Source organism: Coptis chinensis, chromosome 8, assembly GCF_015680905.1.
Source record: "Coptis chinensis isolate HL-2020 chromosome 8, ASM1568090v1, whole genome shotgun sequence".
NCBI lineage: Eukaryota > Viridiplantae > Streptophyta > Magnoliopsida > Ranunculales > Ranunculaceae > Coptis > Coptis chinensis.
The window spans coordinates 11,830,292-11,902,380 of NC_141463.1; the positions used below are offsets into that span (position 1 = coordinate 11,830,292).

The window sequence follows — 72,089 nt, forward strand, 5'->3', positions numbered from 1 at the left end:
TTTATCACGAGAGTCCTAATGCCAATAGTGTACAAGACTCAACTTATTGTGGCATAAGCACGTCCTACCACGATCTAAGATAGTTCAAACATGCAATTCGAACTTTGTTAATTTAATTTCATTGCTTAGATCACATGCTTTTGTTTTGCAAGGGAGTCAAAATTACAATATGTGAACGTACAATACCTAGTGCATACCAACTTTCGTTGACCATCTCTGTACTTGGTTAATAATCTTGATTGTTATAGCTCCCCATATATGGAGAGTGAAGAGTAGTGACTAGTGAGTGTCACTGCAAATTTTTAAGAGATATATTTTCATCCCTTTGGGGTATGTGGTTCATCAGTGACGTGGTTGTTGGCATTAAGAGAAAAACAAACAGGAATCAGAATAAGAAAACTGGATCGACTTCATTTTTGTAGTGTCGGCTACTTGATTCACACGGCATTTCAATAATTATTCCACTATACATACTTTAGTGTTTGACATTCTTGTATTAATTGAGTCAATAAATAAAAAGCGATATCCACTTTTGTATCGGCATTTAATTTGTTTTCATCTATAATGTAAGACTAAAAACAGAACTTGCTAGAGTACCCTTGCTCCAACTCGAGAGTAATTTTGAGGATTGCTCCCTAGTATGGTGTTGCTAGACCTTGTAAAGGAGTGTTTTGGTTTTCCTTGAGGTTCGCGAAGAAAGAGGGAAGAGGGTTGAGATTCTCTGGAGGGACCGAGTTCGCTTGTGAGCGAGCTGCCTACGTATCCTCTTTTTGGTTTTTCTCTTTTTGGGGGAGAGAGGAATCAGGTCCGACGTAGTTCAAATAGGTGGTATTTATAGGCTTGAGGAAATGTCAATCCGGGGGACACGTGTGTCTTGTGCACACGTGTAAGGTGGAGATCGTGAATGAGTGTTGGGCTGGTTTTAGTATAAGTCATGTGCTGATTGGGAGTTGGCGCGGTCGCCCCTATTTCCCGATGGTGGGAAATACAAGTAAGATTTTGGTAATGATTACCCTTGGTGGTGATCTTATCCGAGGCGTTCTGTCTCTGGCCATACGTTCGTACCGAGACATCTTTGTTCGTATCACCTATCTAAAAGGAGCTGCTCACAGATCGGTCTTGGAGGTCGATGTCCTGAGTTCGCTTATGTTGCGCACATGTGTGTTCACAAGGGAGCTGCTCACAGGTCGGTCTTGGAGGTCAATGTCCTGAGTTCGCTTATGCTCCACGCGTGCATGATAACTTTATGAGGATATCACTCCCCTACACAACCCCCTCTCAGTAGAGTGTTTATGTCACGGGAAACGTTCTGCTGAGAGAAAAATGGAAGAACGTGTGGAACATGAGCGACCTGTGGTGGACGATCCGACGGGGATGGCGCAACTTTTGAATCATGTGGCCTGACAATTTGGCAGGAAAGGGAAGTGGTGGCATGATGTGCACGTGACAGAATCGTAGCAGTTGAGGAAGAAACGTGTCGGCGCGTTATACGGAACTGCTGAAAAGACAGTATCTTGGAACACGTGTGCGGGCTAGAGCATAGGCTGTAATCATAACTTCTTAGTAACTGAACGAGCGGTTTATACAAAATCAAATTTGGGACAATCAAAAAAGGTATTTTGTGTGTGCTTTTTCCGCAAAAACGCAAGCTAGGGTTCCTCAGGTGAGTGCTTCTGCTGCTTTATCTTTCCATTTTCACTTTGCATTCCTCTCTTTCAAGTGCGATTCGTTAAATACGTAGGTCATTGTAAGGTTGTAGGGTTTAAGCTTGAGTAATTGATAAGAAAGATTCGTTAGAATGTCTGATTCGGATGATACTCGATCAGAGGAAGTGCGGGAGATATCATTAAGTTGCGGAGAGTATGAGGACGAAGAAGCAGTAAGTGGTGGCGTTGAGGCTGAGTTGGATGAGGAAGCTAGGGTAGATGAGGGAAATACCCGATCTAGGTCAGAAGGTGGCGTGGCCAGTACGTCAGGTCGAGGGGAGATGTCGTCATCAAGTGATGTGCCCCTTAGAAGTGTAAACCGTCGTGCTGCAAACTCGTTCCCCGAACTGAGGGCAGCGTATGGGATTAATGTCCCCGACTTGGAGATATACGAACCACGGTTGAGTGAAAATGTTCGTAGTGAGGAGTACAACCCGCCGAATGGTGGAATAATAACTGCGGAGGGGCGACTAAAGAGCGATATGCAAATACCGTTCTCGAAACTGGTATGTGACTTCTTGGCCCATTGTTGGAAGTCTCCTTGTCAGTTCGTTGGTAACACCTGGCGATTGTTTAAGGTGTTTGACATGTTGAATGCGAGTAGGGAATACGACATAGGGGTAACCGACATAGTTGAGCACTATGTTGTAAGGCGATCTGGTAATTTGAACTTTAGCTTGCAAACAATGACGACGCCGCTGCATTGCGGATCGATGGTGTAAGCAACGGCCCGACAAAGAGGTCGTTCTTTGCTAGTTGGCAACTACCGCGCGAACGGGTGTAGATTGCAAACTAGGATTTGTAACATATCCGGTGGGTAGGAATATATTTCTGTTGTTACTTTATTTAACAACTGATAGTTGTTCTAACAGGCCCTTGTTTTGCTTTGGCTGCAGAGTTTTCTGTGAAGAGGCGAACTGATCGTGGGGAGATAGAGAGGTTCGCACGGCTGACTCGTGAAGAAAAACAAGCGAAGTTGACTGAAGTTGCACATTTCTCTGTGGAGAAGGGTGGGCCTGCGATCCGGGAAAAAAGGAAGGCGCAAAAAGATCGAGCTCGAGGTCAGACAAGGGAAGAGGTGATGGAGGCGCGAACGAGTGACTTGGTAACGCGAGAAGAGAGGCAATGGGCGAATGGCGGCGCGAGGCGACCTGCTAGAGGTGGTGCCTCAGGAGCTGGAGGATCGAGCTTCCGCCCTGAAGGGGGTTCGATCGATGCGCCAGTGGAGTTGGAAACGGTGGTGTTCAACCCTCGCACAAGGAGCAGGTCGGAGAAGAGGCCGTGCGATGCCTCTGAGCAAGACGCTGTCCGAGTTACGAAAGTGGCGCGGCACGGTCTTGGGGAAAGCTCCAGCGCAGGGGGAGGTGCTGATGGTGGCCCGGCTGGGGCTATGGTTTCTCGCTGGAGTGGGGCGCGACCTGAGCAGGTCATGGACTTGGCCACTTTTGGGGCGGGGGTCAAGTGCGCCTCGACGGGGCCGTGAACCCAGTCCGCTGGCGAAAACGAAAGCTCCGCGTAAAGCGAGTGGAAAGGCTGTTGTGGTTGCTGACGACCTAGAGGGACAGTTTGTGTATCTGGACGAGCATGGGGCGCAATGATCTGTGAAGCAAAGTGATTGTAGCTTCAGATCGAGTAAGATATCGGGTTGCCTGTTAGAACAGATAGCTCTGGATGGCAACCGCAAGGAACTGGATGAGAAAGGGCAGGCTGATAATCTGAGACGAATGGAAATTGCACAATGCTTGGTACGCATGTTTATCTTCGTTTGGTGTAACTGTTTACGTATACACGCTGTTAGTTTGTGGCTATTAACCATGTGTGTGTTTTTGCAGCTGGTAAGTGGGTTTCAGAAATTGAAGGAGATTGCCCAGTTCGCGGAGGCAGATAGAGAAGCGGTGGTGAAGTTGTCTGAGGAGCTGAAAAATGTCTAGGAGGTCTCGAATATGGAACGCGAGGAACTGGAAGATCTGAAGAAAGCTCATCAAAGCTACCGAAGTCCGCCAAGATGCCGAAAGACACCGGGCGTAAGAGCCGGAGACAAAACTACTGTGGAGCTGAAGAGAACGTCCTGGCAGCGACCGTGGAAATTGGTAGGCTGAACGAGTATGTCGTACACTGCAAGAAGGTTGCTCAAGACGCTACCAAAGCCTATGACGTTCTGGATGCAGACTTCGTTGAACTGGAGGCGGACTACAACGCTTTGAAGATAGATTCCGCACGCTGTATATCACACATCGGGGTAGAACAGTTGTCAGGAGGAATTAGTGGCGCCCCGCCGCCGCCGGAGGTCATGCCGAGATTGTGATTGTGATACCGCTGAACCCCGATGCCGCCGCTGATGTCTTGATGAGTTTAGACTTGGATGGAGTATCTGTTATGGTGACTGGGAGGGATGCTGAGATTGATGAATCACTCGTGCCTGGAGAATTAATTGTTGAGCCCAGAGATGGCGAGTTGTAAGTTTGTTATGTTATGCTGTCAGCTTATAAGCTGTGATACAATAGAGCTGGTTTCCTGGGGTAACACGGGCAGTTCGTCTTTTTAGTTGTATGTGCCAACACTGTGAGTGATCTGGTACCCCGTTCTGTTTTGGGGTATTCATGTGAGGATGAATATTGTTTAGTCGGGTTGGATTTCTTGAGTAGTCTCAGGAACTCGACAAACTTACTATGTTTCCAGCTTATTAGGACAGGTCGTTGTTTGTGTGTATGCCACGCTTGTTGGTTGCTCCCCTATTATGTATGAATCGCTTGCTTGACCATAGTTGCGTGTGATTATACTGCGTAGAACAAAGCATGGTGGGTGCATTGCAGTGACAACTTCCCTGCACATGATGGGGAAGCTTGCATGAGCGTCTTGTTGTTAAATTGCTTGCAGCTGTGAGGTGGTGTTCGTAACGAGGCCACCAGGTCGCTGGATTCTGGTTCGTGAAGGAGGTCGAATCGTGTTGTGTTCAGTGCCGCTAACGGCGGTGCTCCTCGCGATGCATGACGTGGAGTGGAGACGAAAGCGCTCAAGGAACATAATGATGACGGGCAGATGGCGTTTGGCGTCTCAAGGTAATTATGAGGCGCTTAGGAAAAGACGTTTCCTATTGAATAAAACTGCTCATCGAATACCAAAAAGGTATTTGCTCGTCTTCTTGCCCAGGCTTAAGTTTGTCTTCTCGCTTTGCTCTTTTGCTGTGCATCACCGTCGTTGCTGCTCGTTCAGGTACTTTCATTCTCCTCTGAGAGTGTTATTTCGCTGAGAAGAGCTTGAGAGAAAACTGTAGCTCATGTTACAGTACCTTTGGTTGCTAGGTTTTATCATGGCAAGATGTCGTCCATTTACGAGGGGAGAAGAAAGCATGAGGGAAGCATCCCCTCTAATAATGGAGAGGATGGAGTTTGAACCTCACGCGTGGTGATCGCGGTAAGAGGAAAGCTGCTGCTGTAGAGGCGAAGGGTCATAAACGACCTAGGAGGGTTGGACGTCCCGCTGGCGGCATTGTTTTTAGGTCGCCGCTTGTGGTAGGCTTAATCGATAAATCCACGCTGCATGGAGTGTAGCGACCTAAAGGCAAAAGGTCGCCGGTCATTTGGTGAGAGTTTGTCCCCGCGCTGTGGTGATGTGGGGAGCGAATTCTACTACATGGGGAAGACGGGGAAGAAGCGTATGGTGAAACGCTCAAACTGTAGCTTCCACTTGGCGCCCATAGCGACCAGCGTTCTAAAGGGGATCGTACTGGATGGTGATAAGGCAGAGGTGAAAGATGAGGACATGGAGACGTTGCTAGGGACGATGGATATGGCCGCTTGTTTGGTAAGTTCAAGACACACTAGGTTGTTATGTCGGTTACCAAGGCAAACTGATTCTTTGACTTTGTTCGTGCAGTTTCTTGCAGGATATGATAAGTTGAAAGAAGTTGTCCAAAACACCGAGACTGATGATGACCCTCACATCGAGCTAGGGTGTATGCGAGCTGCGTGGGGGGCTGACAAGAGAAAGCTGGAAGTGATGACTACCAAGTACCAGAACGTTATGGCTGAGAATGCTATGTTAGTGACTGACGTGACGGAGCTAGAAAGGGAATTAGCTGTGGTGATTGCTTATGCTAAGAAATGTCAGAAGGTGGCGCGCAAAGCCAAGAAGGCGTACACCGAAGCCTGTATCGCCTACGCTGCTCTAGACGAGAAGTATGACACCTTGAAAAAAGCTACTGTAGGCGAGGAACAAGGGCAGGGGATGCGTGTGATGTTGAGATCTGCCCGGCACACTGCTTTGACCAGCGCGGCACCAGAAGATAAGCATGTCGTCACTGAGATTTGATGATGCGATCTACTTTTGTCTCTGTCAGTCAGAAAATGTAAGTGTTGTTTACATTTTCCTATCTTATATGAGAGTTAACAATAGAGCTGTGTCTTCAGGCTTGCCTGAGCAGTTCACCTTTTCATTCAAAGAACTGGTTTCCACGAAAGTGGCAGTTCGATACTTTGTTAATTTTTGTAATGAACACCGATCTGGATTTTCTGGGTAATCCCAGCAGATCGGTGGATATAGTTGTTGTGACGAATGGTCATATAATGGTATTGGTTATGTTCCGCATGCCTGTTGCCGTGTACTTGTGTGTAACTAGCGTTCTGCTTATGATTTTAGAAATATGCATCCTGCTGTGTAGTCGACCCTAGAAATATAGGTCCTCGACGTGACAGGAATTGGAGAGGCTATGTAGCCTGTGAGCTCCAGAGAGCGTTCTCGTTTAGTCGATCCTAGAAATATAGGTCCTCGACGTGACAAGAGTTGGAGGGGCTATGTAGCCTGTGAGCTCTGGAGAGCTGTCTGCTCGCGGAAAGCGTTCTCGTGTAGTCGATCCTAGAAATATAGGGCCTCGACGTGACAAGAATTGGAGAGGCTATGTAACCTGTAAGCTCCAGAGAGCTGTCTGCTCTCGAGGAGCGTTCTCGTTTATGAGAGCGTATGGCGCGTTAAGCATGTGAGAGCGGGGAAGTAGACTGGTCGTGTGTCGGATGCGAGCTGGAGGACGTTTGGATGCCAGTAAATGGAATAGCTTATACTAGGTAACATAAAAAATTAAGCGGAAACTTATAGTGCTTAAAAAAAAAACAGAATATACAACAACAAAGGTTTTATTGATAAAATCATTTCAGCAGATAAGTATTCCACGGGTGAGGTAACAATTTCCCTTCTTGAGTTTTTATCCAGTACGCTCCGTTGCCCATAACACGTTCTACTATGTACGGACCTTCCCAATTAGGGGCTAGTTTGGAATCGTCTTGTGTCTTTTTGAGCACCAGATTGCCAGGCTGGAATGATCGAGGATGCACTCGTTTATTGTAGGAGTTCTTCAGGGTTTGTTGATAAGATGCGACTCTGATGGTGGCTAAGTCACACCGTTCTTCGAGCAAATCGACCTCTCGTGCTAAGACAGAATCATTGTGTCCGGTTTCAACGAGCTCGGACCGAGTCGTAGTGACTGTCAGCTCGGTGGGAATGACAGCTTCTGTGCCATAACACAAGGAGAATGGAGATTCGCCGGTACTGGACCGAGCTGTGGTGCGATGAGCCCACAAGATGTTCTCCAACTGGTTCGGCCATTGACTCTTGTTCTTTTCAATCTTTTTCTTCAAATTTTCTAAGATGGCCTTGTTGCTGGCTTCCGCTTGACCATTACTCTAAGCGTACTGTGGAGTAGAAAATGCATGAACTATCTTCCACTTTGCTAGAAATTCTTTAACGGCTCGGCCTTTAAATTGGGGTCCATTGTCCATGACGAGTGTATGTGGCAACCCAAATCTGGTGATGATATGAGTCCAGATGAAATTGCGGACATGCGATTCTTTGACATGTGCTAAAGGAATGGCCTCGACCCACTTGGTGAAATAGTCAGTTGCCACTAAGACGAACCGAAAACCAGTGCTTTTCTGGGGGACGAATGGTCCCATAATGTCCATGCCCCACATGTGAAATGGCCATGGGCTTGCTATATTGATCAGCTTCGCGTGCGGGCTGAATGATGTTGTGGCCGAATGTTTGACATTTTAAGCACTTGAGAACGTATGCTTTGGCATCGGTCTGCATACGGGGCCAGAAGTAGCCTTGGGAAATTGCCTTGTGGGCTAAAGAATGACCTCCGGCATGGTTTCCACATGCTCCCTCATGGATTTCGACAAATATCAATTGTCCCTGCTCTGGAGTAATACATCGCAAGTGCGGTCCACCAGCAGATTTTCTAAACAATTTATCATGTAACACGCAATAACGACGCGCTTGATATTGGATTTGTCTGGATTTGGCACGCTCTATAGGGAGCGTGCCCTGTTGGATGTAGTCAATGATGGGTTGCATCCAGGTCTGGCGCAACTGAACGTCGGAGAGAGGGAACAGATCGGCTATAACTAGGGCATGTTCGACCTGGTATGCAGGTCGATCGACTACCTCAATGAGGAGTTGTTGTGGAGCACAACTCGGTGTTTGAGTGGCTAGGTAAGCTAGGCTGTGCGCGTGGCGGTTTCGCCACGCAAAAATGGTGTATGGTAGAATTCTTAAAAGAAGGCAACAAATGATGAACGACCTGAAGATACTTCGAAAGGTTACCTTCCTGAGTAGTGTACTCCTTAGCAATCTGGCGAACGACCAGTTGCGAGTCACTAAAGACTTGGAGCTCTTGCACACCGAACATGGCGCCATCACGAAGGCCCATGATCGGTAACCATTACTCCGCCTCGTTATTGGAAGATGCGAAGTCGAGTCGAACTGATTTTTCAACAATAACTCCTTCGGGAGACACTAAGACGACCCCGATGCCACTCCCTCCGGGGTTGCTAGAGCCATCGACAAAGAGAGACCAGATTGATTTGACACGCTCTTTGACAACAGCGAGCTCCATCTCTGGCTGCCAGTGTGGGTCCTTAACAGGGAAATCGGCGAGGAAATCGGCGATGACTTGACCTTTCTGAGAGGTGCGAGGTACAAACTCCATGTGGTGTTCACCGAGCTCCTCGGCCCATACAGCCATACGAGTAGTTTTGTTTTCTTTGTGGAGGAGTTTCTTCAGTGGCAGGTCGGTCAGTACGTTGATCGGATGCTTGAAAGTACGGCCTGAATTTCCTTGCCGAATACACCAAAGCAAGTACGGCTCGTTCAAGGAAAGAGTAATTCTTCTCAGCTGGTGTGAGCGTCTTACTTGTGAAGTAGATCGGCTTTTCTGAGTTGTTCTCCTCTTTGAAGAGAACTGAGCTGATTGCGAAATCTGATACTGCTAGGTATAGCCCCAGCGTCTCTCCATCTACTGGTGTGGTTAAAACGGGAGGCGTGGTGAGATATTCTTTAAGAGTGGCGAATGCGTGATGGCATTGATCGTTCCATGAGAATTGCTCGCCTTTCTTGAGGAGTTGTAGGAACGGACGACACTTGTCTGACGCCCTGGATATGAATCGATTAAGTGCAGCGACCATACCTGACAACTTCTGTATCTGCTTCTTTGTCTGTGGATCAAGCATGTCTAAGAACGCTCGGATTTGGTCCGGATTTTCTTCGATTCCGCGCTGTGACACCTGATATCCGAGAAATTTACCAGAGGACGCTCCAAAGAGGCATTTCTCTGGGTTCAACTTCATTCGAGCGCGGCGCAATCTGGAGAACGCTTGCTCAAGGTGAGCAATATGGTCGACTGCTTTTCTGCTTTTGACGACCATGTCGTCGATGTAAACCTCCATGGTCTCTCCTAACATGTCCTGGAACATGTCAGTTACCAGCCGCTGATAGGTTGCGCCGGCGTTCTTAAGGCCGAACGGGAGGACGTTATAACAATAAATACCTTGTTCGGTAATGAACGATGTCTTCTCTTGATCTTCCTCAGCAAGTGGGATTTGATTGTATCCGCTGTACGCATCCATAAAGGAAAGAAGTTCATGTCCGCAAGTTTGGTCGACAAGTCGGTCAATGCGTGGTAGGGGAAAACTATCTTTCGGTGTTTCTTGATTAACATTCGTGAAATCGACGCATAGGCGAACTGTTCCATTCTTTTTGGGGACCGCCACAATGTTAGCGACCCAATCGGGGTATTCCACCTTTTGGATGAAACCGACTTGCTTGAGTTTGTCGACTTCGTCATTAATGGCTTTCTGAAAATGCAGAGATAACCGGCGAGGTCGCTGACGAACTGGTTTAGCATTAGGATTTACATTTAATCGATGACATGCTACACTAGGGTCTATACCGGGCACATCGATATACGACCAGGCGAAAACATCTTTATTCATAGCCAGAAAGTTTACAAGTTGGGCCTTGAGTGTAGGGTCAAGGTTAGCCCCTACATATACAAACTTAGGGTCATTATCAGTTCCTAAGTTGACCCACTCTCTGTCGACCTGTTGGGGTGCTGGCCTGGGTGACGACGCGGCTTCGTGTGGTTGCATTGCAGCGACTTGAGGGAGATTGCATGGATGCACCCGAACTGGATCGGTATGTGTGGTGACGAGGACAGGAGCAAGGGATGGCGTGATTGTTGGCATGGAAACTTGTTGTGCGATACGTGGCGGTGAATCTATTGGGATGCCAACTGATGGGATAACAATAGTAGAGAGGTCTTCCGGGGGCGTGGCTGCGGTATGGACACCAACTGACGCGTCCTTGGGAATCCGTTCTGATGGGGCGGCAACTGCTGAATTGACTTCTGGAGTGTAAGTGGACGACTTCCTCTTTTTGTTGGAGCCCCCAGCGTGCGGCTTTGATGCGTTGGCTCGGACCTCTGCAACCAGGTCTTTGGCCATGGTATAACTGGTGGGTTCGCTACTTGTGTGGAGTGGTCTACTGTCGATCTTTCCTGCTGACAAGATTTGGTTACAATGGTATGCTTCCAGTTGATTGCTTCTCAGCTCCATTAGTCCTCTGGGGCCCGGGAAACGGAGAACTTGATGCAATGTCGAAGGTACAGCTTACATTTGGTGGATCCATCGTCGTCCTAATATGGCATTATAGGACGACTGGATGTCCAGGACGCTGAAGCGCGTATTGCAGCTGACTTTGTCCTCTTTAGAACCCACTGATACTGGAAGGATGATATCACCGACTGGGTCGGCTCTGGAACCATTGAAACCATAAAGGGGGGCAATCGGGTCTATCAGAACTGACTTGGGTAAACTCATTTCTTGGAGAGTGTGGTAAAATAAAATGTCGCAGGAACTCCCCGGGTCGATCAAGACACGCTTCACTGTCCAGTCGCTGATCTTGACATGGACGACTAATGCATCATTGTGAGGAAGGCAGACCTTGTTGAGGTCGGCCTCTGTGAAAATGATATCTCCTAAATGGCAGCCTGAGCGACGCGGAGCATGTTCTGCTTGGGAAGTAAAGTGATACACTTATTGAAGAGCGTCAACACGACGTCTTTTCTCTCTAGATGAGGTAACTGAATCATCGGGAAAGTAATCATGTGAATTGTGCGAGCATTGTCCCGATCGGAGGAGTGTTGTCTGCGTTCGTGACGAGAACGCTCTTGGGGACGTCCTCTACGGTGGGGGCGAGCTTGGAAGTCTTGATGATGACAGTGAGGGGGAGAGCGACTGCGCACTCGGCGAGGTGGAGATCGACTGTGCACGCGGCGAGCCATGAGCTTATGACGCAAATCACCGTCAGGAATGTTGGTGTACTATTTAATGTGACCAGCTTCGACAAGGTCTTGAAGATAGTGCTTAAGCCCCCAAAGACGATTCGTTTCATGACATTTGGCTCTGTGGAAATTAATATGGCTTGTCGTCGATCTGGCGGCCGCTTCACATCATCTGGCGGAAGTACGAGGCTCGCCGGATCTTGTCGAGGATGTAACTAGGAGAGTGTGTCAAAACAGCGAATTCTCTGTTGTTATCGTGTCGGGTGCCTGTCTTTGGTGCCAGCGACCTGGAGCACTGTTTGGCATGCGGGGTAAGATCAGGGATCGCTGCTACCTCTTGGTTCTCGGCTAAACCACTGGACTGCAAACTTTCTTGCAACTTGATATACTTGTCAACCCGGGTGTACAGTTCGGATAGCATTTCTGGGCGTTCCTTCATCAGCGATCTGGATAGGTCGGTATTACGCACTCGACAGGCGTTTGAAAATGCCAGTGTGGCAAAAGATTCTTTCAGTCCGTTTTCCATGCACAACAGTTCAGCCTTGAACCGCCCTAAGAATTGGCGAATGGTCTCATCTTCTCGGAAGGATAACTGGAACAGCGAATCAAGATCTGCCTTCTTGCGTCTGTTGTGCATGTATTGGCTAGCAAACAGGTCAGTAAGTCAGAAGAACTGTAGAGGGCCAAACTCTGAATGTATCGAGCCACATGTTGCCGGGGACAGTCTTTGCCATCATACACATGGGAAGCGTGGTGGATAAAATCTTGAGGAGAGGATTTCCGAGAATGTCGCCATTAAGCGGGGGCGCAGATGCGTCTTGAGCATCTTTTGAACAATTTGGATTGCGTCTTTTCTGACTGCACTTTGGCCTATCCTATGTGACAATTCGTTAATCTGCTGATTAACCTCGTTGATACCGTTTTCAGCAACATTACCGACTGGTTGCTGTTGATAAGCGTCGATTTGGGCCCGTAACGTAGCATTTTCTTGCCTGAGCAAGGAAATGCTTTCATTTGTTACACCCAGTTGTTCGGCAAGGTTTTGAACCTGAGCTTTGAGGCTGACCATGCTTCGTGGGCTTGAGAAGTGCAAATTTTTGAGTTAGGGTAACGTGATTTCTCAAGTAATCGAAACCACAGACGGCGCCAATGTAAAGGAGTGTTTTGGTTTTCCTTGAGGTTCGCGAAGAAAGAGGGAAGAGGGTTGAGATTCTCTGGAGGGACCGAGTTCGCTTGTGAGCGAGCTGCCTACGTATCCTCTTTTTGGTTTTCTCTTTTTGGGGGAGAGAGGAATCAGGTCCGACGTAGTTCAAATAGGTGGTATTTATAGGCTTGAGGAAATGTCAATCCGGGGACACGCGTGTGTTTTGTTACTGCGTGTAAGGTGGAGATCGTGAATGAGTGTTGGAAATTTGGTTTTAGTATAAGTCATGTGCTGATTGGGAGTTGGCGCGGTCGCCCCTATTTCCCGATGGTGGGAAATACAAGTAAGATTTTGGTAATGATTACCCTTGGTGGTGATCTTATCCGAGGCGTTTTGTCTCTGGCCATGCGTTCGTACCGAGACATCTTTGTTCATACCACCTACCTGAAAGGAGCTGCTCACAGATCGGTCTTGGAGGTCGATGTCCTGAGTTCGCTTATGCTGCGCACATGTATGTTCACAAGGGAGCTGCTCACAGGTCGGTCTTGGAGGTCGATGTCCTTAGTTCGCTTATGCTCCACGCGTGCATGATAACTTTATGAGGATATCACTCCCCTACAGACCTGATACGATATATCTGGTAGATGATCTCATTTGTTGTTTACTCCAAACAGTATAATTTTGCAATTTGACATGATTCAGAATTGTGTGCTGTAACTTCATACCAGTGCGGTGCATATGAGCAAATCTCAGCCTAGTGACATTAATTGCTTTTAAGAATACTTCAAATCAAACTAAGAAGATATTTCACTAGAGATACCTAATGCCAATAGCAATGGACAATGGTGTACGAGACTCGTCTGCACCATTAGATTATCCTGCGAAGTGGATTAACTTGTCATTTTATTATCTCTTTTAAATCAATGATGCCTCTTGTCTACACATTTTTCATACTTTGCAATGTGGCTTAAGCGCGAGCTACCACGATCTAAGATAATTCAAACATGCAATACCAAGTTGTTTAATTTCATTGCCCACCTGATTTTGTTTTGTATAGTCAAAAATACAATCTGTGAACGTGGAGAATTCTCCACCCATATACAAACTGGTAAAAGATTTGGGCGTCTAGTAGAGTAACGCACCAATTTAAAATAAACTCGGATGTCACTAGAAACAAATGATGCACAAGTTTAAAATAGTAATTTATAATAATTATAAATAAGCTCTAACATCACTCCAAGTGATATTCGTCTTCAATTCTAATTTTATGTCAAATGGAGTGACATCCGTGTTTTAAATTTCCAAATTTGTAAAAAAATTCAATTGGAAACTACCTAGTGTGAATTTTATATATGCTAAACAATATAAAGTGTAAAAGAAGATGAAAAATCAGTCACCTATAGAACCTATGTGGAGGTGCAACTCTACACCCTTCATCTGAGATGCCCTTATAATGTTGGTATAATATTGCTTATAACATATTAAGGATATCGACGTTTTGAACTTTCATGCAATCTTAATTCTTAAAATATCGAATGAAGAAAAAGCGATCTCCACTTTTACAAAAAAAAATACGTAAGTCAAAAACAGGCAACAATCAAATTGGAGTCAATTGGATTCATCCATAATGCAGGGCAGGAAATAGGACTGCATCAAGTTACGGTTCTCCAACTGCAAGGCATTAACGCTCCTCACCATTATCCTAAACGCACTACAAATGCCAACAAAACCATATATGTTCAGAACGAAAATTTTCTTAAATATAATTACAAAAGGTATATAGAACAATAGAACATAGTTTTTAGGCTTGTAGAACAGCTCACCACCATTATAAGGGAAACAAAATGGTTGAAGAATATCAAAAAAAATTGCACACTTGCGGTGCTTTTCGCACATACAATATTAAATTCAACATTTCAATTTCCAGAACACGGCATATTAATATGCTACAAATGTCTTTTTCTTTTGAAATTCACTAACTAAGAGCACAGTAGCCAGTAGGAAATAACATTTATAAAAAGAATTGCAAGTAACTTAAAAAGGTCCAACTTAAGTACTAAACTAACTATGATTTAGAGGCGCGGTATTGGCATCCCACTTTATGGGATTGTCACCCCTTTGGCAAAAAGTAAAACGATAATGGTTATTCTTTATATGTCCTTTTACACCCCACATGCCCATAGTTTTACGGCATTGGATTGCCGCGAGATCCCATATCTCACGGCAGGCAGTTGCAGAGAAATCGCACAATCCACGACATCGGGTTGCTGCGAGATCCCATATCCCACGGCAGGCAGTTGCCGCGGAACATTGTTTTTTGTGTTTTTCCTTTTTTGTTTCACTTCAAATTTTGTGTATTGAACACACGACATATGGATACCTCATTTTTTTTCTTTAAAGCTTCTTTATACACTCCAAGAACAACACCAAAACCATGACAAACAAAATGTACAATCGAGGCATAATTTTGCTATCTCGCGGCAAATATTTTCATATGCTATAAGAAAAACTTGTGATCAAATTAATGAAGAAGAGTTTTGATAATTAACACAAGCAAATACTCCATTTTAGTGAACACAACCATCTCACGGCAATTAACTTTTTTTACGGTGGCTATTAAAAAAAAATTTAAAGAAAAAATGACCTACGACAACCACCTTCCGTGGGATATAGAATCTAGCGACAATCCGATGTCGTGGATTGTGCGATCTCGCGACAACTTCTTACCGTGAGTGTTTTTTAGGTGATTAATAGAAAAGTGCTACTACCTTTGAATTGATCAAAATGGTGCCAATTCCATAAAGTAGGGTGTCCATACCGCGACCCTTGATTTATCATATCGATCATCACCTACCAGTTTCACTCAAATTGCATTCTTTTCCAGAGGTTGGCAACAAAATTCTCCAAAGAGCTTTATTTAGTTGGATTATAATAGCTAACAAAGAGGTGTAGACCAAATGTTAAAGTTATATGCAGGAAAACAATCATCAGCTATATGACCCTCATTGGTTTCTCCACATTGCATTCTCTTATCTAAGAGTGTGTTTGGCAACTGAGACTGGAAACTAATTAAGAATAGAATGGAGTAGGAAACCATTGGAATGGAATCTATTAGAATAGAATTTGATTCCAACTTACAAAATGTGTATTTGGCAAATGTTCAGAATTCATCGGAATTCAATTCCTACTTCAATTAATGCGTTTGGTTGCCGTATAGAATCCTCTAACAGACTCCAATTTTTAGTTTATTTCCCCATTTTCGGATTAGAAATAAAAAACCGATTCCCATAGTCTAGGATTCCTTTGGATTAACAGGGTCTGTCAAAGACTTAATAAAAGGAATTGGAGTCCGTTTAGAATCCAATTCTATTGGATTCTATGTCTCCAAATAGGCCAAAAGTGAATGGTCCACCAAGAATTCCAGTTAATTCCACTCCTCAAGTCCGATTCCTGGTAAACAAACGCACCCTAAGTTCAACCTCAATCTCTATTTCTCTTTGGAGAAACTGAACTTAATTGTCTCCTTTCTTTCACTTAATTATAAAAGACGAGATAATTAGCTTACAACTGCCTCTCTTTCTACATGCTCTCACAAACACAAAAATCTCTCTGAATTTCAGGTTAGCAAAATAGGTCCATAGTATCTGCACGATTCCGCAAGTCTTCTTTTGCAAATTGTTCAAAGAAAATTACAGACCCCCCTGGAGAACCCCAAAAGATGAGGTTATTTTCTGATGAAATCATTACCTCATTGTCCACTAGTGCGCTGTGCAGTAAAATCGGCGATTTCTCTCCGCGTAATTGCTAGTCGGCACTAAGCCAATAACTATTAGTCTATTACTAATTACTCCCCTCAAACAAATGGGGCTCCAAAAATCACCAATTACCTGACTAATATAACTTGGTCTAACTTGGTGAAGTTAATCTTTCGAGTTTTCGACTAGGCTATATGTTATGTACCTCTTGGTTTCTATTTGTCATCACCATGCCTGTTCTTCAATATTAATTATATTTAATATATATTATTCTAAAAAATTGCCTCGTTAATTCCGATTAATCTAGGACTGACTAGCGTACAATTTCCAATTTAACTGCACAACTTGCATAAGAAATATTTACGAGGGTGGCAACTTCTTTTATTGGGTGAGAAATATTTCTTTAGAGCCAACATGGTGCATGTATTAGGTGATATGGACAACCCAAGCAGCAATGAGGCAAGGTATGAAAGTCCAGATAGGCTTACGCAAATGGGACTGTCGAAAAACACTTTCATAATCTGGCATTAAGTGAGGAACTGAACATGGAACAAGGACACGGACAAGTGAATTCAGATCAAGTAAATCAAGCATTTTATGCTGGAACTCAGTCTATCAGAGGGAACTATAACAACAGAGGAAGAGGGAGTTATAATAATTACAGAGGTAACAACAGAGGAAATTATAGAGGTAGAGGATCATACAACAGTTATCAAGCAGGCAACAACAATGCCTCAAGCTCCAATTCTAATCACAACAGTAACTATGGCAGCACTTGTTCAAACTACACCAAGAATAGCAACACTCACTCTGGGACTCAGTGTTAGATTTGTGGGAAATTTGGACATGTTGTTATTGATTGTCACAATCGTATGAATCATTCATATGTTGGGAGGATTCCACCAGCAAAGTTAGCAATGCTAGCTAACATGAGTGAATTTACCTCTGATAGTTCTATAAGCTCTAACAACAACAACAATGGCAACTTCAACAACAATACTGGATCTTCAGGATACAATTCAAGGGATTCTCTATGGTATGCTGACACTGGAGAAACTAATCACCTCACATCAGACTTATCCAATCTCTCATTTCACTCAAACTAGAAAAGGTTCTGACAAAATTCTAGTGGGCAATGGTCAAGGTTTGTCTATACAACACACTGGTTCCACTTACTTAAAACCTTTCAATTCCAGTCATACATTTAAAATGAATGTTTTACATGTGCCATCCATTACACATAATCTCTTAAGTGTACACAAGTTTGTGTCTGACAATCATTGTATACTGATTTTCTCTCCTACTGGTTGCTATGTAAAGGACATTGCCACAGGGAGGATGCTTTTCCAAGGACCAACTGAGAATGGTCTGTATCCTCTCCATCTCACATCTAGTTTATCAAGTCATTCATCCTCTGCTTGCATTCTCACTGCCCTTTCTGCATTAAAGGTTTTTGCAGCAACCTGGCATAAACGATTAGGTCATCCTGCTCATGCAGTTTTACATAAACTCATTCAAAATAAGAATGTTGATGTCAAAGGTTCTTCAGTTTGTTCTTTTTGTGAGGACTGTGCTTTAGGCAAAAGCACAAAACTATCATTTTCTTTGTCTATATGTAAGTCTGGAAGTCCTTTACAATTGCTTCATATAGACCTTTGGGGTCCATCACCTGTGTATTCTCATACTGGCTTCAGATTTTATGCAAGTATTGTTGATGATGTTTCAAAGTATTGTTAGATATTTCCGCTGTCACACAAGTCTGAATTTGACATGGTATTTCAATCATTCAAATCTTTGGTAGAAAATAGTTTACATCAGAAAATCGAGTGTATTAGAACAGATGTTGGAGGAGAGTTCATCAGTACACATTTTGAAACATTTTTATCCAAGTGTGGAATTAAACATCAATTCTCTTGCCTTCATACCCCTGAACAGAATGGGATTGTAGAAAGGAGACAGACATATTCTAGACATGGCCAAAACACTCACTTCTCAGTCTTATTTACCTTCCAAATATTGGACTGAACTTTTTGCCACAACAATCTATCTCATAAACATATTACCTTCCACTTCATTACATCATGTGTCTCCTTGGGAAAAGTTATACAATATTTTACCAAATTACCATACTCTCAAAGCTTTTGGTTGTAGGTGTTACCCTTGGCTTCGACCATACACATCCAACAAACTTGAACTCAGATCCAAACCTTGCATTTTTATAGGATACAACCTACAACACAAGGGGTACAAGTGTCTAGATGAAGTTACAGGAAGAATATATGTATCAAGACATGCTGTCTTCAATGAGGCTGAATTTCGTTTCAAAATATCTCCTGCATACTCCACCTCTCTTCAGTCTTTCATTTCTTCTGAATTTTGTAACACAAGTATTTTTGAAGAAATTCTTCCTATCATTCTTAATTCACCTCAGAACATCTCTGAAAATTCTAACAAGCAATCATCATCTTTATCAAACAAAACTTCAAGTTCACCCATTGTTACTTCAGAGTCCAGTCATTCTATGACAACAAGATCTAAACATGGTATATTCAAACCCAAATCACTCATTTCTACTAATCATCCTCTTCCCCAAGCCTTGCAAACATCTCTTGCTTCTATTTCCACTACTCCAACATGTTACACTCAAGCAGTGAAAGATCCTAATTGGAGACAAGCTATGGCCAGTGAATTTAATGCTCTAATTAAAAATGGTACTTGGCAACTTGTGCCATACTCTTCAGAGTTCAATATTGTAGATCACAAGTGGCTGTTCAAGCTGAAACAAAAGTCTGATGGATCTCTAGACAAACACAAGGCTAGGTTAGTGGCAAAGGGGTATCATCAATTAAGTATATTAGATTATCATGAGACTTTCAGTCCAGTCGCAAAGTCTGCAACAATCAAGCTCATTTTATCTCTTGCAGTAAACTTCAACTGGGAAATCAAGCAACTTGATGTGTCAAATGCATTTTTGCATGGACATCTCAAAGAAACAGTGTATATGTCACAGCCTCAGGGTTTTATTGATCCACAGAAACCTACACGTGTAAGTTACTCAAGTCCATCTATGTGTCATACCAAGCACCTCGAGCTTGGTATGAAGAACTCTATCAAGCTTTATTGTGCTTTGGATTTGTCACTTCTGAAGCAGATCACTCTCTTTTCATAAAGAAGGATGTCTCTTTTATTACTTATGTCCTAGTGTATGTCAATGACATTCTTATCACTGGGAACTCTACCACACAATGTACAAAGATCATTCAACAACTCAGTTCCAGATTTGCTATGAAGGATCTAGGTGCTATACATTACTTTTTGGGACTTGAAGCTCACAGAAACTCAACTGGTATTTTTCTGTGTCAATCAAAGTATACTTTTGATCTTCTTACAAAAGCTAACGTGGTCAATGCTAAACCCTGCTCTACTCCAATTTCAACTTCATGCAAACTAGATGCTCACACTGAAGAATTACTTGATGATCCGACAGCTTATAGATCCATTGTAGGTGGCTTACAATATCTTACTTGTACTAGGCTTGACATTTCCTTCGCAATTAACATGGTATGTCAGTTTATGCACAAACCAAGAGCTCCTCATTTAGTTGCAGCTAAGAGAATACTGAGATATTTAAAGGGAAGTCTAACTCATGGAATTTGGTTCATCAAAGGTTCTTTATCTGTAACAACGTATTGTGATGCAGATTCGGTTGGGTGTCCTATGGATAGGAGATCAATCAATGGATTTTGTATTTTTTTAGGTTCTAATCCTTTATCATGGTCAGCAAAGAAACATGTAGCCAGGTCTTCAACTGAAGCAGAATACAAGGCACTAGCTCACACAGCAGCAGAACTATATTGGGTATGTATTCTACTAAAAGATCTTCATGTTCCACTGCCCAAATGTCCTTTGGTATTCTGTGACAACATCAGTACTATCTCACTTGCCAACGATCCTGTATTTCATGCCAGGACTAAGCATGTTGAGATAGACTACCACTACATTAGAGAGTTAGTCACAAGCAAACTACTTGATGTGTAATATCTCTGCACTAAAGATCAATTCGCTAATATATTTACCAAAGGCCTGTCAGTACAAAGGTTTCAATTCTTATTGTCCAAGCTCTCAGTTCGACCCTCTCCCTTCAACTTGAAGGGGGCTATTAGACATGTAAATGATTATACATCAATGGCTCAACATTTAAAAAGAGGAAGACAATCTTGATCAAAGGCGATTCATAAAATTTTTAACAAATGATAGAAATTTTGTACATAGGTTTTCTGTTAAAGTAACTGATTCTGTTTTGTAGTATAAATACTTGTAAGAAATAAATGATTAACAAGAAATGAAAAACAAGATTCATTTTGAGTGAAAGAGCATTCGTTCAATATGTACTGTATGTATACATTTACCTACTATCAAGGAGAGGCTCAGACCAATGTCCTGTCAATGTGGTACAAGCTCAACAAGGTGCGGGAATGTATTTGATACAATGATAGCTACTAGAAATAGCCTTCATAAAAGGGTTCAGGAATTATTGGCTATCCCAGGCCAAGACGCAACTTCAAATATTCTCATGGAGTGCTCCATAGTATATCCCAGAAAAGCAATATATTAAAGAATGCGTACAACTCATCCAGTCACAAAAGAGGCGAACAAACTGGTCATCCATCCAAAGAATGTACTGGAGGAATAAGAGAAGGTATGGGATGAAAATAGGTGACAATCAAGAAAAGTTAAGGGTTCTTATGACATAGCTACGACCTCAAACTCTAATTTAGTTGACAAGTGAAGAACATAAGTTCACAACTTCTATTCTAAGAAGATAGGAGAAATATCCTAATGGCATGGTCTACTTTCTCACAGATATCATATTTGTTAACAAGAAATGGAGTAAAGGAGCCGAGCAGTAGAGATGAAAGATCAAACGCCTGTGTCAGGAAAAAGTGGTGTGCAGTTCTTAACCGTCAGTGCACATTAGCAAATTGGTCAACCTTCTAGGCCACAATCGAGATATTAATATGGGCAAAATTGGGTTCTTTAAAAATGACACGTCACCAATATCCATATGTCTGTAACAAGGTTTAAAGACTAAAGCATCGATGCAATTATATCCCCACAGTGATATTCTCAGTGATATTCTCCGCATTTCAGGCCACTCAGGTAATCATCCAACAAAATAGACTGGGCAGAACTAAGTTGAATACCTTGGAAACTTTAGTATATGTCAAGAAAAAATTTGAGAGGTCGAGGAAAGTAGTGGAAGATGAAGACCAGTTTTTTTTTCATATATCCACTGAGAATAAATAATTAGCTACTACTCAAAATTTTGTACAATCATAAAGAGCTATGATAATTAAAAATTAGCACAAATCGAATGTAATAGAAAATAACATGGAGTAACCTAAAGTAGTCATGCTAAACTAGTCAAAATTACCTTTGTTGTATTGGCCATAGAGAAATCTGCACTCCCAAGATCAACATCAGACATATCGGCCACTGAAATACACAACACAATTAACTTCAGGGACAGATAACTAACGAAATCAATTAACAGAGTGGATGGAGCAGAAAGAGAATATCATAAAAAATGCTAGTGTTTACTCAATATACTCAACCCTCGACAAGTAGATAGTTTTAACCAAAAAATAATTTGAAGGAAATGGTTTCATGATCATATAGGTATTAGGTCTGATAAGTTACACGCACAACTTAAGTATATGGGAACCTATGCTACATGGACACGCCATATTTAAAAAGCTAGGTAGTCTGAAAGCACCTGGACCAGATGGTTTTCAGGGTGTTTTCTTCAAGCAATACTGGTCCATTATCTCTCGATCTGTTATTGAAGCAATTCATAGCTTCTTCATCTTTGGAATGTTACCCCTCACCCTCAATGAAACATTCATTACTCTCATTCCAAAAATTACCAATCCTGAGCATATGTCAAAGTTTAGACCCATTAGTCTAAGCAATTTCATTTATAAAATCATCTCAAAAATCATTGTGTGTAGATTAAAACCTCTTCTACACAAAATCATCTCTCCCCATCAGGCTGCTTGCATCAAAGGAAGGGCAATTGGTGATAATACTTCCATGGCAAGTGAAATCTTTCATAACATGAAGAAAATGAAGAAAAAAAGCAGGGTTGGATGGTTGTGAAATTAGATATGGCTAAAGCCTTTGATAGGCTGGAATGGTGCTTCATAGATCAAGTCCTAGAGAGGTTGGGATTCTCAAGTAGGAGTAGAAGACTGATTAATCAGTGCATCTCAACAGTGTCATATAATGTTCTTTTAAATGGTTCCCCTTTGAAGAAAGTTTTCCCTTTCAGAGGTTTGAGACAAGGTGACCCCATGTCACCCTACCTCTTCATTATTGCATCTGAAGCCTTGTCTAGGCTTTTTATTCAAGAGGAGAGTTTGGGAAATATTCATGGGATTAAAGTCAAGAGAGGGGCTATCCCCATCACTCATCTTCTCTATGTAGATGATTTACTAATCTTATGCAAGGCAACTCTAGAAGAATCTGAAAGGATGAGACAAATTATAGTAGAATATTGTGAAACATCAGGTCAGGCAGTAAACTGGGAGAAGTCAAGTGCATATTTCAGCTCTAATGTGCATCATGATCATCAAAGATTTTTAAAGCAGCTTTGGAATGTGAAGGACTTCAGGGAAAATGAAAAATACTTGGGAGTGCCTATAGTTCTGACTAGCAAGAGGAGTGAAAATTTTGAGTTTTTGACTGATAAGGTGTAAAAAACGATAACTGGCTGGAAAGCCAAAGTCTTATCACAAGCTAGCAGAGGTGTCTTGGTGAAAACTGTGGCTCAATCCATACCAGTTTACACTATGAGTACTTATCATATTCCTATGAAAATCTGTGATAAACTTGATCAGTTGGCGGGGAACTTTTGGTGGAATGGTGTTAAAGACGAGAAAGCTTTCCATACAGCTAATTGGGATAAGTTGTGCACCCCAAAAGCCCTAGGTGGAGTGGGCTTTAGAAAGGCAAGATTTATGAACTCAGCAATGCTTGCTAAACTCAGCTGGAAATTGTTGCAGAACCAAGAGTCTCTATGGGCATCTTTTTTTAAATCCAAATATTTTAAATGGTGGAAGCTTAAAGATGTGAAGAATCTGTCCTCAGAGTGTTCTTATTTTTGGAGGGGTTTATGTAAGAATCTTAAGGTTGTCACTGATTACTCTATATGGGCTGTAAGTGATGGCAAAAAGGTTTCTCTATATAATGATCCTTGGATCACTATTAATGGCTGTCCCTTTACACTTGAAGATTTCAAAAACCAAGATCCCAACCTTCATTCTCTCACTGTGAACCACATCACCCTTCCAGAGTCTAGTACTTGGAATTTGAATAGGATTGGAGAGTTGTTTCCAATTCACATAAAAAATCTCATTAGTCTTATACACATTAGACCTAATGTTGTATCTGATAACCTCATTTGGCTAGGATATAGGAATGGTATTTTCACTGTTAAGTCAGCCTACCACAACATCTATAGAGACTCTTTCACAGCCCAATCTTCATCCTTCAATGCTAAAGTAGTCAAAACAATCTGGAACCTTAAAGTAGAAGCTAGTATTCAGCTTTTCATTTGGAAACTTTACTTCCATTATCTTTCTTCTTGTGAAAAAATATCATCCAAAGCCTTTAAAGGATATAGAACTTGTTGTTTATGTTATAAAGCTCTTGAAACTGATTATCACTTATTCTTTGAGTGTGAATGGATTAAGAAAGTATGGTTTGCATCAACTGTTGCTGTCAGAATAGAAGCTCATAATTATTCTGAAAGTAAGCAATATATTGAACTTTTTGGAATGGCTAACTGATGAGTATGAAGATTTGCAGCAAAGAGGTCTTTACTGTATAGTTTTGCTTCATGAAATCTGGAAACATAGGAATGGTATCAGATTTGAGCATGTGCCGAGTTCAATGTCTACTATATGGAGGAATACTTATTCCACTTGGAACATTAATGTGGAAGCTTTCAAGACAGAAAATAGAGAGATTGTACATGCTCCTGATTTCTGTAACGCCCGTATTTAAAATACGTATTTATCTATTTATTAATTAATTAATTTAATTATTTATATAAAATTTGATTTGGATTGGATTTGGGATACGCGGGCTTGATTTCTGGGCCCGAGTCTGCGTTGGGCTTGGGTTTCAAACCCAAATATATATTCGTATTGTTCTGGATAATAGGGTTCTAAGAAAAATAAAATAGTAAAAATGGAGGCAGAGATAGAAACTCGTTTGCTAGAGCGTGGAGCGCGACAATTCGGACTAGGAGGGATTGTGCGAGCTAGCTTGGGATTGGTTCTCGCATGGTTTTATCCTATATTTATTGTTCGCGATACATGTGAGTAGATACATTTTTATTCTATTTCACAAAAAGCTTTTGACATTTCTCGCTCAGTTTTTGTATTTCGTTATTTTTTTCGCATCCGGTGGAATTATTGAATTTGGTTAGATGTTAGTATAGTTACATTTACGTAATTAATTGAAACGTTGGTTTTGAATATCTTTGGAGCTTCGAACGGGGCGTTAATGGCGTAGTATGAGCTCGAAATCGTTTTATTTTTGTTGATTGTTTTGATGTTGGTTGTTGAGGTTTGGGTGGGGTGTTGTTGGAAGTTGTTGAAGGGGTTAATGGGTGCGGGTGGAGGATTGGAACAGGCATTCTTGGAGGGCGAGGTATAGATCCGGTTTGATGAAGGAGTGTTAGAGTTATGAATCGAGTTTTGGTGTTAACCTAAAAGCGGTAGGGGTTTTGTTTTGGGGTATTTTCGGTTGGGTTTGGAGTGGTGGCGGCTGCAGAGAGGAGCGGTGGTGGTCGAAATTGATTTGTTGGTCTTTGGTGAGAGAGGGGAAATCGGGTGTTGTTGGTATTGGAAGGTTGGGTTTGTCTTGGGGTTCAAAACCAAACTATTTTCCATTAGTTTGGAGGGCTAGTGGTGGCCCGTGATGGTGGCTGGTGGTGGAGGTCTTTGTGAGGAAGAAGGATGAAGAAGGCGACACATTCCTCATAATTGGGCTTGGGCGTAACTTAGGTTGTTTCTTTGGGGTGGCTATTTTGGTTTTGTTTTGGGCGGTTTAGATTAAGTTAGATGGGCCAAAAACTAACTAGATTTCTTGGGCGGTTTCATTAGTGTGTTGGGCGGTTTTGATTAAGTGTTGGGCCATTTTCAGTTTAGTCTTTGGGCCCAAAATTAGTTTAGTTTGTTATGGGGCCGGTTTCATTTTAGTGGTTTGTGGGCGAACCAATTAAGGTTTTGGGCGGTTTAAGTTTCATTTTACATTAGCTTGGGTGAATCAATTAGCTTTCTTTGGACCTGTTTTTCTGTTTTTGTTTTGGGCTTGGTCCATATGTTTTAAAGTGGGTCAGATTGATTCACTAGGCCAGCGTAGACTTTTGGGGCCGGGTTCTAAGTTTTGGGCTTGGCCAGTTGGGTCCGAACCATGACCTTAGCCATGAGCCCATAAACCATGCACCTTTGACCTTAGCCATGAACCATGGCTATGACCATGAACCTGTTGAACATAAAAATGACAGTTTGACTTCGACCATGATATGTTGACTTTGACAATGACAGACTTTGATCGTTGACTTTGACCGTTGACCGTTGACTGTGGAATGTTGACTTTTTCCAGTTTTTCACATATTTAAGAATATGGACAAATGTACTAGTAATAAAATATTGTCGAACATTGTATAACCTTGTTTGTCATTATCTAATTAAGATTTGACGTAAGTAGTGTGTAAAGCATATAAATATTGGCACGTAACTAGAGGGGAATTCTGGTAATAAGAATTTGATATGTATGTTTTTATGAGTATTAAATTATATACGGACTTTGATTGTAGACTGTGGACTGTTTAATTGTGTTACATTTTATGTTGTAAATTGTATGGACAAATTAAATGCTAAAATGCTGTGAAAGCTTGTACAAATTTGGTGGTCATTATCTAATTAAGATTTGACGTTGATATTGTGACATTATATCATATGTTTGTATATATATATTAAATGCAATAGTTTTGGAGAAATAAATGTATAGACATTCCATTATTTTATCTGTGAGATGCTAGTAGAGTATTTGTGGTTATTTCCCATGGGATTGTGGCGTAGTGCAATAATATATTGGCACGTGAAAAAATGAAAGTGGTTATGAGATATAATTGAGATATTTCTAAATATTGTGGCTTAGTGCAATAAGGTAATTGACCTGCACGTGATATAGTGGAATGATTATGAGTCATCAATGTATGACACCTGAATAAATTACGTAACGAGAATCCTAGAACCTGACTACCACAACTCATGTGATTTGCCCTGTGTGGGCGTATGTGATATGATTGGCCTTTGTGTAGGGTGTATATATATGAGATGTTGATTGACCCATGTGTTGGGCAATCGTAGCCGAATAGTGGCTTGATTATTCCGTTAATAAAAATAGAACGAGGCAGCGATATTTTATGCCGAATAGTGATGATACTTACATAATGGTTTTCGTGTGAGGGTTACGGTGTCGCGGCATCATTTCGGGGGTGGTTACACGGAGTGGTTCATTATGTAAGGGGAGGCATGTGGATGTACATGTTCGGGCGTTGGGAAGCGATTGTGGTAGCCAGGGAAACTAGGTAAGACATAGATCTGACGTGATTTTAGGGACACGTAAAGAAAGCCTTAAATAATATAATTATGGTAATATGTTGGTTATTTGTTTAGTTAGAACCTAAGGCGTCTCGATGGAGGAACTACATGCCTTATTTATTATGCGTATATTTTGTTGTGTGGTTAGTGGGAAGTTAAGGCGCCTCAGTGGAGGAACTACCTGCCTAAATTATTGTACTTAAGGATGTTGTATTAGTTGTTGGGAGTTAAGGCGCCTCGGTGGAGGAACTAACTGCCTTATGGATGGTGTATGTATATATATAAGTATATGTTGTATTTTTGAGCTACTCACACCAGCATTTTTATAATGCTTACCCGATTTGCATGTTTGCTTATCGGGTGTGTTCATTAAATGAACATAGTTGATAAGTCTTGACAGGTTTAGTGTTGAAGAAGATTGGTTGCTGCTTGTGGTTTGCGTTAGCGTCGCATTCCAAGATAGGCTTTGTTTTCCTTTGAGGTGATATAGGTTTTTCAGTTGAGATAAGGTTATTTGCATTTTTATTTGTTAATTTTTGTAATGAAGCGGACTTTTGTTTAAGTTAAAATTTTTATTGGTTTTTAATTATCCGCATATTTAAGCTGTTTATGGGTTTTTGGAAGTGGAGAGTGCGTCACACCTCGGAGATCGAAGAGTCTGGAACAAATAATGTTTTTCCGAATTCTGTCGAAATTCGGGGTGTGACAATTTCCCTAATGAGTTTACTGATTCTTGGATCAAGGTTTACTTTGATGCTATATATAACAATGTTAAATGTCAAGGAGCAGCTGGAGCTATTTGCAAGGATCAGGATGGCAACATACAAAGTGCAGGATTCACAAGGTTTAAAGCTCGAACATCACAACAAGCAGAATTCCTGACAGCAGAAATGGCTTGCAAATTATTGAAGGAAATCTCTCCAGGAGATACAATATTACTAGGAGACAACCAATCAGTTATCAACTCTCTGAAGAAGACCAGTTCAAATTATATTAAATGGATTAATAATTCTATCTTAGGAAATATTATAAGTATTTGTAATAATCTTTTTCTGTAAAATATTGTTGGATTAACAGAACTGGTAATGGAGAGGCTCATGCATTAGCCAAATGTGCATCTACTTTTAATGGTATAGAGCCTCCACCATCGTTCTTAAGATGTAATCTTTTCTATTTTGAAACTTAATGGAAATGAAATGGTATTATCGAAAAAAAAATTCATGTCGGATATATATATCCACGTGTTCGTGTAGGAGAGACACACAGACATATTTTATGTGATAAACCTTAATTTTTTATATTTTCCTTTGTCAAACACTTCGTATTTGTGTTGGATAAGAACACACGTATCCGTGTCAATGTAACTTGGGGTACAACAAGTTTATCCTAAAATAGTTTTTACATAATCAATTGTAGTTTGATCAGCTTGCACTCTAAAATGCAATTTAAAAGGTTTCCAGTGGCCCAACTGTCAAGATTGAGTTTTTTTTTTTGGGGCAAATCGGGTTTTGAATGCTGGCAGGTTTGAACTAGAAACCTTTGGTATTATCACTTGAAGATTTTACCAACTAAGCTAGCTGACACTAGAAACTTAGGAAGTTGGGCCAAAGTTTTAGGATATATTCCCACCTTTATCGGGAAAATAAAAATTAAGGGAATAAAATTCTTTAAAAAGTGGTTCAAAATTTAACCACACCTAAAAAATATAAAAAATGCGGATAGCCAATACCGTACACACAGCCGTCACAAACTGACGGGCTATACCTTTTTCCAAAGGGCGCGACTACAACACATGACCCAGCGCAGAACTTTTTTTACGAAATCATTTCTTATTGGCTGGATTCGAATGACGTGGCAAAAAAAAAAAAAAAAAATAACACCGCGAGAAAATTATATAAAAAAAAAAAAGAAAAAAATTGCGAGACTCTTCTTTTCTCGTTTATCTCTCAAATTTCAAACCCAAAAATAACATGTAAGAAATCAAAAATTGAAATAACTTAAAAATGAAACCCAAAATTTCCACCCCAACCCAAAATCAAACCCAGCTAAGTTGACACCAAGCGAAACCCATCTCCCATTCGATGTTCCCCGTCTTCAAAACGAGTCAAATGTGATAAAGATCAAGTCTTTGGACTCTCAAAGACATGTCACCAGGTAAATTGATTTGTTGAGGTTTCGTTTTTTAATTTGATCTAATTGATTGATTGGTTGATGTAGTGTCGACAAAGAACATCCCGTTTGTTGGCTAACTGTAAGAACCAAAGAAATAATAAGAAGTCTTGTTGTATCAAATATTGCCAACAATGTCGCTTGAATAGGTTTGATTCCAACTTCATTGTTTTTAATTTCATTTCCTTGTTGTGAGATTTGTTTCGATTTATTTACATTTTGTCTTAAAGATATGGAGAGGAAGCAGAAGAAGTGGTGTTGTTGAATGAATGGAAATGTCCTAAATGTAGAGACATCTGTAATTTTAGTTGTTGCATGTAAGCAGTCCTTGTTATTTTTTTTTACCCAAGCAGAATTAAATTTTAATATGTAGTGACAATGTATGTGTTTCTTCTTATATAGGAAGAAGAAAGGACAAAAACCTACTAGAATACTTGTGCATACTGCAAAGGCCACTGGCTTTTCTTCGGTTTCAGATGGGAAGATCTTTAAGAAGCCCCGTCCTCCATATGAGGAGTGTTTGGATGCAGAACTGAAGCTTGTTGGAGAGTATGGGCTTCGATGTAAGAGAGAACTCTGGAGGGTTTAGTATGTCCTCAGTCGCATTCACCGATGTTGGAGAGACTAGTGAGGTTGCATATATTGCCTGAAAGATATGAGTACAGAGAACTTGTTTCTATGTCTGTCTATCAATGGAGTATAATGCTAAGGGGGTACTTGGTATCAATGGAGTTCAGATTACTGCACCGGATATTCTGTTGTTGAAGAAGTTTGTGATTCATGGGATTTCTCGACCCTTTAAAATGGTGAAGCTTTCTAGCACAATGAGTTAGGAGCATTTTCAGATCAATGGAGTGGTGTTGTTGCTATTTTCAGCTTGCTCTCTATCTTTTACTTGTTTGAAGGTTCAATGGCGTCCAGTTCAGATGAAGTTCCAGTGTGGGAAAGAAGGGCCTTTTGCAACATTCTTCCGGTGTGGGATAGAAGTTCTGTCAGAGTTAATGATACTTATGCAAGCTGAGTTATGTCTGATCTTTGTATATGACTAGTAGAAAGAAGTTGATCTATTTCTGTCTGTTACCTATTTCTGATCTTTGTAACAGTTCACAACTAATGGTTTTCACTTAATAATATTTGGGATTATGTTTTCACTTAATGGTTTCTAAATTCTAATGTGAATACGTTGTTTTTAGTTCCTTGTCCTGGTTGTTTCTTGCAACTCTTAAGATAGTTTGTAGCTTTCTATTCTTTAACTCGTTTTTAGCACATATTATTCACATTGTGTTTCCGATTTGATTTGATTAATAAGTTTTCTCTACAAGTCCAGAGAATTCCCTCTTTGCAACTAGAACTGACGCTGTTGGAATTGGAGTTGGTGTGGGGAACTGACTCATTTTTAGCACACATTATTCACATTGTGTTTCTCTACAACTCTGACAACACAAAGAATTGGAGTTGCTCCTTAGACGAGGCCTTTCAAACTTGCAGTAAGGCAGCCTTTCAAAAAGAATCCCCTTATACTCCTTATAGTCTGATTTCCACTTTCATCCATTATCTTTGGATATATACTTGAAACATTCAATTTCAGCACAAGGAGTATAGGAGTTCAGGGGTGTGTGAAATGGACAGTACGTGTAATATGGTGGTTTTCTGCTGGGCTTAAGTTCTGACTTCTCAGAGAAATGTCGGAAACTAACATTGTAGGAAAAATGAGCAGTCTTATAGGGCAGTCTTCATTTCTTCTTCTGGAGGGTTTCTTTTTCACAAACTTTGCCTTTGCATGGTTAGTTAAACACTTAAACTAGAAAAATAATTGTTGAAGATAGCTTGCATATATATGCCATCGTCCATAGCCTTGTGACTTTAATGGTTATACTGTTATCCTTTACATGGGACACTCATTTACTGCACTGGCATTCAATCATTACTCATTACTGATGCAATGATGTAGACAATTCCAATGTATTCAGCTCCTTCCTTCTTCGGATTCTTTGAAGTTATATTGGCTCTCTTTTTTCAATTGAGGCAGGATTTTTTTTTATCGGTGAGGTAGGATTGAAATGTTACATCTAACGTAGTCAGTGGAAAGTCTGATATTGCAAGTCCAAAGAATTCCCTCTCTGCAACTAGAATTGACGCTGTTGGAATTGGAGTTGGTGTGGGGAACTGACTCGTTTTTAGCACACATTATTCACAAAAATTATACTCAGACAACATCAACTATGAAACAAAAATTGTCATGAGTGCAGTTAGCCCTTTCCAGCCATTTACCAAAAAAAAAAAAAACCTATGAACAAAATGTTATATTTTGATCCAAGACGAAGTCGGCTGTCTTTTTCGCCAAAATTCCAAGCTATTTCTGCCATTTACAAAGCGCACCTACACATGAAAATAATAGAATCAACGTCATAGATACACCAGATTACACTAGCTATTGCGGTTAAGGGTGGAATTTGAGATCAATGATCCGAGCTTTACCATGCTCAAGCTCGGCTCGTTAATTACACGAGCTTTAAATTGAGCTCGAGCTCGGCTCATATAGTTAAACGAGCGAGCTCGAGCCGAGCTTAAATGAGCTGAGCCCGAGTGGCTCGGTTATTTTACACTACAAATATGCTATTTGAGCTAAACGAGCCGAGCTTCATCAAGCTCATTTGTTACACGAGCTTTAATTTGAGCTCGAGCTCGACTCATAAAGTTAAACGAGCGAGCTCGAGTGAGCCCAAGCCGCTCGGCTCGAATTCCACCCTTAATTGCGGTAATAGAAAAAAACACATACCAAACAAAAAAAAAAATTTGATTCTTCTGGTTTTAACTCAAGTGAATGCTAATTATAAAGTCACAACAATGAATATTGAAAGACGAAAAAAAACATGGCGTAACTAGACTTATACTGTGAACAAGTTTTACTGTAGAATACTAATATAATCACCTGCAACATATTATTGAGATCAATGCTTGCAATTCCATGAGGTCGTTGAGGCCTCAAGAAAAAATGTTCAAAAGTCCCCTGTATAATAACAAAAAAATAAAATAATAGTTACATATATGTTTGTATTAAAAACTTTGCCACATGCGAAGGTTTATTGATAACAAACGAATTTAGAACTTCAAATACATGTTCAAGTTGGTGAATTCCTCTAGTGGATGTCGCAACATGTTGTTCACTAACGGGATGTTCTTATTATTTCTCTGGTTCTTACAGTTAGCCAACAAACAGGATGTTCTTTGTCGACACTACATCAATCAATCAATTAGATCAAATTAAAAAATGAAACCTCAACAAATCAATTTACCTGGTGACACGTCTTTGAGAGTCCAAAGACTTGATCTTTATCACATTTGACTCGTTTTGAAGATGGGGAACATCGAATGGGCGATGGGTTTCGCTTGGTGTCAACTTAGCTTGGTTTGATTTTGGGGTGGAAATTTTGGGTTTTATTTTTAGATTATTTCAATTTTTTATTTCTTACATGTTATTTTTGGGTTTGAAATTTGAGAGATAAACGAGAAGAGAAGAGTCTCGCAGTTTTTTTCTTTTTTTTTTCGATAAAATTTTCTCACGGTGTTATTTCATTTTTTTATTTTGTGCCACGTCATTCGAATCCAGCCAATAAGAGATAATTTCGTAAAAAAATTATGTGCTGGGTCATGTGTTGTAGTCGCGCACTTTTCGAAATACACTTATACCAACACCCCCTCCCCCCAAATGGTTAACTCCATCTTATTATATGGAATAAGAAGGTGTTTGGCAACATCTTTACAAATCTGAAAAAAGTTAACAAGGAGCTGGAAGCTGTCTTGACTAAACTTTTCTCCCTAGCCAACTATGAGAGAGCAAAAGGATTAAAATCTGAGTTGCTTGAATGGTTGGTTAAGGAGGAAAGTTTTTGGAAACAGAAATCCACTATTCACTGGTTGAAGGATGGGGAAAAAACACTAGGTTTTTCCATCTCTCCACCATTTTTAGAAGAAGAAAAAACAGTATTGAGAGGCTGCAGGGGGGGATGGAGTAAGGGAAGAGCTGAATTGGGAGATAACATCAACTCCTATTTCCAAGCTCTCTTCAAGTCTGATCAACCCCATCAAAATGATAGCATTCTCAATATGTTCACTCCTTGTATCACGAAAAAGGAAAATGAGATGCTTACTGCCATCCCATCTTCTGAGGATATTTGGAGAGTTGTTAATAAGATAGGAAGACTGAAGGCTCCTGGGCCTGATGGGTTCCAAGGGTGTTTCTATCAAAACACTTGGGAGATTGTGGGGAGCAGTATTGTTGCTTTTGTGAAGGATTTTTTCCATAAGGGGGAGCTGAACCCTACTTTTAATGAAACCTACATTGCTCTCATTCCTAAGATCAATAATCCGGAGACTGTGGCACAATTTAGGCCTATTAGTCTCTGCAACTTTTGTTATAAAGTCATCTAAAAAATCCTTGCCAATAGGCTCAAGCAGCATCTAAATAAAATCATATCTCCCTTCCAAGGGGCTTTCATCAAATGTAGAAACATAGGAGATAACACTGGGTTAGCTTGTGAGCTCTTTCATCACATGAAAAACATGAAAGATAAGAACCATGGCTGGGTAGCTTTGAAGATGGACATGGCAAAAGCCTATGATAGAGTCGAGTGGTCCCTGGTGGACAACATCTTTGATAAATTTGGGTTTTAGCGGAAGTGGAGGAATCGATTAAGCAGTGTATATCCACTGTTTCCTTTCAAGTGCTTCTAAATGGGAGTCCTCTTAATAAGATAATCCCTGAAAGAGGCCTCAGACAGGGTGATCCCCTATCACCATATCTCTTTATCATCATGTCTGAGGCCCTTTATAGGATGATTGCAAAAGCTGAGGCTGAGGAGAAAGTCCATGAGATTAAGATCCGGAGGGCTTCTCCTCCCATCTCCCATCTTCTGTATGCAGATGACCTGATCCTGTTCACCAGAGGACATCTTGAGAATGGGGGTCATCTTAAAGATATTCTCCAAGACTATTGTGCTGCTTATGGTCAGCTGATAAATTTTGATAAATCAAGCATGTTTTTCAGCAGAAACATCAAGTTTCGCAATAAACTAAAGTTAAAGAAGTTCTGGAATATGAGGCTTTTTGATCCAAAAGACAAATACTTGGGCATACCTATCATGCTATCCAAAAAAAAGGCTGAGGATTTTGACTTTTTAGTTGATAAGATCTATAAGAAAATAAAAGGTTGGAAGGCTAAGGTCCTTTCACAGGCTGGAAGGGCTACCCTGATCCAATCTGTGGTACAAGTCACTCCTCTCTATGCTATGTCTACCTATATGCTCCCCATGTCTACTTGCAACAAAATAGACAAAGCATGCAGAGATTTTTTTTGGCATGGTGTTGAAAATTCTAAAAGTGTCCTCACCATTGGGTGGGACAAGTTATGTAAAACTAAACCTGAAGGAGGGTTGGGGTTTAGAAAGATGAGGGATATAAATGTAGCAATGCTAGCCAAGCTCCCTTGGAAAGCTGCTACAGATACTGAATCTGTTTGGACAAAAACTCTTGCTAGTATATATAGTAAAAACTGGATAGGGGATGTCTGGAAACCTCCTGGGCATGCCTCTTTCTTTTGGAAAGGTATCCATAACACTTTCAATCTCATAAGTGGAGGGATTGTAACGCCCATATTTTTAAAATACGTTTTTATCTATTTATTAATTAATTAAATTAATTATTTATTTAAAAAATTCGTCGGATTGGACTCAGGATACGTGGGCCTGGTTTTGGGCCCGAGTCGGTATTGGGCTTGGGTTTCGGACCCAAGTATATAAACACATTTTTCTAGAAAATAGGGTTCATAAAAATAATAAAATAATTAAAAATGGAGGCAGAGATGAAAGCTGGATTTATGGAGGGTGGAGCGCGACGGCTCGGACTCGGAGAAATTCGTAGGAGCTGTTCATACAGGTGAGTAGCTATTTTGCTATTTCACCGGAATACAGAAACCGTTTTATTGTCCTATGTTTTCACTAGAATTTACTGTTCATTTATTCGGTTATTGTTAATTGTCTGGTAGTTATGTAGTTGTTAAAATGTGTTTAGACTGTCTTTAGAAAACACTGTTGAACTGTGCCTTAAACTGTCGAAGCTTCGACAGAGCATCAATGGCGTCAGCCCACATAAATCGTTTGGTATTTGAACTCTCCTGATTTTGGTTTTGAAACCATACTGTGGTGGTGTAGATATTTATGTTTGAATGGTGGGACGGTTCAAAACTGTTGGAGCTTCGTACAGGTCGGTAATGGCGGCACGAGCTCCGAAACCGTTTTTACTTTTGTTGATTGGTTTGGATGTTGGTTGTTGAGGTTTGGGCGGGGTGTTGTTGGGTTGTGTAGTGCGTGATGTCGGGGCTGCCAAAGCTTGGTTGGAGGCGGTAATGGCGGTGGCCGAATCGGTGGTGGGGCTGTTTTTGGTCGATTTTGTTGGTAGTTTGAATTGTGGGTTGTGTTTTGAATGTTGTGTTGGTTGTTGTTTGATTGAGTGTTGTAGAGTGGTGGAAACATTTGTCGATTTGAGCTTGAAAGAAGCCATTAATGGCGTGAAGAAAACGTTTAGATCTAGTTTTGGGTTGACGATTTTAATCACAAGAATGGAGTTTTAGCTTTCATTAAAGATGTGGGGTTTTCATTTGGAGTAAAACCGCATAGTTTAAATGGGTGGTTGTGTAGAAGGTGTGGTGGCGGATTTGGTGGTGGTGGAGAACCGCTTGAGGAAGAAGGTGAACTGTTCACCGATTTGGGCTTTGGGCCTTTGGGCTTAGCTAGTTTAATTGGTTGGGCGGACTCTATTTTTAGAGGGTTGGGCCGATTATGTTCTAAAGTATTGGGCAGTTCATTTCTATTTTTGTTTGGGCCCTTTTTCCTATTAGTTGATAACTTGTTATGGGCGGTTCTAATTTTTGTAATTGTGGGCGAACCCATTTGTATTTTGGATCGGTTTAATTAAGTTTTGTTTGGGCCTTCTCCAATTATGTTTTGGGCCAGTTCAGTATAAGTTTTTGGGCCCGTTTCTAATATAGCTTGGGACCAGTCCTTAGGACTTAAAATAGATCCAATTGGGTCAGGTAGAATAAATAAGTGGACTTTTAGACTTTCGGGTTTTAAGGTTTGGGCGGCTTGGCCAGTTGGGTCCGAACCATGACCTTGGCCATGAGCCCATGAGCCATGCACATTGACCTTAGCCATGAACCATGGCTATGACCCTGGACCTGTCGAACATGGAAACGACAGTTTGACTTTGACCATGACATGTTGACTTTGACCATGATATGTTGACTTTGACGATGACAATTTGACTTTGACAATCGACCGTTGACTTTGATGGTTGACTTTGACTTTGACCATGACATGTTGAGTTTGACCTTGACCATGATGTGTTGACCTTTGACTGTTGACCGTTGACTTTGACTGTTGACCGTTGACTTTGACCGTTGACTGTGGAATGTTGACTTTTCCAGTTTTTCACATATTTGATTATATAAAATATTGTCGATATTGTATAACTTGGTTGGTCATTATCTAATTTAGATTTGACGTGAGTAGTGTGTAAAGCATATATATATTGGGCTTTGATTGTGGACTTTTGACTGTTTAATTGTGCTACGTTTTATGTTGTATATTATATGGACACATATAGTAATAAAATGCTGTGGAAGCTAGTATATATTTGGTTGTCATTATCTAAGAAAGATTTGACATTGATGTTGTATATTTTGACACGTGACGATATTGAGATGTTAGGAGACATTATATTCCTAATACGTTATAATAAAGATGTATGCGATACGTTGAAACATTGTGACATGATATAATATGCTGGGATAGTTATATTAATGCAATATCTTTGAGAAATGTATATACGCTCCATTATTATATATGTGAGATGCTACTATGAGGTAGCATAGTATTGATAAATATTTGCCCACGGGAGTGTGGTGTAGTGCAATAATATATTGGCACGTGAAAGAATGAAATTTGGTTATGAGATATAATTGAGATGTTTCTAAATATTATGGCTTAGTGCAATAAGGTAATTGACCTGCACGTGATATAGTGGAATGTTTATGAGTCATTAACGTATGACACCTGAATAAATTACATAACGAAAATCCTAGAACCTAACTACCACAACTCATGTGATTGGCCCTCCTGGCGTAGCCAAATAGTGGCTTGATTATTCCGTTCGCAAAATAGAACGATGATGCGCAATATTTTATGCCGAATAGTGGCAGTACTTACATAATTGCTTCCGTGTGAGGATTTACGGTGCGCGGCATCCCGCTTCGGTGGTTACGCACGGAGTGGTTCATTATGTGCGGAGGCATGTGGATGTACATGTTAGTTGGTTAGGTAGCGATTTGGTAGTAGGGGAAACTAGGTAAGACATAGATACGACGTGATTTTAGGGACACGCAAAGAAAACCTTAATTAATATAATTATGGTAATATGTTTGTTAATGATGTATATGTAGATAGATGATTATATATGGTTTTGCGGAAGGGTGGGTCAAACTAATTACTTGGGCGTAGAGCGACCAGCTCTCGTGATTGAGCATGAAATGAGGTAATGCATTATATAATATGTTTGTTTGGTTATTTGTTTAGTTGAACCTAAAAGCCTCGATGGAGGAACTACATGCCTTATTTATTATGCGCGATAGGTTGTTGTGTGGTTAGTGGGAAGTTAAGGCCTCGATTGGAGGAACTAACTGCCTAGATTATTGTACTTAAGGATATTGTATTAGTTGTTGAAAGTTACGGCGCCTCGGTGGAGGAACTAACTGCCGTATGGATTATGTATATATTTGTATAACTATATATTGTTTTTAGAGCTACTCACACCAGCATTTTTATAATGCTGACCCGATTTGCATGTTTGCTTATCGGGTGTGTTCATTCAATGAACATAGTTGATAAGTTTTGACAGGTTTAGTGTTGAAGAAGATTGGTTGTTGCTTGTGGTTTGCGTTAGCGTTGCATCTCAGGATTTGTTTTGTTTTCCCTTGAGGTGATATAGAATTTCAGTCTAGACAATGTTTTTGTATTTTCATTTGTAAATGTTATTAAAGAGTTATTGAAAGGAGAGTTGTAACCTAATCTTATTTGTGAATCTTTGTCATGAAGAAGACTTTTGTTTAAGTTAAAAATTTTATTGGTTTTTATTATCCGCATATTTAAACTGTTTATGGATTTTTGGGAGTTGAGAGTGCGTCACACCTCGGAGATCGAAGAGTCGGGAACAAATAATGTTTTTCCGAATTCTGTCGAAATTCGGGGTGTGACAGGGATAGTCTGGGGAATCCACAGTGGTAACTCCACCTCCGTTTTAGATGACCCTTGGGTGATCTGCAATGGAAAACTTCAGACTCTGAGAGAGTTAGGGGTGGAGGATCCCAGACTTGAAGGCCTTCATGTGGCTAATCTCTTTCTGGAGGATAGAACTGGATGGGATGAGGCCAAGCTACAAGGCTTCTTTCATCCTTTCCTTGTGGCAAGAATCAAAGATATTATGATCAGACCTCTGGGTCTTGGCAAGGATAGGCTGATCTGGAGTGGAGAGAAGTCTGGGAGATTTACTGTGAAATCTGTCCACAAGTATCTAGCCAAGGATAGTGGTGAAGGACAGAGTTCTAGTTTCAATACTAAAACAGTAAAGCTTCTTTGGAAAGCCAAAATACCAGCCAACATTCAAATGTTCATATGGAAAGTCTATATGGATGCCTTACCTATGGGAGATATGTTGTTTCTCGGAAGATGGAGGGGACTTTTCTTGTCCCCCGTGGTTACACCCGTTTGGAAACAAAAACCATCCGTTTTTGAATGTGATTGGACCAGAAATTTGTGGTTCACTTCAAGCTTGGGGTTAAGAATGGAGATTCAGGGTAGGAACAACACTAAGGATTGGATTTCCAAATTCATAAGTTGGAGCAATAATAAGAGCCAACATATAGCTCAGGCAGGAGTCTAAGCTTGTTATCTCCCATACAACATCTGGAAAACTAGGAATGAAGCCAAGTTTGAACAGAGGCTCCCTAATAGGGAAAGAATTCTCAGAAGGAGTGAGATGGAGGCCTGCAACTGCTACAAGGGTTTTGCCAATACCAAAATGCAGAATGAGAACTCTATCCCCTCTGAAACTTACTTTGATCAAAACAAATTTGATTTAGATTCTTTGTTCCCTATTATTCCAAATGATTGTATTAATATAAGATATGATGCTGCCTTTCAGGTTATGTCAGGGGAGGCATTCTACCGGGTACTATCTTTGGGATTGAAGGCAAAGTAGTAGGGGCATGCACTAGAAGGTTCCAAGCTAGGTCTGCAGAGGAAGCAGAGATGGTGGCTGCTGAGGTGGCACTAGGACTTGCGATGCTTCATGGGTGGACTACTGTGTATATAGAAGGGGACTGCTTAGAGGTCACTAAGGCTCTTAATGGCCAAACATGTTCTTGGAAGTCTGAGAGAGACTATGTAGTAAAGACTCTAATGTTTAGATAAAGGTTAATTTGCTTCTAATTTTGGCTTTCAGAAGTTTAAAATTGGATCATGGTATTAGTAATATATATGGTCAAAAAAAAACATAATGGGGAAGAGGCAAACATTTGCTACATGTTTATTTGTATATGCTAATGGGCATTTTTCCATAGGGGGAAGTGATAAAATGGACCTCTAAAAGTCTTTTCCTCTTTGTATCGAAGTTCAAAACAAGTTAATCCACGATTCGGTTTGATGGTATTAGTAATATATATGGTATTATCAAAAAAAAACATAGAAAGGGAGGGTGGGAGAAGATTATGAGCATTACCCATCAAACATGTTAGCTACATGTTTATTTGTATATGCTAATAAGGAGTGTCCATAACAAGTTCCAAAATATTAAAAAAATTCAAACTTTCATAAGGTTCAAAGAAATTAATCTCTTGGGACCATGGGTAATAAAAGTTCCAATGAGCATGGACCAAAATATCGCCGATATATATCGGTATTTTGGTACACCGACATTGATATTTTTTATATATATCCACCGAATATAGAACCATTTTTTCCGATATATATCAAAATTTCCGATATAAAATTTTATATTGCCGAGATAATCAATATATCCGATATTTACGATATATGTCGTTTGACTTTTTGACCATTTTTTAATATAAATATGATATTTCCAATATATTTCTGATATTATATTTCCGATATTTTAAATAGTTTGGACTGGTCACAAAAAAAAATAGATATATCCGATATATATCGGTTTTTGAGTACACCGATATATTAACCGATATCGATATTTTGGTCCTTGCCAATGAGTACCGCAGATCAGCAGCAACAAACTCCGAATTACAATCTACTAATAATAAAAAACTACAAGGCCCAATAATCATCATAACCATTACCAACCAAGTAATCTACAAATACTTTCAGAACAAGAAGTGGACCTCTAAGGCATTAACACACAAACAATATTGTTACAATACAAATAACTTAGGGAGGATTAAACGAAAATTCTAGAAAACAAAAACTACCATTATAATGTATAACATATATAGTTCACATAGCTAGTAAATTCGTGGACGGCAAAAGTTCGATACGACAATTATTTGCCTAAGATTCGAAATTTTCAACAATAATATTTTTAAATATTCGGTCCAATAAAACGCTAACGGTAAAAATATGATATATGTGTTTTAAATGGATATAATACGAATGCATTCCTTTAAAATTCGGCTATATATTTTACATTTAAAACTTTGATACATAAGTACACAATGTTTTTATTTTTATTTTTACAATTTTATTTATGAAAAAATAATACAAATGTCAAATTTTTTTGTTCTACTTACTATTACTAACATATTTATTTTTTGTTCCAACTAAGGCCTGGCCCATTTTTTTGGATTTCAAAGATCCGGACATTATAATTCGGCAATTATAAGCCCGGTCCAACCAATTCGCGAATTAAACCGTATCGTTAAGAAATTTACCTACTTATTCGTTTTATTCGCCAAACCTTATAATTCGCGAATTAAACGGGAAATTACTAGCTATGATTAGTTCATACTATTCATTATTGTGCAAAACAAACCCACGGCACAAAATAATAACACAAGTAGATTATGTTACCTCCTCACTAATTTACCAACATTCTTGGGTGAAAAGAGGCTGTCCACTTGGAATATTGAGCGAATCCAACTGATCCTTTCTACAACAATACGCCTACAAGTTTCTTGCTTGATCGCCCCAATTGTACTGCACGAGAAATTCACCGTTCCTTAATTTGTCACAGTATGAGTTGATGAATCCGATAAACACTTTGCTACTTCTGGACTGAAAAAGTACTCTTTAGCCCAAGAACCCTGCATACCATAGTCTTTCATCACCCATATCTCGTAGCATACGTTATCAAATTTTCTCTCACAAAACAAAACGAGACGTTCTTCTATAACACCCAAAGATACATTGCAGGTTACATCTTGGCCGACTAATGTAGGAGGTTCAATTTCATGGACATCCTCGGCAGCCATATTAAAATAAACAATTCTTAAGGGTGAATCATCCCCGCACGAGATCCAATGAAGATGATTACTCACATACATTCCATATGGATATCCAATTGTATTCGTTGGAACACCTTTTTCTATCTTTCTCCACCTGCTTGAACCCCAAGTAAACACCTCACCCCCATTTCGCTCATAGTAAAACCGGATAACTTTGTATTGACTAGTGTTAGAATCAAAGCCAAAAGCAGACACCTGAACCATTTCTAGTCCACGGGCTCTTGGGAGCGCTACGTGTTCTCCAGTGAAAGGATTGCATATATAGTAGAACACGGGATAATCACAGAGCAATGGATTTTCTGAAAGACAAAGTAAACCGTTGACAAAACCAATTACGTCAAGTTTTGGTTGAAAGTCGGGTTCATTAAGAAAATCAAGACGTTGGACTGGTGCTGAAGTTTCAAAGTTGTCAAACACTTGATGATCAATCAACCAAAAAAAACCATTAACGAAATCGCAAAGGACAACACAAGGGGAACTACAATTTTGGATTGCCTATTTATAATGAATTTCGGCAAAACGAGGGTGATGGGATAATTTGTACCAGGTTTTGCATACCAATCTGCACTGAGAGGAGAGGCATTTCAATGGAATTCGACATAGGATGTTGAGGATAATATCACTTGGTAGCTTTGAGAATAACTCGATCCCCACTCATTTCCTGCAAAATTTGTAGGTCGATTTCTTCAACTTCTTCCTCTTCTCCATCTTCTTCTACTTCTCTCTCACAATCTCTGATATGGATTTGGGTGCTGCGCAGAATGGGGAAGAACAAATTGTCAATAATATTATAGTATATCATCACAAACATAAACGTTTACATATTACCAAAGGCTGTCATTACCTAAAAGATCCTTCTTACAAGGGAGACTTTAAATTCAATGACTTTGGGTTTGAACTTACCAAATACGAACAGAACATAACACTCACATAAATTTCTCTAAAACGTACTAGATGGATACTCCATAACTTTCAATATCGTGCAAAATATTTCACAAAAAAAAAAAAGAAAAAAGAAAAAAGAGAGCACGCTTATATAAGTTGTGTTACCTCATCGCTAATCTACCAACATTCTTGGGTGAAAAAAGGCTTCCGACTAGAAATATCGGCACAACATAGGATAACTTTCAATATCCTGAGGATGTAGGCACAATGCCGAACCACGTAAATCTTGTGTTGTCTTGATTTTAGTTTTTGCTTTTTTTTTTAATTTTCTTATTAGCATAGGAGCTTCTCTAGCTATTCGTACTCACAATCAACGATATGCATTTTTACCGCATTACTGTATTCTTTCAATTTGTCCTTTCAAAGATATCAAAGCTAACTTTTTCAGAATTATCCTTTCAATTTGTACAATTACGGTGTTCTCATCAATCGTTAGGTTACAGTGGATCTTCTTGGAGCTTTTCTGCTTACCTTATCTGTCTATATCTATTTGGTTTTAACTTTTTCTAGGAGCATCTGCTGTAGATGACCACTGAGCATCACGCCGGAATGGCGTCAAAAGGTGGAAACTATTCATTTCCTGATAAAGGCTTATGACAAGTTTCTTTTGTTTCAAATTTGATGTTATCTTTCTACAAGTTATGCCTGCTTTCTTTAGCGCTTTTACACAGCTTTTAAGACAACCACCTTTTATATGACTATATGTTTTTCCCTAGGCATAAATTGTCATATATATATATTCATTGCACGAATAACATGTGTGTGTGTGTGCAGTGTGTGTGTTTATGTTTTTCTTTGGAGGTTATGAGCTCAATCACTTGCTACCTACTGGTTTCTTCTTTTACAGAAGTTGAAAGTATCCTCATTGTTCTCTTCATGTCAGGCAACATAGAAATTAGAAATGGGTATGGCGTGGAACTGCTAGTTGTGGTGCCTCAAGGTCCTCTATTAATGTACCTAAGTAATTTCCATGACTTTCCGAGTATTTCAAGTCTTCACGAAATTCCTTCTAGATTGAAGCAACAGAACTTTCAACTGGCTCTGTATTCTATTATAATCAAAATACTAGCAAAAGCCAATGGGAGAGTCCTTTGGAGACTGCTACTGATTCTCATTCTCCACCAACGTTACATATACCACCAGGTTGGCAGGAAGCTTTGGATGAAATTATTAACAGGTATGATTTTGAGTGCTCCTACGTTTTTCACTTTTTATATTTTCCTTATTTTTAAGAAATGGTGAATGTAGATAAAAGAATTTATAAAAAAACCATAATGCAATTTTTAGTTGAATAGTTATATGAAGATGACATAAATTTGATTGCAATCTGGGGAAAAATGGGAGATGCTAAACTGGCTGAGAATCTGAAGGGACTCAGAAGTAACCAATAATTAAATATGTGCTAGTATGAATGTCAATGTAATTACCTAATAGGTTAAAGTCCTCTAGAGCTAACAAGTCCAGTGTCTTAGGAGTGTCTCAAGCTACCTTTAATGGTTTACACCCCTCGGAATAAAATAGTTAATGCATGAACAAGAATTTCATATATCTCACAACATATCTCAGCATTTGATGTGGAAGGGCTTTGATAGGTTGAACAAATTGAACACTTTTTGTCTTTTGGAAAAACTAACGCTGAAGATATATATCGTAACCTTTCATATTTCTCATTTTTAATACGAATTTATTATCTCGGTGTTGGTATAGTCTGGATTATCGTCTATATCTTTTCCTTCAGTCTTAATTACAGAGGTGATGGAGAGTGTGAATGTGGACATTACGTCAGTACAGAAGTGTGATTCAAGTTTCAGTGATTATGTAGTGTGGTGTCCTGATACAAAGGGCAATTTCTCTACAAAATCAGCATATGAAGAGATCAGAGAGAAGGAACAGGTGATTCAATGGAGCAAATGTATCTGGAACAGTTATATACACCCTAAGCCGGCAGCTTTAGCTTGGAAGATCTTGCAAAAGGGTGTAGCAACTGACGATAAAGTACAAAGACTGGGGGTACACATGGCATCTTGCTGTAGACTATGCAGACAATACCCAGAGACACACGAGCACCTATTCTGGCACTGTAGTTCCTCTCAACAACTGTGACAGTGGATCGATCTCTACAACTTTTAATGCCACTCCGGTGTTAAATCTGAATGATGCGTTGAGAGTGAATAACCAGTGGAGCCCAAGAGTGAAGCAGCTGTGGAATGCTTGTATGGTTGCTACTCTAGTTGGTATATGGAAGCAGAGGAATCTGATTCATTTTGAGGGAAAGAAGCTTAACATTCGTGAGTGTAAGTACTACATTCGCACACAGGTGAAAATTACTGGCAACTTGTCAAACACTTATAATTATTGATCCCAGTTTGAAGATGGTGTTCTTAAATTCTGGGATGTTGGGTCTAAAACACGGAGAGTACCAAGTATCAAGCAATGTATTTGAATTGGATTCCTCCTTAACCAAATATATTGAAGTTGAACACAGATAGGGCTTCCCTGGGTAATCCGGGAATGGCTGGAATTGGTATTTCTTACAGAGACAATATGGGAGCTTTCAAGCTTACTGTGTGGAAGAACATTGGCAATGACACAAGCTTTTGGGCAGAGCGTATGGCCATTCTTGAAGGGGTGGAGATTGCAATATCTAGGGGATGTTTAAACCTATGGGTGGAGACAAACTTTGATATTGCTGCATTGGCTTTTAATAGTAGAGATGTGCCGTGGAAATTGCAAGCAAGGTGGAAAAATTGCATACTTGCAGACATAAAGATTACTTGCATTTTCAGGGAAGCCGACTTTATTGCGGATATATTGGCTAAGACTGGAACATCTCTTACTGTTAATGAACGGGTAGTGTGGGAAGGAAAATCTGATTGGCTTCACAAATGGGAAGGATCATTCCAAACTTTCTACCGTTTTCAATAAATGTAAACTATTTCAAATCTAGTTGGAGTAGTAGATGCTTGAAATGGCTTGACTTTAGAGTGTGCAGCATGTTGCAACTCTAAATACCCTACTTTCTTTTTTTACTTTAATACATTTAACTTTACCCAGCAAAAAAAAAAAAAGGATTCTCGTTGTATATTAGTATGACTATCAAAACAAAAAAAGAATATGTAACCTAGAGAAACAACTCAGAATGGACCGAGCCCAAATCCAAGTTCAACAAGCTTGGCCCTTCACCAAATTATGTAATTACAAGTCCTATTTAAAGCTTAACTATTTCCCGCCAAAATTATGTCTTAGTTCTAATTTATTTATTACTAGTGAATGCCTGTGCCAGTCGGCACTCTAGACACGATGACTGCGCATGTTCTTCTTTTTTATGAAATAACTTCCTAAAATACCATCTCCATTGGTAACATGGGATCAGTGTTATTATTTATTTCACTCCGCACTCAAGTGGGTTTGTAGAAATCTTATATACGCAAGTTTACTATGCTTATGAACAATGTGCCAGATGACATAAAGTACCCTCTCCCTTCTCTCTCACCCACTCCCCAAATAGCTATGATTTGCTTTGCAGGCTCGAGAAAAAGTCCCTATAAAGAATAGGCAAAAAATAGGCCAACTCGTTCATACTTATCGGCAGGTAGATGTGAAAAAAAAATGATACTCAGTAACCATCAAGAAATAGAAGGATCATTAACACACATCTCCAGCATCTTTATTTAGCAGCTTAAATAAAGTAAAATACACATGAATCCAACACGTCTGTATTGTTACTGTATCATGCTGAATTGGTTCAAGGTCCAGCTACTTCTCCCGCATGCAGACCTATTGACATATCTTTGCAGGCATAGGAAGATATAAATGTTGTGAAGAAAAGGAAATATAGTCAACTGATAAATCAATCAATTAAGCTCAAACCCCAATTCATTAAGTTTTTTTTTTGGCTCCCGGGGTGTTCTATAGCTTAACCATATCCTAGATCATCCGATCCTTACTGAAGAAGAAATTCGCCGTTGTTTAATTTTACCACATTGTAGGTACACGGCAGGCCCAGAAGAGATATGCACACTTGTACGTTAAAAAAACTGTATTCCTTAAGTACCCTGCAGACCATCACAGTCTTTCATCACCTATATCTCAAAATTATCAAGAGATCTCTCACCAATAAAGCAAAGCCTTTCTTCTATAACACGCAAACTGATTTTCCGAATATCGGGTTCTGGCATATGAAAAGGAGACTGAATTTCATGGAACTTCGCCAAAGCCACATTAAAAACAGCAATCTTATCGCATTCACCTGAAATCCAATGAAGATTTCCATTCACGAGAGTTCCAAAATCTTTACTTGTGCGGTAAAATTTTGGAATAACTCCTTCTAACCTTCTCCACCTAGTTGTACCCAAAGTAAACACTACAACCCCACGACAGTCAACGCGAATACGAATAACTTTGTACTCATTACTAACAGAATTAATAGTTGGGAGTTTTGAAAACAAAAGTCTCCACTCTTATTTTCAGTGAAACCTTGTAATACCATATCCAAAGACATTTCTTCACACAAAACATCAGTATCCATATGAATCAGATGTAAAACCCCAAACAATCAACTCAAAAACATAAAAAATGGGAATGCCGCCGCCAAAGAATCTCACTTACCCAGTTTGGTCGGTTTCTCTCTCTGTCAGACACGAGTGTAGATTTGTTTGTCGCGACAAAACAAACTTTTATATATTTCAATTTCTAGGCCCAGCCTATTGAAGGTTCCGGCTTTTTCGAAGAATTTAAAATTTGGTATTTTGTTTGGGTTTTGGAACACTATAATGGGCCCTTGGTTTAGATTTCACATAATTAGGACCATACCCACAAATTGAAGTTGAATTAGGCCGGGAATTTTACATGTAGAAAAAAAGTTCCCTCCAAATAAGTCTTCAAAGTTTGCCATATTATAACCCAAAAAAAAAGAAATATTACAAATTTGCCATATTACAAATTTGTCATCAAAGCCTCTCCCAACAACTAATCCAACCAGTCTCGCCATAACGAAACCCTCAGTTCGTTTGAGTGTACAGTCAAATGGTCTCGCCATGTCATTTGACTATATACTCAAACGGTTTATCCATGTCGTTTGAGTGTACACTCAAACGATCTCGTCATGTAGTTTGAATCAAGGACCAAAATATAGAATTCGGTGAATATCTCGATATACTCAAAAACTGAGATATATCGAAAATATCATAGATAGCCGTTTCTTTGTTGACTAGTCAAAATTTTGTTTTGTATGTCGATATATCAAAAATATCATCGATTATATCAGAAATATCATCGATTATATTGGAAATATCGTCAATATATTGGATTGAGACAAAAACAAACGCCAAGTTGACTTAATTATAATGAATTGAGACAGTTTGCCTGCAAGGTGACACAATAATCTCTCTCAATCATTATAAAGTTCTTTGCCATCAATTTCAATATTAGCAAGGAGGTTCCATTTGAAGCTTGCATATAAAATCTTGCAGTAGAATATTTCTTTTCCTAAGTTGTGAATGTTAATAATATTCCAAGTGATCTATTTTCACCATAGTTTGGGGAAGGGGAACTGATGGTTGAAGATTTCATTTGTTTAGTCTCTATTTCTAGATGGAAATAATATATATGTTGTAAAGTTGATTATGATCAGGAAATTGGACATTATAATGTTGACACATTGAATTAAAAAAATAGAAAACAGAGATTTATTGAGCAAAAGCTTCATTAGCAAGCTGAGTACAATGATAGCTCCGATGAGCTTTTTGAAGAAGTTCGTGATCCTCATATGAATCACGATAAGTTTCCAAGTTGGAATCAGCTCTTCTTTTAGATGCTAATTTGAGCTCTCTCCTACACTCCTCTAAGCGTGGGAATCCACAATGCTCTCCATACTTGAGAAATACCTGCAAAGCGAAAAAAATAAAAATAAAATGCAATTGTCTTGTTTTTTTAATAAGGAACACCAACTCAATGGTAATGCGTAATGCATAGCATATAAAAAAAAAATCGTTTTGCGTGAGAGATCAATGTATTTTAATGCGTGATTTCATCTTTGCAATGGTATTTTCCAGTCCTAAAACCATTAGCAATGAAAATGGCAAATTTCAAAATGTTAAACACATTTAGCATTGGTGCATGTACTCACGATGATTGACCAACGTTAGGAGGTCATTTGGTCCGGGGCCCAAAATTTCAAGGGTCCTATTACTGCCAGACCCCAATTTGTGTTGGGCGGACTCCCACAAAAAAAACAATTATTACAAGTATGCCATTGGTTTCAAAAAATCTAAAAAAAAAACAATTATTCTGAAGTATGTCATTTGGTGCCCAAAAAATTGAATTCAAAACCCCAAACTTAAGCGACCATTTTTAGTCGTTTGAATTTAAATCAACGACTTGGCACCGTTTGGGACTTATTCCAAACGACGACCACACCGGTCAAGAGCCCAAAAAACGAACTTTAATTTTTTTTTAAAGTTCAAATCCCAAACGACATGGCCACATCATTTTGAATTAAGTCCAAACGGTGTGACCATATCGTTGGAGACTTAGTCCAAACGGTGTGGCCATATCGTTGGAGATTTTTCTAAGTCGAGCGGTGTGACCATTTTTTAAGTCAAATCCCAAACGGGCCACATCGTTTTGGACTCGATCCGCACGGTGTGGCCATGTCGTTTGGATTTGAACTTTTTAAAAAAAAATTCAAAGTTCTATTTTTGAGCTCTTGACCGGTGTGACTGGTCGTTTGGACTAAGTCCCAAGCGGTGTGGCCAAGTCGTTTGGGACTTAGTCCAAACGACCTAGCCCGGTCGTTTAAGTTTGGGGTTTCAAATTCAATTTTTTGGGAATCAATGACATATACTTGTAATAATTGTGTTTTTTTTTTTTTTGAAACCAATGGCACACTTGTAATAATCGTTTTTTTGGAGTCCGCCCAACACAAATTGGGGTCTGGCAGTAACAAATACCAATTTCAATGCTTGTCTGTCATCACAAAAGTGTGTGTAACACTTTCTTCTTTATTCTCTTCTTCCTCAAAATCCCCTATATTTTTCGCAACCAAAACTATCAAAATCAGCACACTCGTTTATTTTAATTCTTCTTCTTCACTTTTCTCTCAACCTAACCACTAAAATCCCGCACACCTTCTTTTAATTTTTCTTCTTCACTTCCTCTCTTCTTCTTTTTCTCTTTCTTCATAAAGTCTCGACCTAACGTCGGTCTTCACCACCCTTCACGGTTTTCTAGTAAGATTATTTAGCATCGAAAACTACTTAGTCTTAGTAAATAACAGGTTATTAATTATAAGCCAATTTACACAGTAAGTATACATGTAGTGGTACTTTGATTAAACATGAATTAATTAGGTAGGGCTGCAGCCTGCATGCCCAACTTTGAATTGGACTGAACTAAGTTGAGTACTTTAGATCTTATTTGGACTAAGATCAGACTCCAATAGTCCGCCCAGGTCACCGGCTCACACCTTCTTTCTTATAGGTCCTGTATTGGGCAACCACCGAATTCGATTGGGCAGTCTTCAACCCAAGCCCGGTTACTATATTTTTGAACCGTTTTAGCCGGTATCATCTCTTTCGCGAGACTGAACCCAAAAAAGCAAAAATTTTTTTTTTGAGTTTTTTGTCGTGTTTATACTAAAATTAACACTTAATTAATGTAAATAACTCAAAAATTTGTCCAACTAATACCTGAACAAGTCTAGAAGGAAGGTTGAGCAAATTTTCGACAGGCTCGGCACAAAGGCAATCCATCTAATACTGATAAGGTTGTTTGTATAAACCCATTGAATACTGATGTTGTATAAATCTTTTGTATAAACTCATTGAATACTGATAAGGTTGTTTTGAAGTACCAAACTGAATTATTGTTTGAAAAAGCCCCAAACAACCCAGTGAGGTCGTTCTCAAGGTGCCCCAAACGACTTAATGAGGTCATTTTGTATATGGCCCAAACGACCCAGTGAGGTCGTTTGAATGTCTTTATTTTTATTTATTTATTTTTATTTTTATTTTTTTTAAATATTCTTTGTACATTAGTTGTACGAGTTAATATAAGATTTTTGAGTTATTTGAATTGTGCATAGAAGGATCGTTTTGAGTTAAAAACCCGAGAGTTTTGTCTCAAACGACACACGCAGACCGCTTGAGTGTGCACAGAAACAATATGGAGCGGTTGTTTGAGTGTACACTCAAATGACATGGCAAGACCGTTTGAGTGCACTCAAACGACATGACGAGACCGTTCGACACATTCAAACAATATGGCGAAACCGTTTTCGCCGTTTGAGTGTATACTCAAACGACATGGCGAGACCGTTTGAGTGTACACTCAAACAACCCGGGGGTTTCAACATGGCGAGACCGGTTGAATTGGTTGTTGGGCTTGAGCCCAATACAAAAAATATATATTTTTTTAGAAAATGACAAATTTGTAATATTTCTTTTTTTTTTGGGTTGCCCAATGCAATTCCAATTAAACTACCTTCTTATATTGATGGAAATCTTTACCTCAAAACTGGCAATTTCATGCGTGTATTTCTTTGGTATACCAGCAACATCTCTTGAATTATAAAATTTTCGTATTGATCTCATCATATCATCCACTGATGGCAGTGTTCTTTTCCTAGCCAATAATTGAGCTATCCATTTTGCTTGTGCCTCAAAGAACGGCAATCCTAAAACCTACATCAATAAAGTCAGAGAATTTTTTTGCTTATGTAAGTGCACTACTTTGCCTACCAGACCACAGCGTACTTGAATGCCTAAAGTCAGCCGATCACTAGTATTCCGACTCCCTTAAATTGACTCCTTATTCCGAGTCTGTAACTTGATCGATACTGTTGATTTGCGTAGGAATATATGTAGTCTCCTATCTCATCCGTAGAGTCAAGCATATATACTACTATTCTAGCTATATATATTGTAATCAGTTTGCCTAAGTATATTAATTAGTACCTATTTCCTCTGCCTTTGAATTGTTATACTGTGGCGCTCACAAGTGTACAAAGGTAAGTACCTTTCTGGGAATGCCCACGAAAGAAAGAGAAGGAGCAAGAGATGGGGGGAAGGTGTGCTCATATAAAGGTCCCACTCTACCATCATCCACAACCACCATTCCTTTTGTATCAAGAAAAGGGAATGAATATTCATAACTGCATCACATAATAACAATTACCACTTTAAGATATAACATGCTCGTATAAAATAAAGTCGAGTGACCACGATTGCATGTCTGGGTGAAGGAAACTTGTATGAAGATGGGAATTATAAGTGAGCTGCATGTTTGACCTAACTGCATTATATTGATAATTTTTTCCCTCTTTTTTTTTTTTTTTTTTTTTGTACGTTCTTATTTTTATTTTGTTGGGCCTCACAAATAACTTAATCTAAGTGCAATAGCAAATATTTCATTACATTAGCGTGCACACCGATCTATTACCCTGTACAATAAACGATGGAGCCCGCATTGACTGATGTTCCATCCACAAAGAGCACCCGTCCATCCTCCTGCAGGGAGTCGATCTGCATTTTCTTTCAAATGGATGGTCAGTTTCGATTATTAATCCTTTTTTTGGTTCGTACTTGCTACTTACTAAACGTTATGAATTTGGTATACCATATACCTGCGGATGAAGATGTAAATTTTGATATTTTGCGATGACATTTGTTAAGCCTTCAGAAATTTCAAGGGATTTTGCGCTAAGATGAACTTCTTTTGCTACATGTAGAGCCTCCATTGATATATCTGTTCCACTCTTAGAATTTCCAACCACCACCACAACCTACACATGGAATGAGTTTAAGAGTATTATATTAAAACCATTTTTTTCTTACACAAAACGTACATTGCACAAAATATTGACCCATATTAAGTAGATTTGATAAAATTTGGGTTAGGGTGTATGTAGTCATTATCGAAGACCGAAAAGAGTGGTCATTACCAGCATACATCTCATGGGATGTCAAATTAATTACATCAACTTGTTATGAAAAATGATTGGGAGAAGGTTTATCCTTAAGTTCTATCTCATGGCACTACAGGCCGGCCAGGCTGGTCGGGTTTTATGCTTAAATGTGGGTAAAACTTGGGAATGAAGGAGAGCCTCTTGGGAGAAACTCACGGTCAAGGGTCCAAACCCTAACATTTCATTGAAAAGGATAAAAGCCTAAACATGTATTAGTAACAGGTAACAGGGAGCAAAACCGGCCTGAAATCCCCCCAATTTTTTGAAACTATATATCAGCATTTCTGTCTCTTTGGGGATTCATATATGGGTCTGTTAATGATCAATGGTCGGTATCGTTAAAGTGCTTCTTACTTCTTAGAGAGGAAATCCCTACCTCATCAACAAATGGCAGACAGACCCTGATTAGCGCATACAGCATTTGGCTGATTAGATTTTTTAAGGATTATTGCACCGATTGAGTTTAATCAACAATGGCAGGTGCCAGCTAGCTTAGTTGGTATGAGTTCAGCGTTCGAATTTGCCGGCATTATCCATACGTACCATTTCTAATTTGACATTTTTTTTTTATACTTGCGGGGAAACCCTAATTTCTCATCTAGTGTGAGTGAAATCCTAATTGGCTCATCTAGTAGAGGTGTAATACTAGTTAACCCTTATTATTACTATTCTTAAAATAAAACACCATAACAACAGACCAACAGTTTCCCTACATGGGCCGATTCCAACACCAAGTATTCTTGTGTATCTAATGTTGCATGCTAAACGTTGCGAGAAGATAGATAGTTTCATTTCTACATGCATGATTGCATGAGACTTAATATACTTAAAATTTTAGTAGTGGTTAAGAGGTTAATATATTAGAGCATCTTTAGGAGTGATATCAACCTAGCATCAAACACCAAATTTCAATTTGGTGTTTTTTCAACTTCAGGAGAGTTACATGTTGATGAAAACACCAAAAAAACACCAAACCAAACACCAAACCGGCCAATATTTAGTTCCAGGTTTGGTGCTGTATCAAATCACCTACGCGGTTTTAGAAAAATCGCGCGGTTTTGCCAACACCGCGTGGGCTTGGGCTGCTAAATGGGCTTCTATGGCACTTTGTTGGCAAAACCGCGCGGTTTTTCTAAAACCGCGTGCTTTCAATGACAACAACGGGCAAAAAACGGCTATATCTTTCTAACCCTATAAATTGAAACACTCACACCATAGTTTTATACTCACTTTTTTTCTCTACTCTCTACTCTCTACTCTCTACTCTTAAAACAACAATGACTAGTCAAGAACCAAAATCAAAATCTAGAGGGGCTTTATGGATACAAGAAGAAGATGTTGCTCTCACCAATAGTTGGCTACAAGTTAGTCAAGATGGTGTAGTAGGAAATGAGCAAAAGTCGAACGATTTTTGGGCTAGAATTCTAAATGCATTTCATGCAAATCTAGGAAGAATGACCGAACGCAACTTGACGGGCATGAAATACCGCTAGACTCTCATTCAAGCTAATATCAACAAGTTTCATGCTATTCTTTATAAGATTCAAGCATCTCCTCCAAGTGGCTATAATGATAATATGATGGTAAGTATTTACTTTTTATTTGTTATTTTGATTCACAAATACATTTTTCAATTCTAATTTAGTTTTTGCTTAATTGGTAGGTTGAGGAAGCAATAAGTGCATATGTGATGCATAATGGGGTTTGGAAGTGGATGCAATACTATAATATGGTGAAAGACTCACCCAAATGGAAGAGGCTACAGTTGAGAAATGATTTGCATCCCACCAAAAAGTCGTAGTCAAACAGTGGGGAATAAGGTTCATCCGTTCCAATATCAACTGCGACAACTCAACCAATGGATTATGATCCACACCAAGTTCATGGGCTTGAGGATATGCCTCTTGGAAAAAAAGAAGACAAGAAAAGAAGGCAAAAAGAGAAAGAAGAAGGTGATTATAAATTGGAGGAATCCGCTAAGAAACTTGATGATTTTCTGGTGGAACTTTCTAAAACCACCAAAGAAGGCTATGAATTGGAAGCTCAAAGACAATTGAAGAAAGATGAGATGGAATTCGAAAAACTTCAATTGAAGAAAAGTTTGATGGATTGGAAGCTCCAAATCCAAAAAGAAAAACTTCAATTGAAGAAAGATGCGCTCCGAGTTCGAGAAGATGAAAATGATGCGAAAATACTAGAAATGAAATTAGAAGGATTACCTGAAGACGAGCGCAAAATTTGGCAACTAAAAAGGGCAGAAATTTTACAAAAAATGAAGAATCGACTTGGCAACATCACTGGTAGTAGTCAAAGTAGTGCATAATCTAAATTTGAGTTTGTATGTCTTTTAATTTGAGTATTTTAATTTGTCTTTTAATTTATGTCTTTTAATTAATGACGTACTTTATTTTGAGTTTGTATTTTGATTTTAATTAGAATGTACTTTAATTGAATATTTTCTTTTAATTTGAGTTAAGTTACCTTAATTTAAAGTTGATACTTTTTATCATTCTAATTTTTTTTTGGCAGAGTCTACTTTGTATTTTCAAAATTCTCATATATACAAATTCTTTCATAGAAATAAACTTGGAACACAAATACATAGAAATAAACTTGTTGCACAAAATTCTCATAAAACCACAAATACATAGAAATAAACTTGGAATACAAATACATAGAAATTGAAACGATAAATAAACACAAAGTCCAAATGAAGTGCAAATAGAAATAGAAATCAAGTCTGACCACGCCGCCCACGCCTACTCCACAAATGTTTGACCAAGTCATTCTTCAATCTATCATGAACAACGTAACTTTTGAACGAACCCTCTCGACGCCAGATTCCCAACGAGATAGAACAAATTGGCGTTGATCTTCAGATGCACCTTCTCTACTTGGTATTTCCAAATCAAGAATATACTGCAGGATATCTGTTTCGCGTTCATCTTCCACAATCATATTGTGTAAAATGATGCAAGCCCTCATAACAGTAGCCATGTTTTCCAAATACCATAACCCACTTGCGGATTAAGCTAAAATGGCCTAACGAGCGTAATATATCAAACTAGGGGTGATAAATGGGCCGGGCCGGGCTAACCCGGCCCTCAAACTATAAAGCCCTTATGGTCTGAGGGCCGGGTCAGCCCGGCCCTTAATTGTGTTGAGGGCCGGGCCATATCGGGTCAGACCATATAATATAACACCCTAACCCGCCCCTCAGCCCTCCTTTTGCGGGCCAAGTTAGAGGGCCGGGCCGGGCCCAATCAAACTTTGACTTCATTTTGGTAGTAGTAAGTTTCTTGTCAAATTTTAATTTTCATATACAATCTGATCTTGGTTCATATATTTCTACAATCATTCGATAATCTAATCAACATAAAATATTCACGTTGTTATTCGTACTACAAGTTAAATAACTTGATGATCTCATAAAATTAAATACAAAAGGCATACAATTTGGGGATCCTCACAATTCACAATATAACTATATATTGAACTATTGAAGTCTGAGGAGTCAAGAGCATTTGTTTTTCATCTCTTTTGGAAATGAGAACGATGCTGCAGAGAACTTCCTTTACAAGTCGACCCAATGACATCCATTTTCCCGATGATCAAAGCTCCTCAATCATATGCATAACCGTGAAACACAAATACAATTCCTTGCCTTTACAATTACAACATATTTATAAAAGGCTTTCCATTCTTACCATGCATGTGTAGGGAAAAAAAGCTATTGAAAAATGAAGTACTTGCCTTACCAATCAACATGTACATACTCGACGGGACACAAGATGAGAGGATGTCGATATCCATGAACTGAAATTCAAACCACACCCTATTACACTTTAAGCAACAAAAATTCAGACTAGTTAAGCATGCAGTCTTTGTCATGGAAAAAAATAATAACAAAGACTATCGGTACAAAACCGGAGCAACATGTAACCACGTGCAAGAGGCGTCCAAAAGTGACTAGCAAAATATCCAAAAGATGATCTGTTACACATCACCACAAGTGAAAAAATAATAGCACTAGCATCACAATGTCAATAAACATATATAACATGTATACTAAGCAAATTTTGACACATGCTTACCAATTAGATCGCGTTTAATCAACAAGATGTCGATCTCAAAATATAGCAAGGAAGCCAGATCTTCTAAGTTAGCAATATATATCAAGTCACGTCCCTTACGCTAATATATACCTAATAATATATACCAAAAGTCAGCATCAAGATGCTAGGTTCTCCCCCAAAAAAAAGTACCAAGATTATAGTTCCATTTCTCCCATAATTTCCTCTAGCTCCGTCAGATCTTCATCTTGAAGCCCTTCCTCAGCTTGGAACCAGTCTTTCAAGCACATTAAAGCCTCCACGGTCTCGAGGAAGCAAACAACCCGGCATTTGCTAACTACTCTTTCACTTCATTGAAAGGCGATTCGAAGGAACTGTGGAAACCGGTATAGTCAGGAAATCACGTGCCATTGCAGAGAGAACAGGATATGTATTTGCTTGGGTCCTCCACCAGTCCAAAACATCAAATGTCTCGCTGGAAGTAATGATTGTTGGCTGATCCAGGTAACGTTGCAACTCAGATTTGCATTTCTTAATTGCTGCTTCTCTACGCTTTGATAGCATTGCAAGCACCATATCCTCTTCTTGAGGAGCATTTGAACTTGTCCCATTCATACCAGTAACACCACTACTCATCTTTTGCAAGTACACCTCAAAAAGTTCATTTAATTTGGTTTTATAGGGTAACAACCATGGGTTCTCATTAGAAGCGGATGGAGACGGAGATTCAGGGTTGGGATTGGGAGTCATAATCATAATTGAAGTCCAAACACAACTCTAAGGCGGTGAACTTGAAGCGAGGATCCATGCAAGAAGCTAATCCAAGAAGCATTGGAACATCTTTCCAATATTTATCATACTTCCATTTGATGCTATCATACAAAGGCTTAAAACTAGGCACATTTTCAACCCTTTTCAAGATCAATACAATCTTGCTTTAGCTGAAAGCAAAATGTCTTTGGATGTGACAGAGTTAGAACAAGAAAATGACTTTGTAGACACATAAAATATTTCAAAGAAATCTTTAATAACAATAGCATTCTGCCAATCAACAAGATCAGGCTTATATGCAAAATCAGAATCATAAAAGAACAGATCAAACACTTTTTGGTATGGAATAGCAGCTTCTAACATGAGATAAGTCGAATTCCACCTAGTCTGAATATCCATTGGTAACCTCTTCTCTTTCATGTTCAAACTTTGACAAGTTTCAAAAACTTTTGAAGCTTTGAGGAGAATATTTGGCGTGTCTAACACTTTTCTCTTATATTCTCGAGTGAGCTTTCAACATGTTTCAACCCATCTTTTACCAACAGATTAGTTATATGAGCATTGCAACGAAGATGGAATAGTTCCTGCTCAACATATCATGGCCAAAGAGTTGATCTTTCAAGCGTGGCGCACATACATCATTATTGGATCGTTATCCAATGTTAATGTCCCTATCTTGTCACTAATGTTCGACCCTAATAGGTTTGCATAGATAGCATCACTAATTGTTTTACCCGTGTGAGGACATGGAAGCATAGGAAAGCTAATCACTCTTTTATGCAATTTCCAATCGATTTGCAAATGAAATGTTAATTAATGCACATGTATCCCAATTTTGATTTGAAGTCCACAAATCGGGCGTAAAGGCATATCTTACCGGGAACACTTCTAAGAAGGTCTTTCAAAACAGCTTTTTTCTTCTTCCAAAATCAGAAATATGTCGGCTCTTAATGTGAGGGCGACCGGGGAGGTTTGAATTGAGGTCCAAAAGACTTTTGGATCCACCTACGAAAAGCTGGTTTTTCTACTTTGTTAAATGGTAATTCTTCGCGAATAAAGTACCTAACCGTTTCTCGACGAGCTCTTGCTTGACTAAAAGTAAAACTGTAAATCCCACCAGTTGGAGTTCTACCTATGATCGTTTGCCCTACATCAGATGTGGTTCTCTTCAAACAACTTGTTGCGTGCCTACTAAGGTGACTGGTCCCACTTCTACCCCCAAAAACAAGCTTTTCACTACAAATTTTACAAACAGCCTTCATAACATCCTTCCCATTAGGTTGTTTCATAATTGTTCCATCATCATTTTTTTCAGTAACTTTGTCAAATTGTTTCCATACATGAGATGTTTTCCTTGGAATTCTAGGGGTTACAACCGGTGGATTGCCTACAACCATATCCACATCACTATCTGGATCAGAACCCATCAAAGGTATACCTTCCAATCCTTCCATCACAGTTAATAACGGTAGACAAAGACAGAATACGCAAACCTTAACGTAGCAGCAGAAAATATCAGGAACAGAGGAATGGTTGAAAACTTGAAATGCTACTTCAAACTGTTCAAAGTCTTAAACCCTGTCCATAGAAGTGAAAGAACATTTAGTATTTAATACCAATATCAGATCTATCACAATTAAAATATAAAATAAAACAAATAACAACAACAAAATAAACTAATAAAATACAGTTAAAGCTTGAAAGAAACCACATAATAGAGATTTATGGTTTCTTGTTTATCATACAAATGGAATAATATTCCTTTATATGATCGATGTTCTCTTGATTCATCACAAGTCTTATTATTAGCTTCTTCTGGTGGTCTTTTATGTTTTCGTAATTGAAATTCTGATTATCCTACATAAATTGTTAATACCAAGTTTCTATACTGGCATTAATACTCGTAAGGAAAAGAAAAGAGGCATGTGTCATGCTGACTAGGACCCAGGCAATGGCACTAAATAATATCAGCTCACTTTGATAGACATAGTCATAAATACCTTTGGCAAGTCAGTGGAATAGTACATATATGAGACACGTTGAAAAAAAGGAGATTGCGCACTGTTCCATACTGGGTAGAGTAACATTTACACCGTGGAGATTGGGCACAGGGAACATTAAATTAGACTTTGATGAATGTATATTTTATTTGTGTTCAAATAAGTGTAATACATTCTAACACTTGTATAAACTCTACAAACACTAAAACAGCATAAATTCCCATGACAACTTCACATTACAATAACAGTAACAATTGAAGTTGAATTATAATCTTTACACGAACATGCACTAAACAATTGAGTTAAACTAAGTTAAACATAGATCTATAGATCACAATAAACATAAAAAGAAGTAAATAGTTAAACAAAAGAATCTTAAAAGCTGACCTGAAACAAACAGAATCTTCATTTATTGAGAAAAAAAGAAAGGCGAAGAAAGAAGAAGAAGAAGAAGTTTTCTTTCTTCTCTTTATTTCAAACTTCTTTAGATCTGGATATATGAAACTTCTTTAGATCTGGATGTATGAAACTTCTTTAGATCTGGATGTATGAAACTTCTTTAGATCTGGATGACTGGATCTGATCAAACATTCATTGAAATACGTAATTCATTAGACACGGACCAATCATTCATTGAAATAAATCTCACTCCTTGTACGTACCTCTGAACGAAGTCTCACTTTTTCCTGCAGGTGCTTTTTGTGATCAGCTTCAAAGGTGGAAACTCCCCCAATCTTTAATATTCTGTCTTCAAAGCGATTCTATCTCATGTGTAAGCTCACCTTTGAGAAAGAGATGGGATGGTGGAGTTGTGGAAGTCGATTCTTATCCATGGCGCAAGACCTTTGGGCACTCATTTAGGGATTTAGGGATTTAGGGTTCACTTTCTTTTTTTATATATGAGTGAGGGCCAAATTACAAAATACCCCATATGAGTGAGGGCCAAATTACAAAATACCCCATATATGAGTGAGGGCCAAGTGAGGGCCAAATGAGGGCCAAATGAGGGCCGGGCCTATGCTCCAGAACCTCGACCCTAGCCCGCCCCTAACAAGCATGAGGGGCGGGCCCGCCCTCAAATCTGTGAGGGCCAACTTTTGAGGGTTTTGACGGCGCATTTTTCGGGCCTAAAGTTTGAGGGCCAAATTATCACCCCTATATCAAACGCCCGCTCTATGTTTTTTCTAGCAGCTTCTTGCTTATTTACAAAATGTTTGTCTTGTGCAATAGTCGGTTTAGCAATCGTTTGAATCAAGATGACATAATTAAGATAAATACCGTCAGCCAAGTAATAGCCCATATCATAATGATGGTCATTCATAGTGTAGTTACAAGAAATAACTTCATCATTGACTATATCATCAAATATTGGTGAGCGGTCAAGCACATTAAGATTCTTGTGAGAACCCGTCATTCCAAAAAAAGCATGCCAAATTCACGTGTCATGATCGACAACTGCCTCCAAAATCATTGTTGGTTTATGCTTATGGCTAGTGTGAGACCCTTGCCACACGGATGGGCAATTCTTCCATTGCCAGTGCATGCAATCAATGTTTCCTAGCATTCCAGGCCATCCACGTTCCTCAGACTCTTTAAGCAAACGTTGAATATCTGCAGCATTTGGTTTGCGCAAGTATTCACCTCCAAAAATTCTAATAATTCTATCACAGAAATAGCGCATGCATTCATGAACAGTTGGCTCAGCAACATGTAACGTATCATCTACTAGATCAGCTGCAGTCCCATAAGCAAGCATTCGTATAGCAGCAATTACTTTTATTTTTGGGTTAGTCCCAAACTTACCCGCACTATTAACTTTTTGTTGAAAATATGGTACATTATGATTAAGATGATTGAAAATACGAGTAAATAATGATTGACCCATACGAAATCGGCGTCGAAAGTCGTGGTCACGAAATATAGGATTTGCACCGAAGTAGTTAGCATTAACACGAGCCAGTGTTGCCTCGTACTTACGATTCTTACATTTTTTTTCTTTCTTCGAACCACCATATGGTCTATAAGAAGACTCCGCTTCTTACTGACGCAATAAACTCAGACGATGTCGAACCAAAAGTAGAGCAATAACCACTAATTTACGAGTTTTAACTGCAGTGTTATCATTTGAAGAGCTCGATTTCGAACCACTATATGGTATATAAGAAGACTCCGCTTCTTACTGACGCAATAAACTCAGACGATGTCGAACCAAAGGTAGAGCAATAACCACTAATTTACGAGTTTTAACTGCAGTGTTATCATTTGAAGAGCTCGAGCTCGAGCTCGATGAAAAATCAGAAGAAGATGAATGATCCATTGAAAAATCGTCAAGAGTTTTGGTAGCGTTTTTTTTTTTTTTTTTGCTCAAGGAGATGAGGAGTTTAGATGAGAGGGAACATGAAAAGTGAGTAGAACCTCGCATGACCAAGAGGGTTAAATGGTTATAGCACGCGGGTTTGTACCTGTCAGATGGGCTTCTATGGCGCGGTTTTGTAAAACCGCGTGGGCTATATGGCGCGGTTTATCCAAAACCGCGTAGTTTGATGTCGAAAATGTGATGTTGTTCCTAAAGTTTTTTGATATTTTTTTGGTTTGGTATTTTTTTTGTTCAAAATTTTAATGTTTTTTTGGTAGCTATTATAAATATGCTCTTAGTTTCCGTATCAGCATCCACGTGATTTGATACATTTTGAGGTGGAGGACACATTATTGAACATAGTTTCTTTTATAAATTATATATGCATTTCTTGAAGATATGTAATACGTATGGCGGTTTGATTGCTGGATCTCATATATCTGTCAGTTCCCAAATTAACAGTGATGAAGAAGAAAAAAGAAAAAAGCTTCCTCCTTTCTGTTGGTATGTAGGAGAGTTTATATCAACCAACATTGGTCTCTATCTTCAGTGGATCTGGAGGTGGGTTTTGTGGTTGTCTCCTTTGGTGCAGCCACCTTCCCACATTTTGCAGATCTTACACTATCTCAAGACCTTAAATAAGTTGGGTTTAGTTGGTTTTTGGTATGCAGCTGGTTGTGGTAGTTTCATTTTGGATTTATTTGGTCCAACATCTCTCTATCGACGTCAAGGCCATGGGTTGACCCTTTATGTCCGGTTTTGGTTTGGCATTATGATTTGTTTGTTCAAAGCCATGGCTCTCTCCCATTTTCTACCCTCTCCGGATTCTTTGGTTTGGGGTTCTTGGTCAGCCGCCGCTCACTATTTGGGCCTTTGGTGGGGCATTCAGGTTTGGAATTGCTAATCGACTTTGTTGTTGTGGAGTATTATCAGACGACGATGACTCGTGAGTCGTCACCATGGGAGATCCAACACGGTGGAAGAAGGAGCAACTATGAAGTGACCAAGAGAAAAGGATGGGGTTTCAATGTGGTCGAGGTCTTTGCTTGGTGGTTGCTTGGAGCTGGTGGAGTGTATGTCGAGACTACCATATATTTACAGCTTATGTTGGTTTCAACTGTTTTAATTTCAGTTTTCTTTTCTTGTTTTCAGGTTAAGTTTAATTGTTTTGATTGTAAGAATTTATGTACAAATTAATACAATCAGGGCAGTTTATCAAAAAAAAAAAAAAAACCATTGTTATGAACCGCTTGCTCTAAAAGCTCCAACTTGTAGAGAAAGGTTTGGACATTGTATACAGATGGTAGACACATACATTACCACAAACATGGAGTGGACTCTGTAAATTCTCCCACAAATATAGAGTAGACTAGTTAACTCTCCAAAAGAAAACCACGGGTCACACACATACGACAACAACCTTAAAATTGTAATTTTAATTTGGTTCTAATGTAAAATATGTTCTTCACAGTAGTCAAATAGGGAACAGTTTTTTGAATGTACGATAAATTCACTCTAGTAAATTTCACTCTCGTTCGATAATAGAGTATCAATAAATGAAATATAGTAGATAGAGAACTCCAAAATATGGATTATTGAAAAAAGATCATTTGCATCAGTTGGCAAACTGCCATACATAGATTTGTATTTTTATATATAATTCACATAAATCAAATAAGAAAAAAATGAAAACGAAAAAAGAAAATGAAATGAAATGAAAACGCAGACAACTCACTTTCGGAATTTAGACTCCTGCAGCCGAACTGTCGGGAGGGTGTTTATATACTATGGCATAGATAATGCCCAGCCCATACTACAGTTTCGATGTACGAATGAAGACCTTTGGCAAAAGTGCAAAATGCCAAAACCCGGAGAAAACATGGAGAAGGGCCAACAATGGACAGTCAGCTCATCAGACGTGTTTCTTTATTTTTCACTTGAAACAACGGATAAAGAAACAAAAGCATACGAATGGTTATTTGGGCATTGTGAATGCCACGACAGGTCAGGATATTTTATGGGATCTACAAAACGAATGGTGGATCTAGGAGAGATCTAAATAATTAACTAAGCCATTATGATTTTTTCTGAGTGATCTTGGTTCACACCCAAGTGCCACCTGTCTTTAATCGGACTGAGAAATTAGAGCAAGGGAAGAAATGCCCAACCTAAAAAATTAGGGTCAGTAAGAAAGACCAACCCAGTGTATTCAAGGCGCGCTTAAAGCGCAAGACGCACTTTTAGTGCCTCGTCTTGACCAAGGCGCGAGAGGTAAAATAAGGCGTGTGTTTTTTGTGTTTTTTTGCGCTTTTTGTCGGAAAGGCCGGCTTAAAGCCTTATCAACTTTACAATTTTTCTTTTTTTTTTTACAATTTTACTATCATTGACACATTTACACTCGATCCAATTGTTGTATGATATAAGAAATTGTACAAATTTAGTAAGTTTCATTGTGGAGTACACTTTAAACTTAATTTTGACTAGTTTTTGTTAAGTTGTATAGATTGAGAGAAGACACAAAGATGGATTAAATTTTAAATGAAATTTTACGGGGATTCTAAAATTGAATCACGTGTTCTATTTTATGAAGAACTCATTTGGCTCAATTCGATCGATTCATTATTTTAGTTTATTGAAGTTGAGCTAGATTGTATTGAGAGATACGAGTTTTATTTTGCTTTTACTTATTGTTTAAGATTTTTCTTTTAAATGACTACAATGGTTTTATGTTTACAATCACATAAAATTAATTTTAAAGTTTGGCTGAGCAAATCAGTGATAATTCATGTCATATTTAATATATATTTTATTTTTTATTTGATATATCTATTTTTTTATTACTATGCGCCTCACTTCAATCAAAAGTACGCTACACAGCGCTAAAAGGCCTGAAGGTGTTGCGCCTTAGGTGCGCTTTAACGCCTTTACTATACTGGACCAACCCTTTCAACCCAATAACAGACCCGAACCAAACCGATAAAAAACAGTTTGGGTTTTGGTAATTTGGTTTGCCTTCTACCGAATCGAAATCAAACCGAACCAATAAAATATTGGTTTGGTTTCGAGTCTGTCCTCCACCGAACCGATAAGATGACATTTTAATAATATTTATGATTAATTTTGAATATGTTTATCAATTGTGTGGTTGAAATTAATTGATTTAATTTAGGATTTAATTGATTTTATAGTTTTCGGTTCAGGGCGGTTCGGTTTTGGTTTGCAATATATATCTTATCGGTTTGGTTTGGTTTTGGATGAAATATAATATTATCGGTTCGGTTCGATTCAGTTTCGGGTTCCCAATTTTCTTATTGGTTCAAATTCAGATTTTCCAAAACCCAACCCAAACCGATCCATTGACAGTCCTATGGTCAGTGGCGGAGCGACATGGTAACTACATAGGGCACGTGCCCCAGGTGAATTGGAAAGAAAATGTCAAGTATACTTACCTGGTTACCAATATTTATTATGTAGGACCATGAACAACTCCCATATGGCCACATATGAAGGTGACCACCACTAAATAATTAACATTCAATTCATACCACAGCTACTAAAGGACCAAAGTTAAATGGTTAGTTATTATCTTGTATTCTCATCAGCCAATGTGTTGAAACTATTGTTTATTGATAGTTAATATTACTTATTTACATAACTGACTATGCACATTTATTGGTTATGGAAAAAAAAATACTGCACATTTACAGACTTACAAAGTGATATGGAGTATTTCGACAAACATATAAGATAGTTTTGATAATGTAAGTCTCACAAGTCAAGTCTAAATTCATATGAAAACTTGATATGGAGATTTCGGGCTGGGGATTATGTGATGTATAGTTGTATACCATGTTGAATTTTTGAAAGTTCAAAAAAAAAATCATCGAACTTTTGGAAATTTAACGTATATTATGGATGCCTATGCACTTGGTGATCAATTTCTAAAAACTCCTAGTGAGGTGGTATTTTTTCCAATTCTATTTCAATAGTTGGGGAAAATAAAATGGATTTAGCTTGAGACATTGAGTGCCCCAAGTAGAAGGGATTCCTGGCTCTGCCACTGGCAGTGGCAGTTTGTTTCTGCTATATATCTCTCAGCTCCCAAATTAATAATACAGACCTTGGAATCCTAGTTTCAAACAAGGCCCAAAATATTGATATCGATGAAGATATTGGTGTACCCAAAAACCGATATATATCGGATATATCCAATTTTTTTGGTGACCAATCCAAACTATTTAAAATATCAGAAATATTGGAAATATAATGAAAATATCGGATTTATATTAAAAAATGGTCAAAAAGTCAACCGATATATATCGTAAATATCAGATATATCGATTATATCGGCAATATAAAATTTTATATATGAAATTCCGATATATATCGGAAAAAAAGATTCTATATTCGGTGGATATATATAAAAAATATCGATATCGGTGTACCAAAATACAGATATATATCGATGATATATTGGATATATCGGTAATATTTTGGTCTTTGGTTTCAAACACATTCTCCGTGATAATAAAAAAGGAAACATATTCCTTAAAATATAAATAGAATAACATTCTTGTGGCTTTTGTTCCTTTCAATAATGGAGTGAAAGGTAAGGGTCACTGAATTATACATTAAGTATATGAGTTGACAGCAGACAGCTCTAAAATTTTAGTAGTGGTTATTAAGAGGTTAATATATTAGTTGACGTATCCAACATCCACGTGATTTGAGTTAGAGGACACATTAGTGAACATAGTTTCTTTTATGGATAAATCTAGAGTGCGCAGAGAGAGAAAGTGAGAATGAATATGAGCCACTCATACACACAAAGGAAAATATATTTCAACAAAGAAATACTGATCTAAAAACCCATACATCTCGGGCACTGAAGACATGCTCTTCTTTTATATATTATATACCGCATATTACTGAAGTCAGTAATACAGTAGTGGCAACTTGATTCTACAACTGGTTCTCATATATTTGTCAGTTCCCAAATTAACAATGATGTGAACCACTTGCTCGAAAAGCTCCAATTTGTAGGGAGAGGTTTGGACATTCAACATATTGTAGACACATATCATACCACAAACATGGAGTGGACTATGTTAACTCCCCCACAAGAAAACCATGGGTCAACCTTACAATTGTAATTTTAATTTGGTTCTATAATGTAAAATATGTTCTTTATGCGTAGTCAAATAGGGAACAATTTTTTGAATGTACGATAAATTCAATATTGTAAAGTTCACTCTCGTCCGATAACATAGAATCAATAAATGAGGAGACATAAGGTACATATAGTTGACAAAGAACTCCAAAATATGGATTATTGAAAAAGGATCATTTGCGTCAGTTGGCAAACTGTCTCAATTCATCAAAATTAATTAGTTTCACCTAGAACTTTTAAGTTTGTTTCACTCAACCTATAAAAGCCATACAACACATCAAGCTCATCGCCAAAGACCAATATGGTTTCAGAGGGAAATCTCTGCGCAAAGAATGTATGTGTAATAGGTGCAGGACCTTCAGGTCTAATGGCAGCAAGGGAACTAAGAAAACAAGGCCATGCTACAGTGGTCCTGGAACAAAACCATGAAATTGGAGGACAATGGCTCTATGAGCCTAATGTTGAAGGTGAAGACCCCTTGGGAAAGGATGGTGTTCTGAAGGTTCATAGTAGTATCTATGCTTCCCTTAGGCTCACTTCACCTAGAGAGATAATGGGTTGCACTGATTTCCCATTTTTGGTGAGGAAAGGTAGAGATACGAGAAGATTTCCTGGTCATGAGGAACTTCTTTTATATCTCAAGGACTTCTGTGAATGGTTTAGGTTGAGGGACATGATAAGGTTTAATACTAGAGTTGAGTATGTAGGTATGTTGGATTTTGCTAAGTTTGGCAGTGATAAATGGCTTGTAAAATCTAAGGATATCAGAGGTCAGAAAGTTTTTGAAGAGGTTTATGATGCAGTTGTTGTGGCTACAGGTCATTATTCTCAGCCAAGGCTGCCTAACATCAAAGGTATACGTCACGCTGAAGGTCCCCTGCCTGGGGAGGGGGGGGGGTCTCCTCTGTTGAGCAACACACACAAAAGAAAGTTGTGTGCACACTACACAATGCGCGTTCATTCACTACTCTCTTATCTCTTGTAGAGCTAGAGTTGATTATTTTATAAGTACACTTAGCATTTGGTCCCACTTAAGCTCTTAGGGGCAACACTCTCCTAGGCACTTGCATGTTGAATGTCTATCAGCCAAAATTTGTATATTAACCGTAAGTAGGTACACTATGTTCACATTTAGCAAATAGCCGAAATCTCTTAAAAGCTTAAAGTATGGTGACTTTGCACAAATATTGTATATATTTGTGTTTTTTAAGTATCACTTGTATATGCTCTTTGCTAATGAAGATAAATGTTCATTTCTTCCTTCCCCTGAAAAATGTCCAGTTGCGCATTTTTTTTTCATGATGTCCAGGTATGGATACATGGAGAAGGAAGCAAATACATAGCCACGCTTACAGAGTTCCTCAGCCATTTGTTGATGAGGTCGAGATTTCACTACTGTATTTAAATACTGCTAGTTAGATTACTACTGTGTACCCGAGTTGTGAATGGCATAAAATCTATAGAGCATTTCCAAAACTGGTTTTTTTTTTATAACAACTTGTTCGAATTGGACATCCAGGGCATGACTTGGTGAGATTTATATTTAGTTAATAGTTATGTATACTAGTAATAATGACCAATACTCTTTCTTTAGGTAAGCAGTATTCAGTAATGGCCACACTCTATCCCCTTGAAGCCCAATTTTAATCAAATTAATTAAATTTTTTCGGTTCAGTGTTTTAATTATTTTATAAACAGATTTTTGTGTCAAATACTTTTTTGTCCTTCAAAGTACTGTTAAACGTTTTCCACGTATAGGTTGTGGTGGTGGTTGGAAATTCTATGAGTGGAACAGATATATCAATGGAGCTTGTACATGTAGCAAAAGAAATTCATCTTAGTGCAAAATCCCTTGAAATTTCTGAAGGCTTAACTAAAGTCATTGCGAAATATCAAAATTTACATCTTCATCCACAGGTATACTAATTGATCACGTTCATAAGAATTACTGTATATAGATACAAAAGAAAACTAACCATTCATTTAAAAGAAAATGCAGATAGACTCCCTGCATGAGGATGGAATGGTGCTCTTTGTGGATGGAACTTCAGTCAACGCTGATTCGATCGTTTATTGTACAGGGTAATTATCAATGTGAACTAATGTAATTAATCCTTAGACTATTTGTATTGCATTTAAGATTGAAAGCCATAAACAATACTGAAGCACAAATAATAGGCTAATTATTTGTTGTGATTCTAACTATGTCGACTATCTTGAATGATCAATGCGCTAGGTCAAACATGCAGCTCACATATAATTCTCAGACTCTTACAAGTTTTCTGGATCCAGCCATGCATCTTATTCGATATGATTGTTGGTATTTATTATGGTGGTAATTGTATTAATACTTATGTAGGTATCAATATTCATTCCCTTTTCTTGATACAAAAGGAATGGTGGTTGTGGATGATGGTAGAGTGGGACCTTTATATGAGCACACCTTCCCCCCATCTCTTGCTCCCTCTCTTTCTTTCGTGGGTATCCCCAGAAAGGTACATACCTCAGTATCCTTGTGAGCGCTCCTGCATAATAATTTAGTATGCACATCAAAGGCAGAGTATGTAAAAGAATACATACATCCTTAGCCAAACTAATCACAGTAACTACTATATACCGACTCCAGAAAATCAACTCCCTAAAGTGACTTCCTAATGACTGGCCACTTGTCAGTTGGAATAAGAATTAGGGGTGCAAGTGGATATATAAATATTCGAATTCATAATCGAAAAATTGGATATTATCTGAAAATTTTGGATATCGGATTCGGATTCGGATACTGCCATATCCGCATCCAAAAATATCCGATCCGATTTAAAAAATTAATAGTTATTATATATAATTAATTAATTAATTTATTATTGTATAAAATATTATATAAAATCATAAACTAATAATATAAAACTATAATAACAAAATAATAATAATAATAAATGACAAATATATATATTTATAATAGTTTTTATAGTAGTAAAATGAATTATTCAAAGCAAATAAAATTTTAATTAATATGAATTTTCGGATCGGATATTATCTTATATCCGATTCGGATATATGAAATTGGATTCGGATAAATTTTTTAATATCCGCCGGATTCGGATTTGGATTCGGATATCAGTATCAATTTTCAGATTTGGATTCGGATATCCAGATTTGGATTCGGATATCCGAATCCAAACCTATCCGTTTGCACCCCTAATAAGGAGTCAATTTTAGAGAATCATAATAGAAATGCTCGACTTACTATAGGCATTCCACCCAGTTTTTAAGTCTTGGAAGCAATGTATGGTAGTAATGGTAGTACACTAACATAAGCAATGTTCTACTATGACTTGTTGATGTAGGTTCTAGCACTGCCATTCTTTGAGGCACAAGCGAAATGGATAGCTCAAGTATTAGCTGGGAAAAGAACACTACCATCATGGGATGATATGATGAGATCAATACTGGAATTTTATAATTCAAGAGATGTTGCCGGTATACCAAAGAAATACACACATGAAATTGCCAGTTTTGAGGTAGAGACTTGCATTTATACATAACAAAGAATTTGAAAGGGGGTTGTGATTGTTGGAATCTGATCTTAGTTCAAATTGGATCTGAAGTATTCAACCCAGTCCAATCCAATTCAAATTTGGGGTAATTTTGTGTGCATGTTTAATATAGAACAAGTAGAGATTTTAGAAGAAAAATATATGGAAATCCGATTAGTAAATAATTGAAGAAGAAAGATGAGAGATTTTGATGAACAAAAACAATAAGTAAGAAAAAGAAGAAGAAGAAGATTAGAAATATAAAGATAGATAATAACAAAGATAACTCAATTAAGAGACTTTTGAATAATAATCATAATGGCTTGGTTTACAAAATACTAGAGAATCCATATTTATAGATATGGTTTCTTAGACTTTAAGCAATGCAAAATAGAAACTATCTCTAATTCTAATTCGACACAAATTAAGAAATAACTTAACTCCTAATGATAGTATTTTAGAATCATCTAGAACATAGGTATTCTATCATACATCAATGTTAAGATGTTTAAATAAAAGTACTACTACATGCTAACCAAAGTACTGCTACATGCTTAATTACTTTGTAAGTTAGCTTAGGTGCTTACAGTACAGTAAGTATTTTTCAATGCTAAATGAGTTTTAGCATTGAAATTTTGGAATTTGCCATTTAGGACTAGAAACTTAAAAAGTACCAATGCCTAATCAAAATCATGCATCAAAATACATTTATTTTTACTGAAGAATGAGCATCCAACTTAAAACCAATTAGTGAGAAGTGGAGCAGCCATAGGATTTATATATTGAATGGCTAGGCTTTAGACAATATCCCCCCCCCCCCCGTGTGGCGTAATCTTGAGCCTAATACGTGGACAATTTTTCAAACAGAAGACGTGGAGTAACATGGCCGGGCTAGAAAAATAGTCCGCTCTGATACTATATTGAAAATGTACATCCAACTTATAACCAATTGGTGATAAGTAAAGCGACCCATGATTCATATATTGATTGGTTAGGCTTTAGACACCCGATGTGGGATAATGATCTCAATAATCTTTAACGCAAAAAAATAAATAATATACCATGGAATTGATGTTTTAGCTTCATTCTCACACCCAAAACAACATAACTAATGCATTTTTTTTAAAAAAAATTTCCAGGTATGTCTTAAATATGGAGAACATTGTGGGTTCCCACGCTTAGAGGATTGGAGGAGAGAGCTCACTATAACATCTATAAGAAGAGCTGAAGGCAACTTGGAAACTTATCGTGATTCATACAAGGACGATCAAGAACTTCTTCAAGAAGCTCATCAAAGCAACCACTTTACATATACTCAGCTTGCTAATGAAGATTTTGATCTATAAATTTATGTTTTCCAATGTCTTTAATCTTTAATGATTCAACATTAATTGTCCAATTTCCTCATCATGGCATGATCAAATTTATATATGTTTCTATCTTGAAATATTAATTTTTGTAAGTTTTAAACTATCAAATTTGACTGTGCATTGACATGACTACATGGCAGCACCTGCTTCAAAATTAGTTGTTGCATGAGATTGACCTAACAAAATGTCATAAATACTAGAGTTGGCGCATGTCCAAATGCTAGCGTGATCAAAAAATGTCCTTGAAGTGTAATAGTAACT

At 38.6% G+C, this 72,089-nt stretch overlaps 4 protein-coding genes and 3 long non-coding RNA genes across 9 annotated transcripts; 3 read left to right on the forward strand and 4 right to left on the reverse strand.

The window, feature by feature from the left end:
* Positions 1–13,792: 13,792 nt before the first annotated feature.
* LOC147479968 (uncharacterized) lies at positions 13,793–23,134 on the reverse strand. Of its 3 annotated transcripts, XR_015206331.1 has the most exons (4): positions 22,238–23,134; positions 21,995–22,150; positions 21,653–21,714; positions 13,793–14,174 (listed from the first exon to the last, which is right to left on the reverse strand). It is a non-coding gene; the product is annotated as an uncharacterized LOC147479968 (long non-coding RNA). The 3 variants fall into 3 exon arrangements; XR_015206329.1 differs by lacking the exon at positions 21,995–22,150 and having other exon boundaries at positions 22,238–23,125; XR_015206332.1 differs by lacking the exons at positions 21,995–22,150; positions 22,238–23,134 and adding an exon at positions 21,820–21,942.
* A 1,331-nt stretch (positions 23,135–24,465) lies between these two features.
* On the forward strand, positions 24,466–28,087 carry LOC147479969 (uncharacterized). The gene is made up of 3 exons (XR_015203470.1): positions 24,466–24,601; positions 27,281–27,378; positions 27,687–28,087. It is a non-coding gene; the product is annotated as an uncharacterized LOC147479969 (long non-coding RNA).
* Positions 28,088–28,409: 322 nt separating this feature from the next.
* LOC147479970 (uncharacterized) lies at positions 28,410–30,222 on the forward strand. The gene is made up of 5 exons (XM_086578531.1): positions 28,410–28,419; positions 28,948–29,051; positions 29,115–29,215; positions 29,297–29,383; positions 29,469–30,222. The coding sequence occupies exons 1-5, from the start codon at positions 28,410–28,412 to the stop codon at positions 29,653–29,655; spliced, it is 489 nt and encodes a 162-aa protein (XP_086434657.1). The 3' UTR covers positions 29,656–30,222.
* Positions 30,223–31,219: 997 nt separating this feature from the next.
* On the reverse strand, positions 31,220–32,627 carry LOC147479971 (uncharacterized). The gene is made up of 3 exons (XR_015204808.1): positions 32,363–32,627; positions 31,999–32,076; positions 31,220–31,445 (listed from the first exon to the last, which is right to left on the reverse strand). It is a non-coding gene; the product is annotated as an uncharacterized LOC147479971 (long non-coding RNA).
* An 8,734-nt stretch (positions 32,628–41,361) lies between these two features.
* Positions 41,362–41,850, reverse strand: LOC147479972 (F-box protein CPR1-like). Its single transcript, XM_086578532.1, has one exon. It carries the CDS (start codon positions 41,848–41,850, stop codon positions 41,362–41,364), a length of 489 nt encoding a protein of 162 aa, XP_086434658.1.
* Positions 41,851–48,143: 6,293 nt separating this feature from the next.
* LOC147479973 (flavin-containing monooxygenase FMO GS-OX-like 9) lies at positions 48,144–52,976 on the reverse strand. Its single transcript, XM_086578533.1, has 6 exons — positions 52,932–52,976; positions 52,214–52,372; positions 52,030–52,112; positions 51,607–51,742; positions 51,099–51,272; positions 48,144–48,476 (listed from the first exon to the last, which is right to left on the reverse strand). The coding sequence occupies exons 1-6, from the start codon at positions 52,974–52,976 to the stop codon at positions 48,279–48,281; spliced, it is 795 nt and encodes a 264-aa protein (XP_086434659.1). The 3' UTR covers positions 48,144–48,278.
* A 14,103-nt stretch (positions 52,977–67,079) lies between these two features.
* LOC147479974 (flavin-containing monooxygenase FMO GS-OX-like 9) lies at positions 67,080–71,880 on the forward strand. Its single transcript, XM_086577354.1, has 7 exons — positions 67,080–67,779; positions 68,235–68,305; positions 68,684–68,842; positions 68,925–69,007; positions 69,285–69,420; positions 70,270–70,443; positions 71,598–71,880. Exons 1-7 carry the CDS (start codon positions 67,227–67,229, stop codon positions 71,802–71,804), a joined length of 1,383 nt encoding a protein of 460 aa, XP_086433480.1. The 5' UTR covers positions 67,080–67,226; the 3' UTR covers positions 71,805–71,880.
* The last annotated feature ends 209 nt before the right edge of the window (positions 71,881–72,089 follow it).

Excerpts from the sequence above, each read along its gene's own strand:
- LOC147479970 (XM_086578531.1), top strand. Across the intron at positions 29,052-29,114 it reads TCTCAAAGACATGTCACCAG|TGTCGACAAAGAACATCCCG; the intron begins GTAAATTGATTT and ends TGGTTGATGTAG. Across the intron at positions 29,384-29,468 it reads TGTAATTTTAGTTGTTGCAT|GAAGAAGAAAGGACAAAAAC; the intron begins GTAAGCAGTCCT and ends CTTCTTATATAG.
- LOC147479974 (XM_086577354.1), top strand. The coding sequence starts at position 67,227 with ATGGTTTCAGAGGGAAATCTCTGCGCAAAGAATGTATGTGTAATAGGT. Across the intron at positions 69,008-69,284 it reads TCGATCGTTTATTGTACAGG|GTATCAATATTCATTCCCTT; the intron begins GTAATTATCAAT and ends ATACTTATGTAG. Across the intron at positions 70,444-71,597 it reads ATGAAATTGCCAGTTTTGAG|GTATGTCTTAAATATGGAGA; the intron begins GTAGAGACTTGC and ends AAAAATTTCCAG.
- LOC147479972 (XM_086578532.1), bottom strand. The coding sequence starts at position 41,850 with ATGGTTCAGGTGTCTGCTTTTGGCTTTGATTCTAACACTAGTCAATAC.
- LOC147479973 (XM_086578533.1), bottom strand. The coding sequence starts at position 52,976 with ATGCTGTATGCGCTAATCAGGGTCTGTCTGCCATTTGTTGATGAG. Across the intron at positions 51,743-52,029 it reads TCCATCGTTTATTGTACAGG|TTATGAATATTCATTCCCTT; the intron begins GTAATAGATCGG and ends TATGTGATGCAG. Across the intron at positions 48,477-51,098 it reads ATGAAATTGCCAGTTTTGAG|GTATTTCTCAAGTATGGAGA; the intron begins GTAAAGATTTCC and ends TTCGCTTTGCAG.